The 71485-nt window shown below is 37.0% G+C and overlaps 4 protein-coding genes and 1 pseudogene across 7 annotated transcripts; all 5 read left to right on the forward strand.

Moving 5' to 3' along the window:
• Positions 1 to 2178: 2178 nt before the first annotated feature.
• On the forward strand, positions 2179 to 8461 carry LOC111793958 (chaperone protein dnaJ 15-like). Of its 3 annotated transcripts, XM_023676064.1 has the most exons (13): positions 2179 to 2286; positions 2527 to 2699; positions 3669 to 3792; positions 4044 to 4126; positions 4202 to 4313; positions 4403 to 4507; positions 4654 to 4704; positions 5355 to 5444; positions 5571 to 5679; positions 5767 to 5915; positions 6006 to 6059; positions 7911 to 8168; positions 8301 to 8461. In XM_023676064.1, the coding sequence occupies exons 2-12, from the start codon at positions 2569 to 2571 to the stop codon at positions 8139 to 8141; spliced, it is 1239 nt and encodes a 412-aa protein (XP_023531832.1). In that variant the 5' UTR covers positions 2179 to 2286; positions 2527 to 2568; the 3' UTR covers positions 8142 to 8168; positions 8301 to 8461. The 3 variants fall into 3 exon arrangements, with proteins under 3 accessions (XP_023531832.1, XP_023531817.1, XP_023531825.1); XM_023676049.1 differs by having other exon boundaries at positions 7911 to 8461; XM_023676057.1 differs by having other exon boundaries at positions 2187 to 2286; positions 2487 to 2699; positions 7911 to 8461.
• Positions 8462 to 11426: 2965 nt separating this feature from the next.
• Positions 11427 to 12815, forward strand: LOC111793979 (MAG2-interacting protein 2-like). Its single transcript, XM_023676076.1, has 5 exons — positions 11427 to 11574; positions 11707 to 11755; positions 12116 to 12283; positions 12405 to 12553; positions 12670 to 12815. Exons 1-5 carry the CDS (start codon positions 11491 to 11493, stop codon positions 12724 to 12726), a joined length of 507 nt encoding a protein of 168 aa, XP_023531844.1. The 5' UTR covers positions 11427 to 11490; the 3' UTR covers positions 12727 to 12815.
• Positions 12816 to 12864: 49 nt separating this feature from the next.
• On the forward strand, positions 12865 to 21482 carry LOC111793950 (MAG2-interacting protein 2-like). Its single transcript, XM_023676037.1, is given in 7 exon segments — positions 12865 to 13801; positions 14144 to 15108; positions 15691 to 15776; positions 15898 to 16257; positions 16909 to 18127; positions 18246 to 18511; positions 18599 to 21482. Coding segments are annotated over 7 exon segments (5874 nt in total). The 5' UTR covers positions 12865 to 13427; the 3' UTR covers positions 21203 to 21482.
• On the forward strand, positions 21182 to 50260 carry LOC111793989 (annotated as a pseudogene).
• On the forward strand, positions 38147 to 50256 carry LOC111793933 (MAG2-interacting protein 2-like). Of its 2 annotated transcripts, XM_023676018.1 has the most exons (14): positions 38147 to 38292; positions 38425 to 38473; positions 38833 to 39000; positions 39454 to 39655; positions 39773 to 39990; positions 40688 to 41687; positions 41994 to 42197; positions 42734 to 43497; positions 44041 to 44126; positions 44248 to 44607; positions 45127 to 46345; positions 46448 to 46713; positions 46804 to 49465; positions 49634 to 50256. In XM_023676018.1, exons 1-13 carry the CDS (start codon positions 38209 to 38211, stop codon positions 49402 to 49404), a joined length of 7221 nt encoding a protein of 2406 aa, XP_023531786.1. In that variant the 5' UTR covers positions 38147 to 38208; the 3' UTR covers positions 49405 to 49465; positions 49634 to 50256. The 2 variants fall into 2 exon arrangements, with proteins under 2 accessions (XP_023531786.1, XP_023531794.1); XM_023676026.1 differs by lacking the exon at positions 41994 to 42197 and having other exon boundaries at positions 42530 to 43497.
• Positions 50261 to 71485: the final 21225 nt, after the last annotated feature.

The following is a 71485-nucleotide window of genomic DNA, read 5'->3' on the forward strand; positions in this document are numbered from 1 at the left end:
AGAATTATCGAGTCATGTTATGAGATGTTTATGCAACTGGAATGTTATGTAATATGCCATGTAATGTAAGTCATGTGAGATGTCATGTGATGTAAGAAACGTAAATGCAATGTTAGCACTGCTTATGTAATGCCATGTTAAATATGTTAAGGGACCTCATGCATATATGTATGTCACGTGCATCGGGATTCTTCCCCTTTATGATACAAAAGAATGAAATACGATATTTATGTTCGCCATAATATCATGCGGGCCCTTTTCTGTTCTATGGTGTCCGGCTATGTGTAACACGTTGTGCCCGACCAAGTCAGGCCCAGGGGGTACGTATAAGAGCCCGCCTGGTGGGTTCATGTACACGTACATGGGCCATGTGTGAAGGAGTACCACACATCCAACCCTACCCGGAATAGAAAAGTGCCCAAGGCTATGAAAAGTTTATGAAAAGTTAGGTCCCGCTCATATGTTGCATGTGTTTGCATTCCTAACCCCAACAGCGGGGTGACTTACTGAGTATTTCATAAAATACTCAAGCCACGTGCTACCTACATTTTTCAGGTAAAGGCAAGGCGCCAATGTACGGTTGACGGCGGAGCTGAGGCCACCATGGAAGTTGGAGACGGGATATTTTTAGGAGTTTACTTTTATTAGACTGTTTTAAGTTATAGGATTGAGTATCGTTTTATTTGGATTTATTTTGAATTCAGTATTGAAGGTTTATTTTCGGAGTTCAGGTTTTGTTTTGGATTCATGAATTTTTATGAAAGACTATTTCAAGGTTATTTATGATGAGCTTCCGCCTAATGAGATAATATGCATGGGTGACGTCACTAATTAGGTTAAAGAAAATTAGGGGCGTTACAAAATGTGCCGAAGATCTGGACTCCACCGCCACCCACATCACCATATTTGAAAGTAGTCGGTTGACAGAGACATCAACCAATTAGGTGGGGGAGGATGTCACGGTCATGCTCGTCCAAGGTGTGTTGCCCATGGCCGCATGCCCATGACAAGCCAAACCCTTTATATCTTTCCATGTTCTAGTGTTTGTCTTTTGTATTTCTAGGGAGTATGACGTTTCGGAAAAATCATGTCTAGGCTTGCCAGACATGAAATACCTCAGAATGTACTATAGGGGGATATGACTAGTTGTCAACTTCTTCTTACCCAAAGTTATATACTGTGAGTCGTTGTTGTTACTCTCTTGTTTGCTTATATAACGTCTCTTTCGAAAATCTCTCTTTACCCTCGTTTTCTAAAAACCTTCTCTTAAACTGAGGCCAGAGGCTCGAGCATACGTTGCTTGGCCGTAGGCGATGCAAGAACGAATTAGCTTAGCTCACTTGTCGTTAGAAAGTGAGTGCCGCACAATCGCAAGTCCGCTGCCATCAAGAGTGCGATTGTGACACTAGTCTCGTTTGTCCCATATATGTAAGATGAGATTTAAGAACCTAGACGCCCTAAGAACCTAGACGCCCTAAGAACCTAGTAAACCTCCACAACTTCTAAAAGAAATTAAGAGAACTTACGAGACTACTAGCATCATTAATGGTATCAATTGAAGAGTCAATATTATATGTAGAAGTGGATCGAGGGTCTGTAAACCAGCCTTTAGAAGGGACGAGGGACTACATAAGTAATTTAGCTCATGGTAAGTGCCACTATTGTGTGTGAAAACAATCAAGGGTCCCTTAAACAAGCTCATTGTACTGTAAACCTATCTTGAGAGGGGCGAGGAACCACGAAGATAAACTAAGTAGCTAGTAGGCACTACATTTGTACAACTAAGCAGAAGGGAGGTTCTTTCCTTCCTTTAGATCCTTTCCGAACGGAAGGAATTTCCTCTCAGTTCAGACTTCTCCTTTTTATTTAAATGTTCGATAATGGTTTTGATCGTACTATTCTTTAAATTTTAAACTTTTATTTTTTTACTTTTAAAATGCATAATGTATGCAAATACTTCAATCAAACATACACCTAACAACCTAAAAAGGAGTTAATATAACTAAAATTATTTAAAAATGAATGCGATACTTACCTGCTTACTCTAGCAAATATTAGGAGTGTACGATTTGGTTCGGTTCGGCTCACTTGGCCCGGGTTCAATTCTCAAGAAATGAGGGGTTTTTTTTTCTTGTCGTTTTTTGTATTTTGTTGTCTGAAGGGTAGCGGTAGAACGGACAAAGAAAAATGAAGGAAAAAGAGGGAAACAATTAGGAATACACCATTTGTACAATAATTCCTTGCAAAAATTTCTCCACATTCTCTGCAAATCTTCACAAACCCCAGGTCTCATTTGCTTTTCCATGATTTTGAATCATTTTGTGTATTAACGCCTCTTGTTTGTGGATTGGATCCTGACTGACGGATTATTACTTGCTTCCTTTAATCTTCTGAAAATTGAGCTCAATCCGAAACAGGCTTTGACGTTGATGCATTTTTTTTTAATGGTTTTCACATAATTTGTTCTTCCGCTCTTGAATTTCGAGATTTTCTTCTTGAAATTCGGTAATTTTCCAATTCTCGCAGCGATTTGAGAGGATACAGACCTTTCCCCCGTTCATAGGAGAGATGAAGACGGGTTCGAAGTCGGAAGGACCTTCCGCTTCAGCGCCTCGACGGGACCCCTATGAGGTTTTAAGCGTGTCCAGGGATTCCACTGATCAGGACATCAAGACTGCTTATAGGAAGCTTGCTCTCAAGTAATTCCTCTTGCTCTACACTTCGTATTACTGAAATTTGATCGTCTTTAGTTCATATTTTATCGTAATTCTTGCTCCCTTTCAATAATGAATGGGAAGATGATGTCTGCAAATGCCCAAGTTGAGACGTAAGAAGCTTATTTTAATCTGAGTTGGTCTAATTTTAAAGAACATAATGATTATTATGGTTAATTTGGTCGGACATTTTGTTTGAGAGTAATATCTGAAATATGGATGGAAGATGGAATTTTCTTTTTCTTCATCTTTTCAGTATGTTTGGAACTCGAGAGTGGTGATTGATATTCAGCTCTGTTATAGTTCAGCTAGGCTCTAGGTGCATTAACATTAAATTACGAATTGCTGCAAGTGGTTACAGAATACGATTTCAGCTAGGCTCTTGGTGTATTAATGTGAGATCCCACATCAGTTGGGGAAGAGAACAAAACACTACAGGGTGTGAAAACCTCTCCCTAGTAGATGCATTTTAAAAACCTTGAGGGAAAGCCCGAAAGGGAAAGCCCAAAGAGGATAATATTTGCTAGCGGTGGGCCTGGGCCGTTACAAATGGTATCAGAGCCAGACACCGGGCGATGTGCCAGCGAAGAGGCTAAGCCCCGGAGGGGGGTGGACACGAGGCGGTGTGCTAGCAAGGACGCTGGCCCCGAAGGGAGGGGAGGTGGATCGTGAGATCCCACATCGGTTGGGGAGGAGAACGAAACACCCTTTATAAGGGTATGGAAACCTCTCCCTAGTATATGCATTTTAAAAACCTTGAGGGAAACCCCGAAAGGGAAAGCCCAAAGAGGACAATATCTGCTACCGGTGGGCCTCGGCAGTCAATAAATTGAGTTACACATTTCAATTTCCTCCCTTCCACCTTCAAATTTTTATATAAAAAGAAATAAAATTGTTTTCGTCTTTTGAACCATCTGTCCGCAAAGTGATTCTTACCCCCAAAAAATGTGGCAGATATCATCCAGACAAGAATGGAAGTAACCCTGAAGCTTCAGAACTTTTTAAGGAGGTCGCATATTCTTATAGCATCCTATCTGATCCAGAGAAGAGAAGGCAATATGACAGTGCTGGCTTTGAGGTGCATGTCTCCTTGTCACCATCAACTTGTTATGATGCTTTGTAGTACTTGGTTTATATGGACAATATTTAAAGAGATACTTCATTATTTTCAAATTCAAGATTTATATACTTTTGTAGGCCTTATGTGGCTTACACATATTTCCATCCCATACACAGTATTTTATTTTTCCCAATCAAAGCTTTCTCTGAGATTCAAATTGAGGTCAAGATTGTTAATTCACTCTTCCATTGTGTAACTAATGTGTTCAGGCCCTTGATGCTAGTGGCATGGATATGGAAATAGACTTGTCCAATCTTGGAACTGTCAATACCATGTTTGCAGCTTTGTTCAGGTGCACATTTATTGAGTTATTTACTGGTCTAGTTGTCTAGATTTTTCTTGATCACTTTTATTATTTATTTTTTAGTAAGCTGGGTGTTCCTATTAAGACTACAGTTTCTGCTAATGTTCTTGAAGAAGCTCTGAATGGAACTGTTACAGTCAGGCCTCTTCCTATTGGAACATCAGTTAGTGGCAAGGTGCATCATATATTGCTTACATCAAGATGGTAGAACAGCAGCAACATTTCCAGTTTTTCTGATATCTTGTTATGTTTGTTTTATTGTAGGTGGATAAGCAATGCGCTCACTTTTTTGGTGTGACAATTAACGAAGAGCAAGCTCAGGCAGGAATTGCTATCAGAGTTACTTCAACTTCACAAAGTAAATTCAAGGTGTAGTTTTGCCAGTAACTTTCATCCAAATGGTCTCTTCTGATATGTGCAAATTTTCTTGATTCTTGGTCTTGTTCTCCATGTTCATCCGCTTTGTAAGCCGTTTCATGTTACTGATTTCTGTGCTTATCCTTTTTTTATTCCAGCTGCTCTTTTTTGAACATGATGTCAGTGGCGGTTATAGTTTGGCCATACAGGTATCACCTTTCAAAGTGTATGTGTAAAATTGATTCATAATTTAAATGAGGTTATTATTATGGTTCTTGAGCACCACAGTAGAGTAATGGTGGAAGTTCTTGAGGAATCAAATTGTCCTCGTCACTAAGCAACTTATTTTATTTAAAATTGATTCATAATTTAAATGAGGTTATTTTATGAAGATAGCTAGTGAAATTTAGAAGGAAAGATGAATTGTCTATTCCTAAAGCTATTTAGTTGTTCTTGCCCCAAGTCTTTCATGTCAATTGTCCAATGAGCTTCTGTATGGCTATCTCTAAAGCTGGATGGATGAATTTTTTCTTGTTCAAGAAAAAAAAAAGATGGATATATGTTAAAAAAATTTCTTTTCGATTTTTCCATTGGAGATGTTTGGAAAAATTCCCTCCTTTCAGTTTTCTGAACGTAAAATTATTACGGCAGTCTGACATTTATGATACTTGAGGACATACTTTGAACTGTGTTTTGTAGTAGGTTTACCGTGAGTAGTTCGATGAAAGCTTACTATATCCATAGCCTGTCATGTGGATCCCAACTTGTAAAATAGTTCTTGAGTAGATTAATTTTGGGAATCTATGATTCAACTTCGTGTTGACTTTAGTACTGTGGTTTTTCCATTGCTTTTCCGTAGGAAGATAGTGAGAAGACTGGGAAAGTAACGTCTGCTGGGTTGTACTTTTTGCATTTTCAAGTGTACAGGATGGATTCCACTGTCAATGCGGTACTTCAAGTTCCAATTATGTGTAGTTTACTGTTGTTTCCTATTCTTTTGACCAGAAAGGTCATCACGTCATATTTTTCATTACGATCAGATTTGATGGTTGAATGAATTCGTGTGTTGTTGCAGTTGGCAATGGCTAAGGACCCTGAGGCTGCTTTCTTCAAGAGTTTGGAAGGTCTTCAGCCTTGTGAGGTCTCAGAGCTAAAGGCTGGCACCCATATTTTTGCTGTTTATGGTCTTAACTTAGATTTCTTAATTCATCTTTCAAATTTTGTTCTGTTTCGTGTTAACTGCTTTTTTAATATATTCCGTGTTTATCCAGGAGATAACTTTTTCAAGACTGCTGCATATACTATTGAGGCACTATGTACAAAAGATTATGCAGAGACAACAGAAAAACTGAAAGATATCGAAGCTCAAATTTTGAGAAAGAGAAATGAGCTACGGCAATTCGAGACAGAATACCGGAAGGTGTTGAAATATTCTTTGCCTTCTCTCCCTCTTCTCTCTCTCACACTATTACTTATTTTTTATTAATTGCTTTGGTATGATGTTCCATAGGCATTAGCACGCTTCCAAGAAGTGACAAAAAGATACAATGAGGAAAAACAGTCTGTAAGTTTTCATTGGCCATTCTTGTAATTTAAATCATGTTTTTTCATATTTTGGTTTCTTAATATCTAGGCCAGAGCCAAACAATAATATCATCCCTTGTATGTCCATAGATGTCAACACGTCTGTTGATAGCATGTAAGTGGCAATTTGTTGAAGTCATATCTACATCCCTCAGTGTTCTCACTCTACAAGCATTCTTATAGGATGATGGAAATGCCATATTCTTATTTTTCTTTCCTTTTCATTTAAATTATAAATTTAGATAGCATAATTAGATAATTCCAGAGGAGATCAGTTTTGATTCTTTCATTCTTTGGTATGTTGAATGGCTTGCAACGTTTTCGTTTGGCTTGTAGTCCGTTTTAAAGTTAAGAGGTGATGAAAGAAAGCAGATAACTTTAATAAAAAGATTCAAGGGTAAGTTGATCCCATCGTTGTTATGTTGGAGGCAATGTTTCAATTATTTTCTTTGAATACACAATCCATTTGGGATCTTGAAGAAAATAAAAAAGTTATAAAAGATTGGCAGAAAAGATTGAGAAAAAGGGATTAAGTGAGGATGTTTCTGTTGTCTTCTATCTTGTAAATTTATAAAAGTTTTAATACTTTTGTTACTGTCCAATAATTGTTTGACATATGTTCACTAGTTTCCAACACATTTTCTTTGTAAGAGTTAGACGTATCGTTAACGAGTGTTGGAACTGTAATCAATTTGTTCAACTAATGCTTGTTATGTGTTTTTTATGCTCAACATATGTTTGACACATGACCAATTAAGAGCAGCTATGTTGAAAAGTATCGTCTTACCTTATTAATGAGAACAGCATGTTATGCAAAGTTAGAGCTGTTTTTGCAAACCTTCTACTGAAGCCTAGCTGATGTTTTTTTTGTTACTTCTTTAGGTACATTCTAGGTTTGAATTTTTTTATCATCTCACCTGCTAATGGGATGGATACCTTCTCTTAACACTCAAATCAATTAGGCTTTTATGATTTAGGGTTTTTCTTGCTTTAGTGTTATTGTTATTAAACAATAAAGGGGTGGTCGGGCTTTTTAAGCCGAAAGGTTGCATAGCCTGTTCAAGGAGTGTCTATGGCATGTTGGCCACATGTTTAATTTTGTATGTCGAACACGTGTCCAAATGTATCTTTGTTCGACATAGATATTGTCAAAAACGAAGTGTTTGTGCTTCCTAGCTGCAAACATTAATGTTAGAAAGTTGATGATCAAGTTGAGAAAAATCTTCCCTCCACTTCATATGCAATCCTTTTCTAATTGTCTCGCAACATTTCTGGCTAAGCGAGGCTTATTATGAGATCCCACATCGATTGAAGAGAGGAATGAGTGCCAGCGAGGACGCTGGGCCTTAAAAGGGGTGGTTGGGAGATCCCACATCGGTTGGGGAGGAGAACGAAGCATCCTTTATAAATGTGTGAAAACCTCTCCTAGCAGAAGTGTTTTAAAACGTTGGGGGAAGTCTAGAAAGGAAAGCCCAAAGAAGACAATATCTGTTAACGATGGACTTGGGCCGTTACAACTGAACCATGTTCACTCAGTTGGGTCAATATTTTTGGCTTGTTCTCGAGCTAAGTTACAAGAGGTAGTATTACAAACCCCTGTTCCTTTTTTTTCAGCTGCGAGTAACCTCTATTGAAGTTGGGAATGACAGGAAACGATATTTCCTTATTTTTATTCTACAAGGATTCATCATGTGGCGGAGCGAAGCACACTTATTCTGTTTTGCTTAGTTCATTCATTATAGTTTATTTTATCACTTAACAAAGTTATTTATGTTTACTGTATGGATGTGTTGTTCTTTCTCTCTGTGTTTCTTAAAGTTTTGAAACTCAGGTGGACGAGCTTCTTAAACAACGGGATGGCATACACGCTTCATTCACCATCACAAAAGCACCAAATCCTATCGGAGCGGGTGTTACGAGTAATGGAAGTAGTAGTAAATCTACTGGCGACAGTTCGAAGGTTGAGAATCAAGGAGACGATGGGACCTCAGATGAAAAAGAAAGATCTTTCAAAAAGAGATGGTTCAATATTCCTCGAGGGTCAGACAAAAAGCTGGGTTGATAGAATCGTTGCATTACGTGTGCCAAGGTTTATTTCGTCTTCCCAATGAGCAACAAAAATAAAGTTTCAACCATATTTTGTGTTCTAGAATTCAATGGTCAGATTGGTGCATATCCATGGTTGTAATACATGAGTCTCTGTTTTGGTGTATGCTTTCAGTTGGAGGGGCTCAACAAAATTTGTCATTCTTTGTCCCATCAGAGTTGAGGTAAGCTATCTCTGGTTCTCAAAGACATAGCAAAAGTATATTAAATTGTGTGTAAATAACTCCAATACAATACCTTCATATATTAAATTGGTTTTTGCTGGATACATTTTAATTTTTGCTTCCTCTAGTTCTTGTTATTAGGCCTCTGTCGTTATCTTTTTAATTTTGAAGTCAAAAAAAGAGGGCATTTTTGGTTTTGTTGAATTTGGGCAAAAAAAAAAAAAAAAATGATGTTTATCATAGGTTTGTTGAATGGATTTCGTTGAATGGATTTTTCATAGGTTTACCTAGGACATTGAAAGGATATACAATCGTTGACAAGCTAACTAAGTCGGTGCGTTTGTTATCTAGCAACTTATACTGTGGATATCAACTGGGCATAGTTATACATGAAAGAGATTGATAGACTACATGGAATTTCAATGTTTGTAGTGTCGGATCGAGACCCATGCTTTACGTCAGTATTTTGGTGTGAATTTTAGAAAACACTAAGTGTCACAGTCGTACTTTTTCAACCATAAAACGTGTGATGACACGCTCATGTCCAGTCTTGAGGAAAACTCAAGCCTCATATTCATAACACGCAAAATAAGGATAAAGTACCCAAAATAAGGATAATTTGAAGCTCATCAAGAAGGAATTTCAAGTGCTCAAGAACGAAAAAAAAAAAAATTATCAAAATACCCTTGAACTTCGTTGAAAGTACAGAAATGCCATGGATCATAAAATTAGGTCCGCGATAGTGAGCAGTGATCAGAAAATACTCCGTATTTTCACTTGGAACCGTTGGATGTTCACCAAGTTTTAGTATGTTCTAGAGGAGATACACATCATCACATCTAACGGCTAGAATCAAATTGGAGGTTGGTTGCTCTTTGATCGGAGAGGATATTTCCGACAAAAAATCCAGAGAAACTCAAACTCCAAATTACGACGATTCTGGAGATATCAACATCAGTTTAAGTTCCCTCTATAAAATCTGAAGTTGGGGCTTTCATTTGGAACAATAATCAAGTTAAATTGAGCTCCCAATTGCAAGTCATAGCCTTTGACATTTTGAGTTTCCTAGTCTCGGGTTTCTTTCAAATTTGAGAGAAATTATCCATCATTTCCCTTTAAACTTGTTCCTACATCTTCTAAACAACATTGTCCACAAGATTTATGAATGAATCGAGTGTTGAAAGAGCCTCAAGACTATTCCCCCAATCGTGGCTGCCATTAAAGAAGAAGCTTAAAAGCTTGAAATCCCAATGTGAGGCTACATTCGAATTCGAATTCATCTGCACATCCAAGTTTTGTTTTTGTTTTTGTAGAAGACCACGAAGAGAATTAACTCCAAATTATGGCACACATGAAGCCAAATTATGGCACACATGAAGTCTTGGACGTAGTTTAGAATGTGTCACTTGGAATGTATGAAGCCTTGGATATAGGTTGTCAGATTCATGACTAGTACCCTACTAGGAGAGTGTTTTGGAGAACAAAACAATAACATAATAAGAACATAGAAAGTAACAATAAACGTGACAACAATTCAAAATTAAAACATGGATCAAGATCCAAGTTCTAAAGTCAAAAACCCATAACCATAGTACGAAGGTTCTTTAGATTTTAGACCTTAGAATCCAAGAATCAAGGTCCTGAGTACAGATCATGGTAAGAACTCACAAGTCAAGAACATAATCAAAGGGCCTACATACTTGCAACAAGAACTAGAATAAGATAAGAACGAATGTGGTATACCCTAGCATACCAAGGACACGATTAAGAGACTACAAGTACGCTACTTTCTGAGTCTTTGTACTCACTCCATGTCTTCCATATTTTTCAAGTAAATAAGGAGCTGGTTGAGGTTGAGAGCGGACTCTGGAACATGTGTCATAGATCACTTGTAGTCCTCAACCCTTTTGTTTTTAAATATTTTGTGTTCATTCCTTATTTTGTGTTTTTCTAACTATATGAACATTATTTTGATATAATATAAATATAATGTGTATTATATTTTAAATTCTCTTCGTTTTATTTTGCAAAAAATTTGTTTGTCTTTTAACACATTTGAGTCAAGCTCAAAGTCGATGTTTGAAGCCCGTGCCTTACATGCCCGATTTTGTGGCTTCGTCAGACCTTAAGCAAGATTTGTCTTTGCTCATCGAACAAAACTTGTGTGAAATCCAAGCTTGTTGGGCTACACACGCTGCTTGCACATGCATATTCAGTCATCTACGACACAAATCAACTTTCATCTATATTAGGTCAAGTCATTCAGCTCGACCTTGCCTCTAACTTGGGACCAAGGTTTCTCATAGATGGCGTGATGTATGTAGATTTATGTATCATAGATTATCAACATCATAACATAATTTTGTATCATGTCATAGTCACACTATAGCATAACTTATAAACATGAGATAACACCACATAACATATACATCGTATAACTTAGCATAACATGACATAACATAGTGAAACATAGCATAGCAATCATAATGATGATGCGTGCCCCATGTCTTCTATACATGTCAACGAAATAATGAGATAGAAATAACAATTAAAAAGAAATGCATACGCCCTGATCTAACCTAAGGGCTACACGTGACTTGAGTATTTAATAATAGTTAGTAAGTAGTCCTCCTATTAGAGTTAGAAAATACAATAACATGCAATTATGGTGGGATTTATGTTTTCATAAAAAGATCGTGGCCTTGAACTCTATTCTTCAGTTTGAGTGAAGTTGGATGTGTAGTACTTGTCTACACATGACTCGTTAGGGAGCTCGAATATGTACCCTAGGTTTGGCCACAACTAGCTCATAATCATGTTGCTGTGTCATGGAGGGAAATGAATCCACATAAAAAAGAAATTAAACAAAATAATAAAAGAATAAAATAAAAGAAATAGAGTCCACGGAAAATCGAAACCGCATACGAAACATTATTAGTATCGTCGATTAACCACTCCGACATTTCCATAAACAAACAAGAATTATATTTTAATATATATTTTTTAGTTTTGGGTCAATCCAACCCATATCATTCGGGTTGGGTCATCAGTTCGGGTTTTCGGGGTTCAATGTAAAACCATAATCTGGCCCCCTTTCTCTCCCTCTGGTTCGTAATTTCTGGGAGAAACTCAAGTCTGGCCATGGAGGAGCTCGAGCAGAAAGTACTTTACGAAACTTGTCGCCACGCCTCGAGACCATTCCATCCCAACTATCCTCCTCACCAGGTCCGTACTCAACTCCTTTCTTCTTACTTCTCACTGATTCGAACTATATAACCCCAACTCCGTAGTGTTCAATTTGTTTTTCTCGATTTCCTTGTTGTTGTATTATATGTGGATTTCTCTGTTTGCGTTTAGGCAATCACGGGTTCCAAATGGAGCTTCCTTTCTCTGTTTCGCATTGGAGGTATGTTGCATTTCTGTGCAATTTTCTTTCGGATTCAATTTTCAGACAAGTTTTTCTATCGACAAATTGGCATGTTGCTCAATTGAATTGCCACGCTTGTGTAAATCAATCGTTTTTGGAAGCTTTTTGCTGTTCAATTGTGATGTAATTGGGATCAATTCAAGTTAAGATGTATAAGAAATGTCGAAAGTTATTATTGAAGAATGTGTATCTTGTGAGTGGCTGTGTTCTTAAAATCACTTAGTTGCAAGATAACGATTCTTGATTTGTTCGTGAAGACTGGGTTTCTTGACAATGTTCATTCTTTTGAGATATTCTATGAATTTATTCTTACCTTTCTCCTGATACGTGCAATGGTAGGTAGACTCGGGGATAAATGGATTGGATATAACCAACCGCAGAGAATAGAAAGGTCGGTATCATTATTTATTTCTTCAAGCGGGGAACGTGTTGCAGTGGCTGCTGGAAATCAGATAACGATATTGCGGAAGGAAGATGACTACTTGGACTCATTCGGCATTTTTTTGGGTATTGTTTTTCTTATGAATTTCGATCTTCCCATGCATCAGCCACCAATGTTATCAGACACAGATAGTTGAGTAAGCAGAGAAAAATAAAAATAGTTTATCTTCATCTTCCCATGCATCAGACACCAATGTTGCTTCATTCACTATGGGAGCATGGTCTGAAAGTTGCAATGTTCTTGGAGTCGTTGATGATACCAATACAATATATTTTATCAAATCAAACGGTGAAGAGATATCAATTATCCAATACTATGGGAGCATGATCTTACTTGTAAGCAATTATCCAAGATTGGCTATACATAAGTTCTGGTTTGTGTAGTATTTAGTTGGGATTTCTAGTTTCGTTTTTTGATCAATCGTGTAATCTGTTCAACTTCTATATTTCAGGTGTACCTTCATCATTGTTGCATCGGATGGTTCTATTCGACAAATGGAGATCAGTAAAGAGCCAACTATATCTTTTCCCTCAGCTAACTCGAACAGTGTATTGACCGTAAAGAGCCAATTTCCAAACTCTTTTGCCCATTGTTCTAATCGACTCTTACAAATATTGCTTGAATAATCCATGTGGCTACTTACATGGTTGTAGACTTCCCGAGCCGAGCTTATTTCGGGTCTTCAAAGATATTCTCCAACTTGATTAAGCTTCTTAAAATGTCCTATAGAATGAGTAACAATGGAAATGGGTGAGACATTCTTCCAAATTGGGATAGAATTGGTCAGAAGGAAAAAGGTATCGGTTCGGGTCACGGGCGCACCAAATCGGGTCGGTTTGTGCCCCGCAGGTCGCCTATCTTCTTTAACCTCCTCTTTCCGTTTCTCCCTCTCTCCTCTGCGTTTTCTCTTCCGCTCAGTCCGTCAAGATCCCACAATGTCGACCTAGCCACGCGAAGGTCCGTGAATATGTTAGGGTTTTTGGAAAGAAACAACGGAGAATCTCAACAACCCGAAACTTAACGTCGGAGTTCTCCCTTTCTCGGTGATTCGGGTTCCAACATCGAACTTGCGAGTTTTTTCCGGCGACAAGAAGTTTCGGCCTTCTCTCTCGGGTTTTCTCTTTTTCATCTTCACTCTTACTTAATGATCGTGTCATCTCTCGGTTGGAGTGGAGCTTGCTATCACTCGCACATAGATCTGTTTTGGAAATGTATAATCTCTTCACTAGAAATCAGAAGTATCAAGATGCCTTGGACTTTGCTAATTGTTATGGCTTGGATAAAGATGAAGTTCTGAAGTCACAGTGGCTGCATTCTGATCAAGGAACTAATGATATGAATGCATATCTGTCAAAGATAAAGGATCAGGTTTTCATCCTTTCTGAATGTATTGAAAAAGTTGGACCAACAGAAGATGCTGTAAAGGCAATGCTTGATTATGGGCTGAAACTAACCAACCATTACCAGTTTCTTGAAGTAGAAGATCTTGAAAGCGATGAAATATGGAGTTTCCGCCTGGCTAGACTCCGGTTACTGCAATTTAAGGACAGACTGGAAACATATCTTGGCATGAATATGGGCAGGTATATGCTTTGAGGATACTAATGTTATTCTATATAGACTATTGATAATAAGCCTTATTATTCGTTGCTTTTTATGAGAAAGGGTGTCCCTGACCAATTAATGCATTTGTAGATATAGCATGTCTGTAATAGATTTATGGATATGAAATGTTGTTCCCTATCTCATGCTTCATGGTGATTGTGAGAAAGAATGAACGATTAGTGATTGAACTGGATTGTACCTTTGAACATTATAAGATTTTTTGACTCAGTTCTATTGCGTACCTGTGTTGGGTTCTTCACGAAGCTTCATTGTTTTTGTAACTTATTTTGACTAGCAATTTGACAGCACAACTTCATCAGATTTTCTGTGCAGGAATATAGTAGCTTCCGCATGAAGCCTATCAAGGAAGCTGCTATTAATCTTGCAAAAAATGGAAAAATTGGAGCCTTAAACCTCTTGTTCAAGCGCTACACATATTCCACGAGTCCTTTCTTGTTAGAAGTTTTATCTGCTATTCCTGAAACAGTTCCTGTGCGGACTTATTTGCAGCTTCTCCCTGGAAGGTCTCCTCCTACTAGCATTGCAGTGAGGGAAGAGGACTGGGTTGAATGTCAGAAGATGTTAAACTTTATAATGAAATTACCTGAAAATCATGAGCTTAGTTCACAGATTAGAACTGAACCTATTGTCAAGAAATATTTTGGACTTATCTGGCCTTCAATTAGTGAACTTGCAATGTGGTACATGAAAAGAGCTAGAGACATTGATACTTTGAGTGGACAGCTTGACAACTGTCTCTGCTTGCTTGATTGTGCTAACCGAAAAGGTATTCATGAATTACAAGAATTTTGTGAGGATGTCAGTTACTTGCATCAGCTAATTTATTCTGAAGGAAGCGATGATAATATCTGCATTGATCTTGTTTCTTGGGAACAGTTGTCTTCGTATGAGAAATTTAAGTTGATGCTGAAGGGTATAAATGAGGAAAGTGTAATCAGAAGATTAGTTGACAAAGCAGTTCCATTCATGAGAAAAAGATCAACTGATATGACCTCAGTTCCTAAAAAAGAATCTGACCCTTTGGAAAATCAAGATACGACTGAATCATTTTTAGTTAAATGGATGAAGGAACTAGCTACAGAGAATAAGTTGGAGATATGCCTATTGGTCATTGAAGGATGGTGCAGAGACTTCAAAACTAATGAGTTTTTTAGGAGTGACGTTGAAGCTGTTGACTGTGCGTTACAGTGCATATATTTCTCTACCGTAACTGATAGATGGAGTACCATGGCAGGCATTTTGACAAAGCTACTTCAAATACAAGGTAATTTTAACTTTATTGGTGACGTATTCTTTTCAGTTATGCAAGTTTGAAACTAGTCTCTTTTTTTAACTCTATTCTGATAAGAATTTGTTTTTTTTTATAAAATTTTTAAAGAGGCTGTTTGAGAAAAGTTATCTTAAAACGCTAGATCTCACACAAAGGGGTTAACTAAAAAAGCAACTCAACCAGAGTCAAAAGAAGGTGTGTAATAACAAAAAAATAATGTTAGAGATCACCAATGGTTTTTAGCTATGCAATAAACTTCCCTCTAATCCTTTCCCTTTTCTTTAAATATCCAAAAGTTTCTTTCTATGGCCATACAAATGCTTTGACTATATTCATCCAAAGCATTTTAGCTAGGGGTTCCAATTCCTCAATGGCTGATTCCGAAATGATGCCTTCCTAGCAGTAGTGAGGTCTACTTTCCACAATTGTTATGCTATGTTGATGCTTCTATATTGTAAAGCTATCTTATCTGCACATTAATTCTACATAATTGTTTGCTCTGCCGCCTGCTGTATTTACAGCTCAGTCATTGATAATCTCTTAATTGTAATTGGTTTATGTTAAAAAATACTTCAGACACCAAATCCTCTGATGACCTGAAAAGAAGGCTCAAGCTGGCAGAAGGCCACGTTGAAGCACAAAGGCTTTTGTCCTATTACCAGGTTGGTAGACTTATCATAACCAGTTGAGATTAGTATTATAAAACTGAAACTCTTTACTGTTTGTTTTCTTCCCTCTTAACGTCAAATTCAACAATACCCAATTTGCTTTCTAACGTTCCAGGTGCCGAAGCCAATGCAATTTTTCTTAGAAGGTCAGGATGATGGTAAAGGTGTAAAACAAATTATGCGCCTCATACTCTCAAAGTTTATTCGTCGACAGTCCAGTCGATCGGACAATGATTGGACAAATATGTGGCATGACATGCTGTGTCTGAAGGAGAAGGCATTTCCTTTTTTGGACCTGGAGTATATGCTGGTAGAATTTTGTCGTGGACTGTTAAAAGCTGGGAAATTTTCGCTTGCAAGAAACTACTTGAAGGGTACAAGTTCGGTCTCTTTGTCAGCAGAGAAGGCTGAAAACCTTGTCATTCAAGCTGCTAGAGAGTACTTTTTCTCTGCTTCAAGTCTTAACGGTCCAGAAGTAAGTTTTCATAATTTTAATTAATCAGTTATTACGTATAGCCGAGTTTTTTTAATTGTCTTTTTCAGAACTTCAATTTGTGTCTAATTTTTCTAAATACTTGACATGAGCTCTTACCCCTTGTTTTGTGGATACCTAGATAATTATGTGAATCTTAAACTTAATTGACACTGAACAACAATTATGTCTCATCCTTAAGATGAGTAAATGACATCTTACTCGATGAGTAACTGGAAGCTCAAATATGAACTTAACTACACTATGTTAACACCATAAACATGGTTGAATATAATATTATTTTCATTTATTTATAGTATTTCTCTTGTGAACATTTTAGTATATATGATTTGATCTGGTTGGATGAACTGCAATAGTTATAGCAACCACTCTACTTTAAAGAGAACTGAGTGATTAATGTTAACTAACTGCAATTTCTTTTATCTCGTATCTTATTTTGTGGAGATTGTTTGTATCTCATACTCTTGAAAAAAGTCGAGGATAAGAATGCAATGACCTATACATAACAAACTTTCTGCACTAAATGTAGTTGACTTAAATTCTACCCTAAACTAGGATGTAGTTTGTTGTGGATTCCCCCCTACCAAGTAGTGCATACTAGTTGAATGATAGCCATGGTAAATCTTTTTACAGGTCTGGAAGGCAAAGGAGTGTCTCAACATATTTCCGAGCAGTAGATATGTCGAAGCGGAGGTTGATATTATTGATGCTCTCACAGAATTACTACCAAGCCTTGGAGTGACTCTTCTGCCCGTGCAATTCAGACAAATAAAAGATCCAATGGAAATAATAAAAATGGCAATTTCAAGTCAGACTGGAGCTTATATACATGTTGAAGAACTCATTCAGGTTGGCAAGCTTCTTGGATTGAGCTCTCCAACCGAGATATCAGCAGTTGAAGAAGCTATAGCTAGAGAAGCTGCAGTTGCTGGTGATCTGCAATTGGCATTTGATCTCTGCCTTGGTTTAACAAAGAAAGGGCATGGTTCCGTTTGGGATTTGTGTGCTGCATTAGCAAGGGGTCCTTCCCTTGAGAATATGGATATTAATTCTCGAAAGCACCTACTAGGTTTCTCTTTGAGCCACTGTGATGAGGAATCAATTTCTGAACTCCTCCATGCATGGGAAGAACTTGATATGCAAGGGCAGTGCACAAAATTAATGGTGATGGCTGGCACAGATTGTTCAAACCCTCCAGTACAAAGTACTTTGCTTTCCTCACTTCAAGGAAACAATATTCAAAATATTGGTGAATTCAAAGATTGTTTTGAATTAGTTGGTGGTGTTGGCAGGAACGATCAAGAGTCTTTTCTAGAAAGTACTGTGAATAGGTTACTTCTTGTTGCAAAAGACCTACCTGTTGAAAATAGAACTAAATTGGCTACCTTTCTGAGAGAGAATGGAAAATTTTTGTCATTTGCTTATTTGCAACTTCCTTGGTTGCTTGAACTGAGTAAGAATGCAGAAATTAAGAAACTGGATCCTGGAACAGAATACTCAAGTTTGAAAACGCAAGCTATTGCTACTCTATTGTCATGGCTTGCTAGGAATGGGTTTGTTCCTAAAGACAGCTTGATCACCTCTCTTGCAAAATCAGTTATTGAATCTCCTACCAAGGTGGCAGACTTGACTGGCTGTTTGCTGTTGTTGAATCTGGTGGATGCCTTCAATGGGGTTGAAGTTTTTGAAGAGCAATTACGGACAAGGGAAGACTACCAAGAAGCTAGTAGCATAATGATTGTGGGGATGACATATTGTTCGTTGCACGAGTCTCGAGTTGTGTGCGACGGTCCAACTCAAAGGAGGTAGCTGGTTCTTGAAAAATTTAAAGAAAAGAACACCTTTAGCTCTGGTGATTAGCTTTGCTTTTTATATTACTTTGATGGTTTATTATTATTATTTTTTACAATGCTTCGTTTTGTTACTTTGAAATGTGATGAAAACTTCTTTCATGCTTTTCTTGTTCTCAGATCAAAGTAGAAAAAGTAATGAAGTGGAATCAACATTTTGGCGGGAGTGGAAACTTAAGCTAGAAGAACAGAAACGTATAGCTGATCATTCTAGAACGTTGGAGAATATTATTCCTGATGTTGAAACATCACGTTTTTTATCTGGAGACCGTTATTACATTGAGAGAGTTGTTCTGTCCTTAATTGAATCAGTAAATTTGGAGAAGAAACATATTTTGAAGGATATTCTTAATTTAGCTAATACCTATGGCATGAATCGGACTGAGGCAAGTATGCTAGCTTTCATATCTTTAAGTGCAAGTACAGAAGACAATGGCCTTATCTTAACCATGAAAAATAATTTTTTCCTGCAGGTGCTATTGAAATATCTAAGTTCCATCCTGGTTTCAGAGGCTTGGAACAATGAGGATATTATGGTCGAAATCTCAGAATTCAGAGAGGAGATTATTGGTTGTGCTGCAGAAACCATTGAAACTATTTCCACCGCTGTGTACCCATCTATTAATGGGACTGATAAGTTGCGGCTACACTGTATATATGGGTTGCTCGCTGACTGCTACTTGAAGCTGGAAAAAGGTGGATGGTTACCACAAAAGACACAACACGACGAAGTACATGACTCCAGTTTTGGTTTGGCTCATTTCTACGAAATTGTTGAACAAGAATGCAGACGAGTCGCCGTCATAAAGGATCTCAATTTCAAAAATATTGCTGGATTAAGTAGGCTGAATTTTGAACACTTCAGCCGTGAAATCTACTTGCACATTGAGGATGGTAATATAAAAGCTTTGGCACAAATGGTGGAGACCCTTGTTGGTATATATTCTGATCCAGTGCCGAAAGGTCTCATATGTTCCCAGGACGTTTATAAACACTACATCCTGAAACTATTAACGACTTTGGAAACTAGAATAAGCACTGATTTCAAGAATGGAAGCCCGGAGAACTTTCAGGCTTTTGTTTGGCAACTTGGCCACAGTTATGACTTGAGCTCTACTTATCTTAGATTGTTGTCTCATTCAGATGCTTTGGATGCTATGAAACAGTATTTCACTATAATTTTACCCCTATATAGTAACTACGGAGATATACCTGACAACTCAGCATGGCAGGAGTGCCTTATCATCCTTTTGAATTTTTATATTAGATTGCTGGATGAAATGAGAAAAACTGACACCAGAGGTGAATGTTTGAAGATGAATCCTGAGTGTTTAAAGAATTGTCTAAAGGTTCTTATTAGATTGGTTATAGAGGATAGTGTCTCACCAAGTGAGAGTTGGAACACCATTGTAAGCTATGCGACTTATGGTTTACTAGATGATTCTGCTTTTGAAGCTTTTGTTTTCTGCAGAGCGATGATTGTCTCTCGTTGTGGTTTTGGAGCTGTAGAACAGGTATTTTCTGAGTCGGTGTCACTATATCCCATTGCTTTGAATTCTGGAATTGAGATTGAGATTCAAGATATTTCTCGTCTATACCTGCAAATATTGGAGTCCGTTCTACTTGACCTGGTCAATTACTCACATGAGCACCAGAATCTGCGCCATCTATTATCTTCACTTAGTAGATTGGAAGGTGATCTGGAGAATTTAAGAAGTACCAGAGGTAAAGTTTGGGAAAGAATGGCAGAGTTCTCTGCTAATCTGCAATTACCAAGATCTGTCCGTGTCTATGTATTAGAGCTTATGCAGTATATCACAGGTAGAAATATCAAAGGTTTCTCGTCTGAGATACTGTATAATGTTTTACCTTGGGAAGGTTGGGAACAGTTCCAGTATACAACCAAGAAAAGTGACCTAACAAGTATTCCAACAATATTAGATGATAATAAAGATACTTCTAGCAGGTTTACAAGTACTTTAGTTGCCCTAAAGTCAACTCAAATTGCGGGGACAATCTCACCTTGCTTAGAAGTCACGTCCGATGACCTTTCTTGCATCGAGACTGCAGTTTCTTGCTTTATGGAATTCTGTGCAGTTGCAACTACAAATGTCCATGCAGATAGTTTGCTGGCCATTTTGGCGGAATGGGATGGACTTTTCCTGATTAAGAGAGATGAAGCTGAAGGCTCGGTAGCTGTCAGTGGAGGAAATGATTGGAGTATAGATGGTTGGGATGAAGGGTGGGAAAGCTTTCAGGAAGTGGAACCGACAGAGAGTAGAGGGAGTGAGACTGTCCCGGCTCCTACACCTCACCCTTTACATGTCTGTTGGACTGAAATTTTCAAAAAACTCATTTCACTTTCTCGGTCTAAGGATGTGCTGAGATTGGTTGATGAATCATTGTCAAAATCTTGTGGAATGTTGCTTGATGAAGACGATGCCAAAACCCTGTGCGACATTTTAGACGATAAAGATTGTTTTGTGACTTTGAAGTTGGCGATGTTGTTGCCTTATGAAGCATTAAGATTGCAGAGTCTAAATGCAGTTGAAAGCAAATTGAAACGAGATGGAATCTCAGATGAACAAGGCGGAGACCTTGATTTTTTATTGCTTGTTTTAGCCTCAGGAATTGTGTCAACCATTGTCATCAATGCTTCTTATGATAACACTCTCTCCTATCTCTGTTATTTGGTGGGAAACTTTTTTGGTAGCGACCAATTAACATGCCTCAAACAGAAAGGGAGGAGTGTAAGTACTAATAGTAGGAGAGGGTTGGTTCTTTTTAGGAAGATTACCTTCCCTATCTTCATATCAGAGCTTGTAAAGGCTGATCAGCCTGTTCTTGCTGCCTTCATGGTGACGAAATTTAGGTGCACAAACCCTGCAGTCTGTCTTGTCAACGTGGCAGAGGCTAGTCTTCTCAAATATTTGAAAAGGGAGCTCCACGCTATGCAGAATGATGAATCTGGTGACATGGAGGAATTAGTGCCTGAAGTCTTGAGAAACACTATTTCCAGATTGAGAGAGAAGCTGGGAAGGCTAATAGAATCCGCATTGTTGTTATCTCAAAATTGAGACGATTTCTCTAACAAGTATTTCTTACTAATTAAGCAATACAAATGGGGATTGAAATCAAAGGTTTGTTATAACTTCAATGTCAGTCTGCCATTGAGCTTATTACTTTTTTATTTACGTAAAGAAAGTGAGTTGTATTGTGTATTAGGCATTTGGATTCCAAGTACAGAAAGTAAAAAGGTGATATAGAGGTCATTTTCGGTCCCAAAGTTTTACTTACTCAATATATGCTTTGTAATTATCATTTTTCCAAACAAATGATATTCTAAATGTTCCTCAATCAATGATTTTTTTTTTCAATAGACTTGTTTTTTTTTTCCACATTAGTTTGATAGGATAAGTTTTGTTTCATTTCTTGATTTAATATAATTTTATATTATTTCTTTTGACCTTTTGGAGTGGGAAGGAAAATTATGTTTCACTTAGTATAGTTTCTTTTTATCACTTAACAAAGTTATTTATGTTTACTGGATGGATATGCCGTTCTTTCTCTTTGCATTTCTGAAGGTTTTGAAACTCAGGAATCAGCTTCTCAAACAACGGAATGACATACACTCTTCATTTCACCATCACAAAAGCATAAAATCTTATTGGAGCTGGTGCTACGAGTATGGGAAGTAATAGTAAATCTACTGGCATCAATTTGAATGTTGAGAATGAAGGAGATGATGGGACCTTAGATCTTTCAAAAAGTGATGGTTCAATATTCTCCGAGGGTCAGTCAAAAAGCTCGGTTGGTAGAATCATTGCATTACTTCCGCCAAGGTTTATTTCCTTTTCCCAGTCAGCAACAAAAAGAAAGTTTCAACCATATTTTGTCTTCTAGAATTCAATGGTCAAATTGGTGCATCCATGCTTATAATACTTGAGTCTCTGTTTTGGTGTATGCTTTCAGTTTCAGGGGTTCAACAAAGTTGAGGTAAGCTATTGATTAGGCATTACTATCTCTGCTTCTCAACGGATCATAATGTATGTAAATACTTCAATGAAAATACACCTAACAAACTAAAAAGAATTTAATATGGCTACAACAAACAACCCTAACAAAAGTGACGGTGCCTTTTAACTCTTGCCACAAGAATATTTGTAATCAAGTACAAAACTAAAATTATTTAAAAATGAATGCGATACTTACCTGTTTACTCCGCAAATATTAGGAGTGTTCACGATTTGGTTTGGTTCGGCAATAATTCCTTGCAATTAGAAATACACCATTTCTACAATAATTCCTTGCAAAAATTTCTCCACATTCTCTGCAAATCTTCAGAAACCCCGGGTCTCATTTCGTTTTCCATGATTTTGTATCAACGCCCCTTGTTTGTGGATTAGATCCTAACCAACGGATTATTACTTGCTTCCTTTAATCTTCTGAAAATTGAGCTCAATCCGAAATAGGCTTTGATGTTGATGCATTTTTTTTCTAATGGTTTTCACATAATTTCTTCTTCCTTGAATTTTGAGATTTTCTTCTTGAAATTTGGTAATTTTCCAATTCTTGAAGCGATTTGAAAGGATACTGACTTTTCCCCCATCCAAAGGAGAGATGAACGGGTTCAAAGTCGGAAGGACCTTCCGCTCCAGCGCTTCAACGGGATCACTACGAGGTTTTAAGCGTCTCCAGGGATTCCACTGATCAGGACATCAAGACTGCTTACAGGAAGCTTGCTTTCAAGTAATTCTCTTGCTCTACACTTCGTATCACTGAAATTTGATCTTCTTTAGTTCATATGTTATCGTACCGCTTGCTTCCCTTCAATAATGAATGGGAAGATGCTGTATGCAAATGCCCAAGTTGAGACGTAAGAAGATTATTAATCTGCGTTGGTCTAATTTTAAAGAACATAAAGATTATTATGGTTAATTTGGTCAGACATTTTGTTTGAGGGTAATATCTGAAAGATGGAATTTTCTTTTTCTTCATCTTTTCAGCATGTTTGGAACTCGAGTGGTGATTGATATTCAGCTCTGTTACAGTTCAGCTAGGCTTTAGGTGCATTAACATTAAATTACGAATTGCTGCAAGTGGTTACAGAATAAGATTTCAGCTAGGCTCTTGGTGTATTAAATTAAGTTACGCATTTCAATTTCCTCCCTTCCACTTTCAAATTTTTATATAAAAAAGAAATAAATTTGTTTTCATCTTTTGAACCATCCATCTGCAAAGTGATTCTTACCCCAAAAAATGTGGTAGATATCATCCAGACAAGAATGGAAGTAACACCCTGAAGCTTCAGAGCATTTTAAGGAGGTCGCATATTCTTATAGCATCCTATCTGATCCAGAGAAGAGAAGGCAATATGACAGTGCTGGCTTTGAGGTGCTTGTCTCCTTGTCACCATCAACTTGTTATGATGCGTTGTTATGATATTTAAAGAGATACTTCATTATTTTCAAATTCAAGATTTATATACTTTTGTAGGCCTTATGTGGCTTACACATACTTCCATCCCATACATAGTATTTTATTTTTCCCAATCAAAGCTTTCTCTGAGATTCAAATTGAGGTCACGATTGTTAATTAACTCTTCCATTGTGTAATTAATGTGTTCAGGCCCTTGATGCTAGTGGCATGGATATGGAAATAGATTTGTCCAATCTTGGAACTGTCAATACCATGTTTGCAGCTTTGTTCAGTTGCAAATTTATTGAGTTATTTACTGGTCTAGTCGTCTAGATTTTTCTTGATCACTTTTATTGAGTTATTTATGGCAATAGATTTTGTCCAATCTTGGAACTGTCCATACCATGTTTGCAGCTTTGTTCAGGTGCAAATTTATTGAGTTATTTACTGGTCTAGTCGTCTAGATTTTTCTTGATCACCTTTATTATTTATGTTTTAGTAAGCTGGGTGTTCCTATTAAGACTACAGTTTCTGATAATGTTCTTGAAGAAGCTCTGAATGGAACTGTTACAGTCGGGCCTCTTCCTATTGGAACATCAGTTAGTGGCAAGGTGCATCATATATTGCTTACATCAAGATGGTAGAACAGCAGCAACATTTCCAGGATTTCTGATATCTTGTTATGTTTGTTTTATTATAGGTGGATAAGAAATGCGCTCACTTTTTTGGTGTGACAATTAACGAGGGGCAAGCTCAGGCAGGAATTGCTATAAGGGTTACTTCAACTTCACAAAGTAAATTCAAGGTGTAGTTTTGCCAGTAACTTTCATCCAAATGGTCTCTTCTGATATGTGCAAATTTTCTTGATTCTTGGTCTTGTTCTCCATGTGCATCCGCTTTGTAAGCCGTTTCATATTACTGATTTCTGTGCTTATCCTTTTTTTTATTCCAGCTGCTCTTTTTTGAACATGATGTCAGTGGCGGTTATAGTTTGGCCATATAGGTATCACCTTTCAAAGTGTATATGTAATTTTCTCTATTTGTTAATTGATATAGATGAACTTGTGGGTACATTCCCCTGTTGGATGGCAATGTCATCAACATCTAGTGTAGGTGTTATCATCAAACATTGCAGTTCTAGCATTTTCTTGCATATAACCAATTTATTTGAAGAAGCACTTAAACAAAAACTAGGCTTTCAATAGAATCTTTATGGGGATTGAGAGGCCTTTGGAGAATATGTGGTCCTTTGTTAGGTTGCATGCTTTTCTTTGAGTTAGGTGTAAATCCTATTGGTCTTATCTTGCTTAGTTGAAACCTTTTTTATGTTTTAGTTTGGCCCCCTTTGATTGGGGCTTTATTTTTGTATGCCTCATATTTTCTTTCATTTGTTTTCAAGTAAAAAAAACTAAATCTTACAATTTATATTTTCCAAACTTTGGTTTCCAAATTTGGTCAAATCTGTATGTCATTATTATGGTTCTTGAGCACCACAGTAGAGTAATGGTGGAAGTTCTGGAGGAATCAAATTGTCCTTGTCACAAAGCAACTTATTTTATTTAAAATTGATTCATAATTTAAATGAGGTTATTTTATGAAGATAGGTAGTGAAATTTAGAAGGAAAGATGAATTGTTTATTCCTAAAGCTATTTAGTTGTCCTTGCCCCAAGTCTTTAATGTCAATTGTCCAATGAGCTTCTTTATGGCTATGTCTAAAGCTGGATGGATAACTTTTTTCCTGTTAAAAAAAAAAGCTGTATATATGTTAAAACTTTTTTCTTTATGATTTTTCCATTGGAGATGTTTGGAAAAATTCTCTCCTTTCAGTTTTCTGAACGTAAAATTATTATGGCAGTCTGATATTTATGATACTNTGCATCCGCTTTGTAAGCCGTTTCATATTACTGATTTCTGTGCTTATCCTTTTTTTTATTCCAGCTGCTCTTTTTTGAACATGATGTCAGTGGCGGTTATAGTTTGGCCATATAGGTATCACCTTTCAAAGTGTATATGTAATTTTCTCTATTTGTTAATTGATATAGATGAACTTGTGGGTACATTCCCCTGTTGGATGGCAATGTCATCAACATCTAGTGTAGGTGTTATCATCAAACATTGCAGTTCTAGCATTTTCTTGCATATAACCAATTTATTTGAAGAAGCACTTAAACAAAAACTAGGCTTTCAATAGAATCTTTATGGGGATTGAGAGGCCTTTGGAGAATATGTGGTCCTTTGTTAGGTTGCATGCTTTTCTTTGAGTTAGGTGTAAATCCTATTGGTCTTATCTTGCTTAGTTGAAACCTTTTTTATGTTTTAGTTTGGCCCCCTTTGATTGGGGCTTTATTTTTGTATGCCTCATATTTTCTTTCATTTGTTTTCAAGTAAAAAAAACTAAATCTTACAATTTATATTTTCCAAACTTTGGTTTCCAAATTTGGTCAAATCTGTATGTCATTATTATGGTTCTTGAGCACCACAGTAGAGTAATGGTGGAAGTTCTGGAGGAATCAAATTGTCCTTGTCACAAAGCAACTTATTTTATTTAAAATTGATTCATAATTTAAATGAGGTTATTTTATGAAGATAGGTAGTGAAATTTAGAAGGAAAGATGAATTGTTTATTCCTAAAGCTATTTAGTTGTCCTTGCCCCAAGTCTTTAATGTCAATTGTCCAATGAGCTTCTTTATGGCTATGTCTAAAGCTGGATGGATAACTTTTTTCCTGTTAAAAAAAAAAGCTGTATATATGTTAAAACTTTTTTCTTTATGATTTTTCCATTGGAGATGTTTGGAAAAATTCTCTCCTTTCAGTTTTCTGAACGTAAAATTATTATGGCAGTCTGATATTTATGATACTTAAGGACATACTTTGAACTGTGTTTTATAGTAGGTTTACCGTGAGTAGTTTGATGAAAGCTTACCATATCCATAACCTGTCATGTGGATCCCAACTTGAAAAATAGTTTTGATTAAATTAATGTTTGGAATCTATGATTCAACTTCGTGTTGACGTACTGTGGTTTTTCCATTGCTTTTCCGTAGGAAGATAGTGAGAAGACTGGGAAAGTAACGTCTGCTGGGTTGTACTTTTTGCATTTTCAAGTGTACAGGATGGATTCCACTGTCAATGCGGTACTTCAAGTTCCAATTATGTGTAGTTTACTGTTGTTTCCTATTCTTTTGACCAGAAAGGTCATCACGTCATATTTTTCGTTACGATCAGATTTGATGGTTGAATGAATTCATGTGTTGTTGCAGTTGGCAATGGCTAAGGACCCTGAGGCTGCTTTCTTCAAGAGTTTGGAAGGTCTTCAGCCTTGTGAGGTCTCAGAGCTAAAGGCCGGCACCCATATTTTTGCAGTTTATGGTCTTAACTTATATTTCTTAGTTCATCTTTCAAATTTTGTTCTGTTTGGTGTTAACTGCTTTTTTAACATATTTCGTGTTTATCNATAGGTATCACCTTTCAAAGTGTATATGTAATTTTCTCTATTTGTTAATTGATATAGATGAACTTGTGGGTACATTCCCCTGTTGGATGGCAATGTCATCAACATCTAGTGTAGGTGTTATCATCAAACATTGCAGTTCTAGCATTTTCTTGCATATAACCAATTTATTTGAAGAAGCACTTAAACAAAAACTAGGCTTTCAATAGAATCTTTATGGGGATTGAGAGGCCTTTGGAGAATATGTGGTCCTTTGTTAGGTTGCATGCTTTTCTTTGAGTTAGGTGTAAATCCTATTGGTCTTATCTTGCTTAGTTGAAACCTTTTTTATGTTTTAGTTTGGCCCCCTTTGATTGGGGCTTTATTTTTGTATGCCTCATATTTTCTTTCATTTGTTTTCAAGTAAAAAAAACTAAATCTTACAATTTATATTTTCCAAACTTTGGTTTCCAAATTTGGTCAAATCTGTATGTCATTATTATGGTTCTTGAGCACCACAGTAGAGTAATGGTGGAAGTTCTGGAGGAATCAAATTGTCCTTGTCACAAAGCAACTTATTTTATTTAAAATTGATTCATAATTTAAATGAGGTTATTTTATGAAGATAGGTAGTGAAATTTAGAAGGAAAGATGAATTGTTTATTCCTAAAGCTATTTAGTTGTCCTTGCCCCAAGTCTTTAATGTCAATTGTCCAATGAGCTTCTTTATGGCTATGTCTAAAGCTGGATGGATAACTTTTTTCCTGTTAAAAAAAAAAGCTGTATATATGTTAAAACTTTTTTCTTTATGATTTTTCCATTGGAGATGTTTGGAAAAATTCTCTCCTTTCAGTTTTCTGAACGTAAAATTATTATGGCAGTCTGATATTTATGATACTTAAGGACATACTTTGAACTGTGTTTTATAGTAGGTTTACCGTGAGTAGTTTGATGAAAGCTTACCATATCCATAACCTGTCATGTGGATCCCAACTTGAAAAATAGTTTTGATTAAATTAATGTTTGGAATCTATGATTCAACTTCGTGTTGACGTACTGTGGTTTTTCCATTGCTTTTCCGTAGGAAGATAGTGAGAAGACTGGGAAAGTAACGTCTGCTGGGTTGTACTTTTTGCATTTTCAAGTGTACAGGATGGATTCCACTGTCAATGCGGTACTTCAATTTCCAATTATGTGTAGTTTACTGTTGTTTCCTATTCTTTTGACCAGAAAGGTCATCACGTCATATTTTTCGTTACGATCAGATTTGATGGTTGAATGAATTCATGTGTTGTTGCAGTTGGCAATGGCTAAGGACCCTGAGGCTGCTTTCTTCAAGAGTTTGGAAGGTCTTCAGCCTTGTGAGGTCTCAGAGCTAAAGGCCGGCACCCATATTTTTGCAGTTTATGGTCTTAACTTATATTTCTTAGTTCATCTTTCAAATTTTGTTCTGTTTGGTGTTAACTGCTTTTTTAACATATTTCGTGTTTATCCAGGAGATAACTTTTTCAAGACTGCTGCATATACTATTGAGACACAATGTACAAAAGACTATGCAGAGACAACAGAAAAAACTGAAAGATATCGAAGCTCAAATTTTGAGAAAGAGAAATGAGCTACGGAAATTTGAAACAGAGTACCGGAAGGTGTTGAGATATTCTTTGCGTTCCCTCCCTCTTTTCTCTCTCACTCTACCCCCCACTACCTGTTTTTTTTACTTATTTTTTATTTATTTTTTATTAATTGATTTGGTATGATGTTCCATAGGCATTAGCACGCTTCCAAGAAGTGACAAAAAGATACAATGAGGAAAAACAGTCTGTAAGTTTTCATTGGTCATTCTTCTAATTTAAATCATGTTTTTTCATATTTTGGTTTCTTAATATCTAGGCCAGAGCCAAACAATAATATCATCCCTTGTATGTCCATAGATGTCAACACGTCTGTTGATAACATGTAGTGGCAATTTGTTGAAGTCATATCTACATCCCTCAGTTTTCTCACTGAACAAGCATTCTTATAGGATGATGGAAATGCCATATTCTTATTTTTCTTTCCTTTTCATTTAAATTATAAATTTAGATAGCATAATTAGATAATTCCAGAGGTTGATATTAGGTTATAGACTTTTGGATTGCTTCCATAGGCCGGAGGAGATCAGTTTTGATTCTTTCATTCTTTGGTATGTTGAATAGCTTGCAATGCTTTCGTTTGGCTTGTAGTCCATTTTAAAGTTTATGCCCCTTCTCCTGCTCCTCTCCCTCTCTCAAAATGATGGAAAGGGAAACGGGGAAGAGGGGAAAATGACGTAGGATTTCTGAAATCAAATGAACAACATCCAAATAGGTAGAAATTCAACAGAGATGAAGGGGATGCTGTTACGTGATTGATGGAATCAGTTGGAAATCTTGTTAGGGGGTTCTGGTTCTCTGCCTATTAAATTGGTAGCTGCACCACTGACAGATCTTTTGCTTCTTCTAAGACATGCCACGAGTCTGAAATACTTTATGAGTATAAGAGGTGATGAAAGAAAGCAGATAACTTTATTAAAAAGATTCAAGGGTAAGTTGATCTCATCGTTGTTATGTTGAAGGCATTGTTTCAATTATTTTCTTTGAATACACAATCCATTTTGGATCTTGAAGAAAATAAAAAAGCTATAAAAGATTGGCAGAAAAGATTGAGAAAGAGGGATTAAGTGAGGATGTTTCTGTTGTTTTCTATCCTGTAAATTTATAAAGTTTTAATACTTTTGTTAGTGTCCAATAATTTTTTGACATATGTTCATTAGTGTCCAACAGATTTTCTTTGTAAGAGTTAGACATGTCTTTAACGAGTGTTGGAACTGTAAACAATTTGTTCAACTAATGCTTGGTATGTGTTTTTTATGCTCAACACATGTTTGACACATGTCCCAACAGATTTTCTTTGTAAGAGTTAGACATGTCTTTAACGAGTGTTGGAACTGTAATCAATTTGTTCAACTAATGCTTGGTATGTGTTTTTTATGCTCAACACATGTTTGACACATGTCCAATTAAGTGTTAGAATGTGTGATATGTGTCTCTTTTTCATAGTTGGGATATAAGAGCAGGTATGTTGAAAAGTATCGTCTTACCTTATTAATGAGAACAGCACATTATGCAAAGTTAGAGCTGCTTTTGCAAAACCTCTACTGAATCCTAGCTGATGTTTTTTTGTTACTTTTTTAGATACATTCTTGGTTTGAATTTTTTATCATCTCACCTGCTAATGGGATGGATACCTACTTTTGGGAGGACAATTGTTTAGGGGATAGACCCATATGCTCTACGTTTCCTCATTTATACCATACTTCCATTATGAGAAATGATTTGGTGACAACTGTTCTTTTTAATTCTGGTAGCACATCTTTTCTCTCTCTTGGGTTTGAATGTTATTTGTTCGATAGGGAAATAACGGAGATTTTGACTGTCTTATCCTTGAGTGGGGAGTTTTGTATTTGTCCAGAGAGAAGGGATTTACATCTTTGAGGTCGTAGTCCTTCAAAAGGTTTTTTTTGTGCGGTTCTGTCTATTGGTGTCTGGTGAATCCCTCTCCCTCTAGTGGTACTATCTTACCTTATTGTGGAGTGCAAAAATTCCCAAGGAGGTTGAACTTCTTGTGTGGGCAGGTACTCCATGTAGGAGTTAATACCTTAGATCGGTTTTGAGGAAGCTACCCTGCTGATCGGGCTGTACTGTTGTATCCTCTATAGGAGTGTGGCAGAGGATCTAGATTTGTGGTTTTGCTTGTTTGGTTTGGGGTTTTTTTAGACGTTTGGTTTTCGGTCAGCCCAACCTAGGGGTTGTAGATTTATGATTGAGGAGGTCCTCCTTGATTTTCCCTTCTGGGAGAATGGTGTTTTTTGTGATGATTCACGTATTGTGCAATTTTGTGGGGCCTTTAGAGTTGGATGAACAATAGAATCTTCAGAGATTTTGAGAGGACTTCGATTGATATTTGGTTCTCTTTAGAGTTCCATGTTTCTTTATGTGCTTCAGTGGTTGACTTTTTTTAATTAGCCTGTATTCCTTAGTTTGTTTGAATGGAGCCTCTTTTTATAGTTTTAGCTCGTCATTTTTTTATGCTCCTGTAGTGGCTTTCCCATTAAATATTTTGGTCTTTCTTTTGGTGGGAATCCAGGGAGCATTAACTTCCTGATAGAAAAAAGTATAGATGGTGATCTTGCAATCTTCTAGAGGGGCACACTAATGTTGTCACAGTAGTTTCAGATATCTTTCCCGCCTATTTCTTATTGGTATTCAATGTTTCGTCAAAGATAGCCGCAGACGTTTGCAAATTTTCTATGATTATTTTCAGGAGAGCATCTACCCTTGTTAAATATTGATCTTCTTTGGATTTTGGTGGTCTCATTTTTTTGTGGGATCGCCAAAAGGAACACATACTAAGTAATTTTGATAGAACCAAATGCATTTAAAGGTATAACAGAACTACAAGATATCTAAGTATTCGAGGTACTTGGAACCTCCCTTTCTCGAGCTCTCTCACTCAAGCCCTAGCCAAACTCACTGAATCAATGTTCTCCCCCTCCCTTTCCCGCTTCCCCTATTTATGACCAGGTACTATAACTAACTCTCTAATTGTTACTAGTATTCCCCTATGATATCCTTAATTTCCTTCTAATGGAATCCTATCAGATTGAGGAGATTTCCTATGGAGGAGCAAAATCTGAAGCGTAATTATCACTAATATTCATGGTAAGGATAAGCATGGCTGTCACTCACTGAAAAAGCTTTGCACTAAAAGGAGCAGGAATCCTTGGGGCTTAGAGACATTTTTTACCTGCAAATCTGTTGATGTTGAAGAGTAACGTCTCTCTTCCTTCTTGAAATTTGAGTGGTTATAGAGTACTCCTCTTCTGTAATCTTCCATTGGAATGTGTTTTTTAATTCCAGGGATGCCTTTGTACTTAAATATCAACATTGGTTTCTTACATTAAAAGAAAGGGGAAGGGTAGAAAAGGGACAGTTTCTTCAGTCCATCCATGCTTTGAGGAAAATTCTTTGGGCTTTTAGCACCCTCCAATCAAAATGTCACCTTACCATTCTCCCCTTCACATCTTACCTCTCAACAACCATTTTGTTTTTAACCCTTTTTCTAGGTTTAACAAGAGGAGTTATTCACTTGGCAAAGGACCCTCCACCTCATGGGGAGGTCTCTAAGGTTGATTTCGAGGATTGTGACAAGACTCCTCTTTTTCCTTCATCTATGCTGGCCAAATTTCTTACATTGATAGAAGATTTTGGTCTTGAGTTACATGAATTTCCTCCTTTGGCTCAAGAAGGGAGCCACATTATGGTTTAGCTTTACAAAGTTTTGTCTTGGCTTCTTTGAGATATTTAATTTTTGTTTTGGCTTCTTTGAGATATATGGATTGACTTGCATGAAGAGATTTTTTTATATCTTTGCTAGTGATGGTTCTTCGAAGCTTCTTTCAGTGGGTTCATAATTCTTCCAAAGCTGAATAGTTTTCAAGGTTGCTTTATGATGGGTTAATTTTTTTTTTTTGTTGGTTGGTGGCCGATTCTTGGTTTTTGGAAGATTTGAAATAGCTATTGGTTTAAAATGTTTGGTTGAAGCCTTATTCGTAGTTTAATGGTTCATTTGCAAGCTCTCTAAATCTTTCAGACGAAGTTCTTGGAATAGTTCTTGGTTCTTTAAATGTTTATTTATTTTCATGACTAATCTCTTGTATTTTTATTTTTTTTTTCTTTTTCACTCCCTATGGGAGTTCATATCTCTTGAACATTTGTTCTTCGTTCATTGTATCAATTAGAAGTTGTTTCTTGTTTAAAAAAAAAAAACACAAAAAAAGGGAATAGATCACCCTATTCCTAACTCAACAAGTCCATTTCAACTTTAAACTTTTAACTTCTTCATGTTAAATCTTGAAAGTGGGCAAGTGTTGTAAGTTTCTCCTCATAAAATTGTCCATGAACCAATTGGTAAGTCATACAAATTCAGTTATTGAGGGCTTTCTTTTGTTACTGGAGAAGAATTTATTTCGGTTTTGATTTAGCATCGTTATTCTAGTGAAGAATTTTTCTAAGTCCTCTTATCTATTGTGGACCACTGAACCGAATGGCCTAAAATGCCATATGAGGAGGTAGAAAACAAGAAGGGCACAAGGCTGTGACTTGGTCTGTTGTAAATGTGCTGTCTGGAATCCAGATGGATTTGTCAGGAGTAACTCCTGAAATGGAGATGGAACCCTGATGGATTCATTACGAGTACCTCTTGGAATTTCTTGACTTATATGAGAATGGGATTTTGGAATGTATTTAGGAGATGTTTGTGGGTGAAATTTTTGTTGGAGCAACGTAAAATTTTATGGAAAAGGGGATCGGAATTCTCTTAACACTCGAATCTTTCTTTTTCCGGAGGAAAAGGTATCGCCATGAGCTTGCTATGTATCACATTAGATCTTTTTTATTATTATTATTTTTAAAATTTAACATACTGTTTGGTACTTTGGTTGGTAATCTTTGCCCCTATTTTACATTTTTGTTGCTTGTATCTTTTCTGTCCGTGTTTATCATATAACTGGTTGAATATAGTAGGCAGCCTAGAGCACCAGATAAGGCGTTGTTCAATAAAGCTAATGATTTATTCTCAAAACTTTAGAACTAGATCAAGCCCTTTGAATTAGCTGATCATACAAAAATGATTAGGCAGGTTGGTTAGAATGGGTTACTAGTGGAGAATAATTGCCTAGATAGGTCTATTTGATCTAGATGAATGAAGGATTGTGCAGCTTGGAGGAGTTTCCCTTGGAGCCCAAACTGAAAGAGGGAGTTTGGGCACCATTCCATTTCAATGAAAAAGACAATCATATCATAGATATTTATTTAAGTTTCATTGTATGTGGAAAACCAACTTTGTTGGACTATCGCTCCGTGCTTATTTCACTTTTTGAAGCACTTTTTGATTTAACTGGTGGTGATGCAAGCGTGCAGTGAGCGTTGTAGCTCCCTCGAGCATGCTCTTTGTACAACAAAGCAAAGAGCTAGTAAGGGCCGAAATTGAATATCATATGTAGTGTAGAGTCGGATCTGAGGCTCTTTATTAGGATTGGAACAAGCGAGGAAAGAGTGACCACAAGCTCCTCTTAAGCGCTCGACATGCAGTTAGCTCAAAACAGGTTCAGCATGTGGCCGAGCAAAGCGCACCTATTCTGTTTCACTTAGTTTATTTATTATAGTTTCTTTTTATCACTTAACAAAGTTAGTTATGGATATGAGCTTCTTAAACAACGGGATGGCATATACGCTTCATTCACCATCACAAAAGCACCAAATCCTATCGGAGTTGGTGTTATGAGTAATGGAAGTAGTAGTAAATCTACTGGCGATAGTTCAAAGGTTGAGAATCAAGGAGACGATGGGACCTCAGATGAAAAAGAAAGATCTTTCAAAAAGAGATGGTTCAATATTCCTCGAGGGTCAGACAAAAAGCTCGGTTGATAGAATCGTTGCATTACGTGTGCCAAGGTTTATTTCGTCTAAAGTTTCAACCATATTTTGTGTTCTAGAATTCAATGGTCAGATTGGTGCATCCATGGTTGTAATACATGAGTCTCTATTTTGGTGTATGCTTCCAGTTTGAGGGGCTCAACAAAATTTGTCGTTCTTTCTCCCATCAGAGTTGAGGTAAGCTATCTCTAGTTCTCAAAGACAGCAAAAGTATATTAAATTGTGTGTAAATAACTCCAATACAATACCTTCATATTTTAAATTGGTTTTTGTTGGATACAGTTAAATTGTGTGTAAATAACTCCAATACAATCGTTGACAAGCTAACTAGATCGGTGCACTTCTTACCTAGCAAGGCAACTTATACCGTGGATATCAATTGGACACTCTTATACATGAAAGAGATTGTTAGACTGCATGGAGTTCCAATGTTTGTAGTGTCGGATCGAGATCCATGCTTTATGTCGGCATTTTGGCGTGAACTCTACAAAACACTGAGTGTCACGGTCGTACCTATTCAACTATACAACGTATCGTCTTGACACGCTCATGACCAGTCTTGAGGGAAACTCAAGTTCCATATTCATTTTCACCCCATAATACCCAAAATAAGGATAAAGTAACTTAAATAAGATTAAGCTGCTCAAGTAAGGATCCAAGAAAAGAAATTAAGACGGGACAAGAATCTTTAAGCAAGTCATTTTAATAACTTAACAAATAATTTTAAGGATTTAAGGTCAAAATTAAGGTCTTTTGAAAAGGAATGAGCAAGAAAGAATTTTTCTGAATTTTTAGAAAAAGTTTAAATTTTTAAAAATACAATAATACATTAATAAGAAAATAACAAATTACCAGAATACCTTTAAACTTCGCTCAAAGTACAAAAATGTCATAGTCAAAAAATTAGGTCCGCGGTAGTGAATAGTGATAAGAAAATACTTCGTATCTTCCCTTGCAATTGTTGGGTCTTCACCAAGTTTGAGTATGTTCTAGAGGAGACACACACCATCACATCTACCGGCTAGAATTCAAATTGGAGGTTGCTTGCTCTTTGATAGGAGAGGATATTTCCGACAAAAAATCTAGAAAAAAATCAAACTCCAAATTATGATGATTCTGGAGATATCAGCCGGTTTAAGCTCTCTCTATAAAGTCTGAAGTTGGGATTTTCATTTGGAACAAGAATCAAGTTAAGTTGAGCTCCCAATCGTAAGTCATAACCTTTGACATTTTGAATTTTCTACTCTCGAGTTTCTTCCAAATTCGAGAGAAATTATCCACCATTTCCCTTTAAACTTGTTCCTACACCTTCTAAACAAGATTACCCACAAGATTTATCAAGGAATCGAGTGTTGAAAGAGTCAAGACTATTCCCCCAATCGTGGCCGTCATTAAAGAAGAAGCTTAAAAGCTTGAAATTCCAGTGTGAGGCTCCAGGCAAATTCACTAAGTGAGACCAACCCCATTCAGTTTCTGCACATCCCAGGTTTGTTTTTGTAGAAGATTACGAAGAGAACTAACTCCAAATTATGACACACATGGAGCCTTGGACGTATGTTAGACTGTGTCGCTTGGAATGTATGAGGCCTTGGACAAAAGTTGTTGGGTTCATGATTAGTACCGTATATCTCAAGGAGAGTGTCTTGGAGAACAAAACAAGAACATAATAAAAGCATAGAAAGTAACCAAGAACGAGACAATAATTCAGAACTAGAACATGGATCAAGACCCATGTTCTAAAGACAAGAACCCATAATCAAAGTACTAAGGTCTTTAGATCTCAGAGGACAGATCATGATAAGAACTCATAATTCAAGAACATAACTAAAGGGCATACATAACAAGAACTAGAATAAGATAATAATGAATATGGTACCCTAGCATACCAAGGACACGATTGAGAGCCTACAAGTATGCTACTTGTCAAGTCTTTGTACTCACTCCATGTTTTCCATGTTTTTCAGGTAAATAAGGAGCCGTGGGAGCAGGCTCTAGATCAGGTGCCATAGACAAGTCTCACCCATCATCCTCAACCCTTTTGTTTTTAAATATTTTGTGTCAATTCCTTATTTTATGTTTTTCTACCTATGTATGAACATTATTTTGATATGATATAAATATAATGTGTATTATATTTAAATTATCTTAGTTTTATTTTGCGAAAAATTTGTCCGTCTTTTTACACCTTTGAGTCAAGCTCAAAGTCGAAGTCTGAAGCCCATGCCTTACACGCCCGATTTTATGGCTTCGTCAAACCTTATGCAAGATTTGTCTTTGCTCACCAAACAAAACTTATGCAAGATTTGTCTTTCCTCTACATTAGGCCAAGTCATTCAACTCGACCTTGCCTCTAACTTGGGACCAAGGTTTCTCATAGATGGCGTGGTGTATGTAGATTTGTGCATCATATATTATCAACATCATAACTTATAAACATGAGATAACATAGCTTATAAACATGAGATAACACCACATAACATACACAAGGTATAACTTAGCATAACATGGATGATGATGCGTGCCCCATACTTTTATACATGTCAACGAAATAGTGAAATAGAAATAACAACAATTAAAAAAAATGCATATGCCCTAGTCTAACCTAAGGGCTACAACTTAATGAAAATGTGATTATCGTGACTTTATTTCCCTGACCTGCACAAGGACGTCATCATCCATATATGAGTGTCTTACCTTTATTTGAAAATGAAATAGCACATGAATTGAATATTAAAAAATACTTAGTAAATAGCTCTACTATTGGGGTTAGAAAATACAATCACATGCAATCATGATGGGATCTATGTTTACATAAAAGATCATGACCTTGAACTCTGTTATTCCGTTTGAGTACAGTTGGATGTGTAGTACTTCTCTATACATGGATCCTCTAGGAGATCCATATATATGTTCCCGTGGGTCTGGCCTTCAACTAGCTCATACTCATGTTTCTGAAGCTATTGAAGGAAAGGGGCCCACATAACATCATGATGTACATAGATATCATATTGTACATATCCGTATTAATATAACGAGAAAGTAATAAAATAATATACTAGATACCAAATAAAATAATAAAATAATACAAAAGAAACTAAATAAAAAAAAAAAAAATAATGCATATGAAACTAAATAAAATAATATAATAATAGAAATAAATAAATAAATAAAATAATATAAAAGAAAACAAATAAAATAATATAAAAAGAAATAGTATAAAATATATGGATAATGGTTCGTTAGTTTATTCGTGTTTAAAAAAGTATAGAATATATATACTTAAAAAGTATGAAATATATATTAAGTTTTATCCTTTATAAAATAAAAATGATATAAATTAAATAAAATAATATAAAAAAATTAAACAAAATAATAAAATAATATAACAACTAAATAAAATAATAAAAATAATGTATATGAAATTAAATAAAATAATAAAAATAATGTATATGAAATTAAATAAAATAATATTAGAAGGTATTCGTCAAGATTCGAACCCGCGCACGGCAGCTTTGTATTAACGCCGAATGACCATTCTGGCGTATCCACTAATATATAAATATTCTTATTTACATTTATATATTTCTGTTTTGAGTCAACCCAACCCCTATAATTCGGGTTGGGTCATCAGTTCGGGTTTTCGGGGTTTGGTAAACCCATAATCTGGCCCCTTTCTCTCCCTCTGGTTCGTGATTTCTGTGCGAAACTCAAATCTGGCCATGGAGGAGCTCGAACAGAAAGTACTTTACGAAACTCGTCGCCACGCCTCGAGACCATTTCGTCCCAACTATCCTCCTCACCAGGTCCGTACTTCACTCCTTTCTTCTTACCTCTCACTGATTCGTAGTATATAACCCCAATTCCGTAGTGTTCAATTTGTTTTTCTGGATTTCCTTGTTGTTGTATTATATGTGTATTTCTCTGTTTGCATTTAGGCGATCGCGGGTCCCAAAGGGAGTTTCCCTTCTCTGTTTCGCATTGGAGGTATGCTCCATTTCTGTGCAATTTTCGTTCGGATTCAATTTTCAGACAAATTTTTCTCTCCACAAATTGGCATGTTGCTCAACTGAATTTCCACGCTTGTGTAAATCAATCGTTTTTGAAAGCTTTTACTGTTCAATTGTGATGTAATTGGGATCAATTCAAGTTAAGATGAATACGAAATGTCGAAAGTTATTATCGAAGAATGTGTATCTTGTGAGTGGCTGTGTTATTCAAATCACTTCGTTTCAAGATAACGATCCTTGATTTGTTCGTGAAGACTAAGCTTCTTGACAATGTTCATTCTTTTGAGATATTCTATGAATTTATTCTTACCTTTGTCCTGATACGTGCAATGGCAGGTAGACTCAGGGATAAATGGATTGGATATAACCAACCGCAGAGAATAGAAAGATCGGTATCGTTATTTATTTCTTCAAGCGGGGAACGTGTTGCAGTGGCTACTGGAAATCAGATAACGATATTGCGGAAGGAAGATGACTACTTGGACCCATTTGGCATTTTTTTGGGTATTGTTTTTCTTATGAATTTTTTTTGCAAATCACTTTTTGAAGTATAACTACTTTAGAAGTTGTCAAATTCAATATCGTACAGTCTACTTTGTAAAGGACAGAAAAATCAGTTTTCAATAACTAACCTGGATTACGTTTATTCCTTTTTTTTTTTTATCCTTTCTTTTTCTCATTTTTTTTCATTTTATTTCCATATTTCAATTGAATTTGTAAAATTTGTCCAGAAGTAGTATGTTACTATGCCCTACTTAGTTTATTCCTTATATGAATTAAACCTAATTCCTAATCCAAACCATTCATTAAAGATTTCTTTCCCCAAATTCCTATTGTTTGGTCTTTTCTAGCGTCATGGAATAATTAATTTTATTCATTATATTAAGACAATGTCACAGATAGTTGAGCAAGCAGAGAAAAATAAAAATAGTTTATTTTCATCTTCCCATGCATCAGACACCAATGTTAATTCATTCACTATGGGAGCATGGTCTGAAAGTTGCAATGTTCTTGGAGTCGTTGATGATACCAATACAATATATTTTATCAAATCAAATGGTGAAGAAATATCAAGAGTTACAGGGAGGCAATTAAAGGTTTCTCTGCCTATAATAGGCCTGATTGCGAAGGAGGATTCTGATTCTCGGAGATCTTACTTGTAAGCAATTATCCAAGATTGGCTTTATAGAAGTTCTGGTTTGTGTAGTATTTAGTTGGGATTTCTAGTTTCGTTTTTTTGATCAATCGTGTAATCTGGTCAACTTCTATATTTCAGGTGTACCTTCATCATTGTTGCATCCGATGGTTCTATTCGACAAATGGAGATCAGTAAAGAGCCAACTATATCTTTTCCCGCAGCACACTCGAACAGTGTATTGACCGCAAAGAGCCAATTTCCAAACAGAGTTTTCTGCTTTGATTATTATCCTGATCTTTCTTTGTTCATCATTGTTGGTAGTTTTAGCACCTCTATACCTTCCAGTAGAAACTCTGGTAAGATGTACCACTTTCTTGAATTATTGAAAAGAAAATTTATGCTTGATTTCTAAGCTGCCATCATGGAACTATGAGAAAGAAAATAATATAATTTAAACACTAACTGCAACGTAAAAAAATTTCTATTGAAAGGCAGTCCAGAATTAGTTTTCTTTCATCTTATTTTTTCTATGGTTACTTTTTATACTAATTGTACGTGTTCATATCAGTGTTGTGAACTTAAGCTACCACTTTTGGACCTATAAGTTTGGTTCCCCATAGTCGAAGGTTGTCTGCTTTACATGAGTGTCTGAGACCCTTCTGAGTTCTTTGCCTATACTTCTTATGTGAACTGGTACACTAGTGAAGGGTCTAGTTTTTTTCCATGGAGCCAATATTTGCCAATCGATTTTTTCTGCCAGCCTTCATTCTTTACTTTTTTTCTTTTCTTTTTTACCAAACGTTGTGATAGCTCTAATAAAGCTTCAGTATTTTCTCAGTCAGAGTTTCATCTCTCTCTCTCTTTCTCTTCCCAGATAGTTCTTTTAAGTCCCTTTTCAGGTGCATATAGTGAACGGGAACATTTCCTGACATTCCATGTAATAAATCTTCCTGTTATGAAGTAGAACATTCTATGTGATGTGTGCATCCTATAAATGGTGCATTTAACTATAATCGGACATGTTTATGTAGTTATTTTCAATGTTTTTTCCAGGATCATGTTATCTGTCTCTTTGGCGTAGCGGGATACTTGATTTGGAGCTGTTACATTCAATTCAGTTTGACGGTGTATATACTATACCAAAAGGATATGAAGGTCAAACATCATATTCAAAGCTGCAAGTTTCACCGAAGGCACAATTCGTTGCCACTCTAGATGTGACGGGACAATTGTACATTTTTAATCTACATAGGGAGCCCTTTACCATTTCAAGTTTTTTTCCTCAAGAGAAACATGAATCTCAAGCGACAGATAGGACATTAAATGGAGCAAATAGGATTTTAAGTGACATTTTGGATTTTACATGGTGGTCTGATCACATACTTGCAATTTCCAGGAGAAGTGGACTTGTTGCTATGATTAACATCCTCAGTGGTATAAAAATTCAGGAGGACAGTCCTTTGTATTCTAGGCCTATTATAGAAAGGGTACAGCAGTTAGAAGGCCAAATTTTTCTTTTAGAGTGTTCAGAAAATAAAGGGATGTCAGATCCAGCTAAATATAACGAACGTGGTGACATGTATCACTCGGACCAGAGTATGGAAGAGTCGATTAATAATCTTGACATCTCCCGGTTGGAGTGGAGCTTGCTATCACTCACACGGAGATCTGTTCTGGAAATGTACAATATCTTCATTAGAAATCAGAAGTATCAAGATGCTTTGAACTTTGCTAATTGTTATGGGTTGGATAAAGATGAAATTCTGAAGTCACAGTGGCTGCATTCTGATCAAGGAACTAATGATATGAATACATATCTGTCAAAGATAAAGGATCAGGTTTTCATCCTTTCTGAATGTATTGAAAAAGTTGGACCAACAGAAGATTCTGTAAAGGCAATGCTTGATTTTGGGCTGAAACTAACCAACCATTACCAGTTTCTTGAAGTAGAAGATCTTGAAAGCAATGAAATATGGAGTTTCCGTCTGGCTAGACTCCGGTTACTGCAATTTAAGGACAGACTGGAAACATATCTTGGCATAAATATGGGCAGGTATATGCTTTGAGAAATATTTTAATATTATTCTATATTGACTATTGATAATAAGCCCTATTATTCGTTGTTTTTTATGAGAAAGGGAGTCTCTGACCAATTCAATTGTAGATATAGCATGTCTGTAATAGATTTATGGTTATTGCGAGAAAGAATGAATGATTAGTCATTGAACTGGATTGTACATTTGAACATTATAAGATTTTTTGACTCATTTCTATTGCACACCTGTGTTGGGTTCTTCACGAAGCTTCATTGTTTTTGTAACTTTATTTGACTAGCAATTTGACAACGCAACTTCATCAGGTTTTCTGTGCAGGAATATAGTAGCTTCCGCATGAAGCCTATCAAGGAAGCTGCTATTCATCTTGCAAAAAATGGAAAGATTGGAGCCTTAAACCTCTTGTTCAAGCGCCACACATATTCTATGAGTCCTTTCTTGTTAGAAATTTTATCTGCTATTCCTGAAACAGTTCCTGTGCGGACTTATTTGCAGCTTCTCCCTGGAAGGTCTCCTCCTACNTAAATATGGGCAGGTATATGCTTTGAGAAATATTTTAATATTATTCTATATTGACTATTGATAATAAGCCCTATTATTCGTTGTTTTTTATGAGAAAGGGAGTCTCTGACCAATTCAATTGTAGATATAGCATGTCTGTAATAGATTTATGGTTATTGCGAGAAAGAATGAATGATTAGTCATTGAACTGGATTGTACATTTGAACATTATAAGATTTTTTGACTCATTTCTATTGCACACCTGTGTTGGGTTCTTCACGAAGCTTCATTGTTTTTGTAACTTTATTTGACTAGCAATTTGACAACGCAACTTCATCAGGTTTTCTGTGCAGGAATATAGTAGCTTCCGCATGAAGCCTATCAAGGAAGCTGCTATTCATCTTGCAAAAAATGGAAAGATTGGAGCCTTAAACCTCTTGTTCAAGCGCCACACATATTCTATGAGTCCTTTCTTGTTAGAAATTTTATCTGCTATTCCTGAAACAGTTCCTGTGCGGACTTATTTGCAGCTTCTCCCTGGAAGGTCTCCTCCTACTAGCATTGCAGTGAGGGAAGAGGACTGGGTTGAATGTCAGAAAATGTTAAACTTTATAATGAAATTACCTGAAAATCATGAGCTTAGTTCACAGATTAGAACTGAACCTATTGTCAAGAAATATTTTGGACTTATCTGGCCTTCAATTAGTGAACTTGCAATGTGGTACATGGAAAGAGCTAGAGACATTGATACTTTGAGTGGACAGCTGGAAAACTGTCTCTGCTTGCTTGATTGTGCTAACCAAAAAGGTATTCATGAATTACAAGAATCGTGTGAGGATGTCCGTTACTTGCATCAGCTAATTTATTCTGAAGGAAGCCATGATAATATCTGCGTTGATCTTGTTTCTTGGGAGCAGTTGTCTTCATATGATAAATTTAAATTGATGCTAAAGGGTATAAATGAGGAAAGTGTAATCAGAAGGTTAGTTGAAAAAGCAGTTCCATTCATGAGAAAAAGAACCGCTGATATGACCTCAGTTCCTAAAGAAGAAGAATCTGACCTTTTGGAAAACCAAGATATGAATGAATCATTTTTAGTTAAATGGATGAAGGAAATAGCTTCGGAAAATAAGTTGGAGATATGCCTATTGGTCATTGAAGAAGGGTGCAGAGACTTCAAAACTAATGAGTTTTTTAGGAGTGACGTCGAAGCTGTTGACTGTGCGTTACAGTGCATATATTTATCTACTCTAACTGATAGATGGAGTACCATGGCAGACATTTTGTCAAAACTACCTCAAATACAAGGTAATTTAACTTTATTGGTGTCGTAATCTTTTTCAGTTATGCAAGTTTTAAACTAATACTTTTTTCCCTCTTTTTTTTCCCACTGGTTTGAGAAAAGTTATCTTATAACTCTAGATCCCACCCAAAGGGGTTAAGAAAAAAAAGCAACTCAACCAGAGTTACAGTGGGCGTGTAATAACAAAAAATAATGTTAAAGATCACGAATGGTTTTCAGCTATGTAACAAACTTCCCTATGATCCTTTCCCTTCGCTTTAAATATCCAATAGTTTCTTTCTATGGCCATTCGAATGCTTTGACTATATTCATCCAAAGCATTTTAGCTGGGTTCCAATTCCTCAATTGCTGATTCCGAAATGATGCCCCTAGTAGTAGTGAGGTCTACTTTCCACAATTGTTTCGCAACGTTGATGCTTCTATATTGTAAAGCTATCTTATCTGCACATTAATGCTACATAATTGTTTGCTCTGCCGCCTGCTGTATTTACAGCTCAGTCATTGATAATCTCTAAATCGCAATTGGTTTATGTTCAAAATCACTTCAGACACTAAATCCTCTGATGACCTGAAAAGAAGGCTCAAGCTGGCAGAAGGCCACGTTGAAGCACAAAGGCTTTTGTCCTATTACCAGGTTGGTAGACTTATCATAACCAGTTGAGATTAGTATTATAAAACTGAAACTCTTTACTGTTTGTTTTCTTCCCTCTTTACGTCAAATTCAACAATACCCAATTTGCTTTCTAACGTTCCAGGTGCCGAAGCCAATGCAATTTTTCTTAGAAGGTCAGGATGATGGTAAAGGTGTAAAACAAATTATGCGCCTCATACTCTCAAAGTTTATTCGTCGACAGTCCAGTCGATCGGACAATGATTGGACAAATATGTGGCATGACATGCTGTGTCTGAAGGAGAAGGCATTTCCTTTTTTGGACCTGGAGTATATGCTGGTAGAATTTTGTCGTGGACTGTTAAAAGCTGGGAAATTTTCGCTTGCAAGAAACTACTTGAAGGGTACAAGTTCGGTCTCTTTGTCAGCAGAGAAGGCTGAAAACCTTGTCATTCAAGCTGCTAGAGAGTACTTTTTCTCTGCTTCAAGTCTTAACGGTCCAGAAGTAAGTTTTCATAATTTTAATTAATCAGTTATTACCTGAACAACAATTATATCTCATCCTTAAGATGAGTAAATGACATCTTACTCGATGGGTAACTGGAAGCCCAAATGTGAACTTAACTACACTGTGTTAACACCGTAAGCATGGTTGAATTTGATATTATTTCCAATTATTTATAGTATTTCTCTTGTGAACATTTTAGTATGTATTATTTGATCTGGTTGGATGGACTTCAATAGTTATAGCAGCCACTATACTTTTAAGAGAACTTGAGTAATTAATCTTAACTCACTGCATGTCTTTTTATCTCGTATCTTATTTTGGGGAGATTGTTTGTATCTCGTACTCTTGAAAAAGGTCAAGGATAAGAATGCAATAACCTATACATAACAAAACTTAGTGCCCTAAATGTAGTAGACTTAAATTCTACCCTAAACTAGGATGTAGTTTGTTGTGGATTCCCCCCCTACCAATTAGTGCATACTAGTTTAATGATAGCCATGGTAAATCTTTTTACAGGTCTGGAAGGCAAAGGAGTGTCTCAACATATTTCCAAGCAGTAGATATGTCAAAGCGGAGGTTGATATTATTGATGCTCTCACAGAATTACTACCAAGCCTTGGAGTGACTCTTCTGCCCGTGCAATTCAGACAAATAAAAGATCCAATGGAGATAATAAAAATGGCAATTTCAAGTCAGCCTGGAGCTTATATACATGTTGAAGAACTCATTCAGGTTGGCAAGCTTCTTGGATTGAGCTCTCCAACCGAGATATCAGCAGTTGAAGAAGCTATAGCTAGAGAAGCTGCAGTTGCTGGTGATCTGCAATTGGCATTTGATCTCTGCCTTGGTTTAACAAAGAAAGGGCATGGTTCCGTTTGGGATTTGTGTGCTGCAATAGCAAGGGGTCCTTCCCTTGAGAATATGGATATTAATTCTCGAAAGCACCTACTAGGTTTCTCTTTGAGCCACTGCGATGAGGAATCAATTTCTGAACTCCTCCATGCATGGAAAGAACTTGATATGCAAGGGCAGTGCGCAAAATTAATGGTGATGGCTGGCACAGATTGTTCAAACCCTCCAGTACAAAGTTCTTTGCTTTCCTCATTTCAAGGAAACAATATTCAAAATATTGGTGAATTCAAAGATTGTTTTGAATTAGTTGATGGTGTTGGTCGGAACGATCAAGAGTCTTTTCTAGAAAGTACTGTGAATAGGTTACTTCTTGTTGCAAAAGACCTACCTGTTGAAAATAGGACTAAATTGGCTACCTTTCTGAGAGAGAATGGAAAAATTTTGTCATTTGCTTATTTGCAACTCCCTTGGTTGCTTGAACTGAGTAAGAATGCAGAAATTAAGAAACTGGATCCTGGAACAGAATACTCAAGTTTGAAAACGCAAGCTATTGCTACTCTATTGTCATGGCTTGCTAGGAATGGGTTTGTTCCTAAAGACAGCTTGATCACCTCTCTTGCAAAATCAGTTATTGAATCTCCTACCAAGGTGGCAGACTTGACTGGCTGTTTGCTGTTGTTGAATCTGGTGGATGCCTTCAATGGGGTTGAAGTTTTTGAAGAGCAATTACGGACAAGGGAAGACTACCAAGAAGCTAGTAGCATTATGACTGTGGGAATGACATATTGTTTGTTGCATGACTCTCGAGTTGCATGCGATGGTCCAACCCAAAGGAGGCAGCTGGTTCTTGAAAAATTTAAAGAAAAGAACACTTTTAGCTCTGGTTATTAGCTTTGCTCTTTATATTATTTTGATGTTTTATTATTATTCTTATTTACAATGCTTCCTGTGTTGAAAACTTCTTTCATGTTTTTCTTGTTCTCAGATCAAAGTAGAAAAAGTAATGAGGTGGAATCAACATTTTGGCGGGAGTGGAAACTGAAGCTAGAAGAACAGAAACGTATAGCTGATCATTCTAGAGCGTTGGAGAATATTATTCCTGGTGTTGAAACATCACGTTTTTTATCTGGAGACCGTTATTACATTGAGAGCGTTGTTCTGTCCTTAATTGAATCAGTAAATTTGGAGAAGAAACATATTTTGAAGGATATTCTTAATTTAGCTAATACCTATGGCATGAATCGCACTGAGGTATTCAGGTTTGCTAGCTTTGATATCTTTAAGTGCAAGTACAGAAGACATTGGCCTTATTTTAACCATGAAAAATAATTTTTCCTGCAGGTGCTACTGAAATATCTAAGTTCTATCCTGGTTTCAGAGGCTTGGAACAATGAGGATATTATGGTCGAAATCTCAGAATTCAGAGAGGAGATTATTGGTTGTGCTGCAGAAACCATTGAAACTATTTCCACGGTTGTGTACCCATCTATTAATGGGACTAATAAGTTGCGGCTACACTGTATATATGGGTTGCTCGCTGACTGCTACTTGAAGCTGGAAAAAGGTGGATGGTTACCACGAAAGGCACAACATGACGAAGTACATGCCTCCAGCTTGGGTTTGGCTCATTTCTACAAAATTGTTGAACAAGAATGCAGGCGTGTAGCCATCATAAAGGATCTCAATTTCAAAAATATTGCTGGATTAAGTGGGCTGAACTTCGAACACTTCAGCCGTGAAATCTACTTGCACATTGACGATGGTAATATAGAAGCTTTGGCACAAATGGTGGAGACCCTTGCTGGTATCTATTCTGATCCAGTGCCGGAAGGTCTCATATGTTCCCAGGACATTTATAAACACTACATCCTGAAACTGTTAACGACTTTGGAAACTAGAATAAGCATTGACTTCAAGAACGGAAGCCCGGAGAATTTTCAGGCTTTTATTAGTCAACTTGGCCACATTTATGACTTGAGCTCTACTTATCTTAGATTGTTGTCTCATTCAGATGCTTTGGATGCTATGAAACAGTATTTCACTATACTTTTACCCCTATATAGTAACTATGGAGATATACCTGACAACTCGGCATGGCAGGAGTGCCTTATCATCCTTTTGAATTTTTATATTAGATTGCTGGATGAAATGAGAAAAACTGACACCAGAGGTGAATGTTTGAAGTTGAATCCTGAATGTTTAAAGAATTGTCTAAAGGTTCTTATTAGATTGGTTACAGAGGATAGTGTCTCACCAAGTGAGAGTTGGAACACCATTGTAAGCTATGCGACTTATGGTTTACTAGATGATTCTGCTTTTGGAGCTTTTGCTTTCTGCAGAGCAATGATTTTCTCTCGTTGTGGTTTTGGAGCAGTAGAACAGGTATTTTCTGAGTCGGTGTCACTATATCCCACTGCATTGAATTCTGGAACTGAGATTGGGATCCAGGATATATACCTGCAAATATTGGAGCCTGTTCTACTTGACTTGGTCAATTACTCCCATGAGCACCAGAATCTGCACCATCTATTATCTTCACTTAGTAGATTGGAAGGTGATCTGGAGAATTTAAGAAGTACCAGAGGTAAAGTTTGGGAAAGAATGGCTGAGTTCTCTGATAATCTGCAATTACCAAGTTCTGTCCGTGTGTATGTATTAGAGCTTATGCAGTATATCACAGGTAGAAATATCAAAGGTTTCTCGTCTGAGTTGCAGTATAATGTTTTACCTTGGGAGGGTTGGGAACAATTCCAGTATACAACCAAGGAAAGTGACCTAACAAGTATTGCAACAACATCAGACGATAATAAAGATACTTCTAGCAGGTTTACAAGTACTTTAGTTGCCCTAAAGTCAACTCAGCTTGCAGCGACAATCTCACCTAGCTTAGAAGTCACGTCTGATGACCTTTCGAGCATTGAGACTACAGTTTCTTGCTTCATGGAATTGTGTGCAGTTGCAACTACAGATGTCCATGCAGATACTTTGCTGGCCATTTTGGTAGAATGGGAAGGACTTTTCCTGATTGAGAGAGATGAAGCTGAAGCCCCCCCGGTAGCAGTCAGTGGAGGAAATGACTGGAGTGTTGATGGTTGGGATGAAGGGTGGGAAAGCTTTCAGGAAGTGGAACCGGCAGAGAGTAAAGGGAGTGAGACTGTCCCGGCTCCTACACCTCACCCTCTACATGTCTGTTGGACTGAAATTTTCAAAAAACTCATTTCACTTTCTCGGTCTAAGGATGTGCTGAGATTGGTTGATGAATCATTGTCAAAATCTTGTGGAATGTTGCTTGATGAAGACGATGCCAAAACCCTGTGCGACATTTTGAACGATAAAGATTGTTTTGTGACTTTGAAGTTGGCGATGTTGTTGCCTTATGAAGCATTAAGATTGCGGAGTCTGAATGCAGTTGAAAGCAAATTGAAAGGAGATGGAATCTCAGATGAACTAAGCGGAGACCTTGATCTTTTATTGCTTGTATTAGCCTCAGGAATTGTATCAACCATTGTCATCAATGCTTCTTATGATAACACTTTCTCCTATCTCTGTTATCTGGTGGGAAACTTTTCTGGTAGCGACCAATTACCATGCCTCAAACAGAAAGGGAGGAGTGTAAGTACTAACAATAGGAGAGAGTTGGTTCTTTTTAGGAAGATTACCTTCCCTATCTTTATATCAGAGCTTGTAAAGGCTGATCAGCCTGTTCTTGCTGCATTCATGGTGACGAAATTTATGTGCACAAACCCTGCAGTCTGTCTTGTCAACATGGCAGAGGCTAGTCTTCTTACATATTTGAATAGGGAGCTCCACGCAGTGCAGAATGATGAATCTGGTGATATGGAGGAATTAGTGCCTGAAGTCTTGAGAAACACTGCTTCCAGCTTGAAAGAGAAGCGTGGAAGGCTAATAGAATCCGCATTGCTGTTGTTATCTCAAAAGTGAGACGATTTCTTTAACAAGAATTCCTTACGAAAAGCGATGCAAATGGGGATTGAAACCAAAGGTTTGTTATAACTTCACTGTCAGTCTGCCATTAAGCTTGTTACATTTTTATTTACGTAAACAAAGTGAGTTGTATTGTGTATTAGGCATTTGGATTCCAAGTACACAAAGTTATTTATGTTTATTATATGGATATGCTCTCTGTATTTCTGAAAGTTTTGAAACTCAGGTGGACGAGCTTCTTAAACAACGGTGTGGCATGCACGCTTCATTCACCATCACAAAAGCACCAAATCCTATCGGAGCTGGTGTTACGAGTAATAGAAGTAGTAGTAAATCTACTGGCGACAATTCGAAGGTTGAGAATCAAGGAGACGATGGGACCTCAGATGAAAAAGAAAGATCTTTCAAAAAGAGATGGTTCAATATTTCTCGAGGTTCAGACAAAAAGCTCGGTTGATAGAATCGTTGCATTACTTCCGCCAAAGTTTATTTCGTCTTCCCAATCAGAAACAAAAATAAAGTTTCAACCATATTTTGTGTTCTAGAATGCAATGGTCAAATTGGTTCATATCCATGCTTGTAATACATGAGTCTCAGTTTTGGTGTATGCTTTTCAGTTTGAGGGGCTCAACAAAATTTGTCATTCTTTGTCCCATCAGAGTTGAGGTAAGCTATTGATTAGGCGTTACTTACTATCTCTGAGAACGGTAAGCTATTGATTAGGCGTTACTTACTATCTCTGGTTCTCAAAGACATAGCAAAAGCATATTAAATTGTGTGTAAATAACTCCAGTACCACCTTCATATACTAAATTGCTACGTGTTGGATACATTTTAGCTTTTGCTTCCTCAAGTTCTTGTTATTAGGGCCTCTGTAGTTACCTTTTATGAAAGTTAGATGTATGGTTGGAAAGTATTTTTCAGTCTCAGTAGACCATATGGGACATATTATGGCAGTGGGGGTAAACTAATTTTACTAGACTCACAACGTGCGTCAAACATATCAAGCATCACTCAACAAAATATGTATATACCGCACATATCATCAAGCATCATAATCCACACATCATCATAACTCATACAATTATTTAGCTTATCCTATAGTAAGACCACTTACTGAGTATTCTTTGCCTATCCTATAGTAAGACCACACCACTTACTGAGTGAATACTCAGGCCGTGTGCCACATCAGGTAAAGGCAAGACGCATATTTAAATTTCTAGTCTTAAGTTAGAATAGTTTGGTTTGCATTTCATTGTTTTAAATTATTTTGTATTTGTTTTTGTTTTCTCTAAATTTCAGTATTTCATATTTAAATACGTAAGACCATGGCTGTGTTTTCCAGAGAAGAAGTTGTTTTAAACGTTTTTTTTGAAAGTTTACGTTATCAACTATGTTCATGTAAGAGTTATATTTCCGCATTATAGATGAGCATGAGATGTTAGTAGCGACTCTGAGTATGTGGAAATTTAGGGTCGTTACAGGAAAGTGCAATGAATGTATTAGGTGTAAAAACAGCTTGCATGAGCAACAATTTTCCAAGTCTATATTGGGGTTGGCAATTTCTGTAAATTATAAGGTTTGAAATTGCATTCAAAAACATATGTTTGAACTTTTATTACAATTTTTCTTTCTCAGACCGTTTTAGCTTGCATTTCACTAAGTAGACTCGAGATCAATGATTCTAAACAAAGTAGTATCTTCATTCTTCGTACTTTTAAACGTAGTATCTTCATTCCTTCGTACTTTTAAACAAAGTAGTATCTTCATTCTTCGACCTCCAAATCTTTTAATGGATTTCAACTCTCTTATTTATGATCAAATAAGATAATTTCAATAGTTTATATTTTTTTAAAAGACATTCTCAATCATCACCTTTACAATAATGTGGAATAATTAATTCCTTGGATCTTCATCATCACCCACCTCCGGAATAATAAAAACACAATAATATTGCTTCAACAAAGTTTAAGGTAAGATGATTAGCTGACACAAATTATTATAAAAACTTTGCATTCCAAACCAGAACTTGGCCTTAGGTTACCCAAGTTATTAAAAAAAACAAAACACATCTTATTATATCAGAAAGAGACCGACTTCAAAGAACAACCATTAAAATAATGCCATTTTTATCTTACTTTTATCGAAATACGTTGTCCTTTCTTATGTTTGAACATGCCTTCTTAAGGTTTTGATGGATATGGTCCAATGTATCTGTCTATTTGACATGTTCTGTCCCACAAATTCCTCCCAAATTTAAGGCTATTCTTTAATCATCCAAATGGATCTTGTTTATTTTTAATGTATTACTACAATATTTGGGTATAATTTAAAATCACATCCCTAGTTTGTTTTTAGTTTTATATTTGCAAATCATACCATTTTTGTTAGTAAATTTTAACGAAATTTAGCTGGTGCTTAAGTTTAACGGAAAGTCAATGAATGATATGAATATATACACATAAATTACAAATTATAGCATTGTTTTAACGGTAACATCCCAAACCCACCGCTAGTAGATATTGTTCTCTTTGAGTTTTCTCTTTCGGACTTTCTCTCAAAGTTTTTAAAACGCGTCAAGTAGACGGAGGTCTCCACTATTTGGGGCCTAGCATCCTTCCTAGCACTCGTTCTTCTCTCCAATCGATGTGGTATCTTCCTATTAGACACGTTTTAAAAACGTTGTGGGAATACCTAAAGAGAACTACATCTGCTAGCATGGATTTAAGCTGTTACAAATGGTATCAGAGCCACATTGGAAGCATTTTTTATAAGCATGTGGAAACCTCTCCCTACCAGACACGTTTTAAAAATCTTAAGGGAAAATCCGAAAGTGAAAGCACAAAGAGGACAATATGTATTAGCAGTGGGCTTAGACTATTACATTAACCATATTCAAAATAGACAAACCTCAACCGTGTTATTTTTCCAAACAAATGCAGTTAGAGCGCGACATCTTTCTAACTTTAGGTAAGTTGTGCGTAGGGTTAATTTTTACCAACTGAGTTGTTTCAATGAACCAATATTTTTTTCGCATCTTTTAACCCAATTTTTATCCTCATAAATATGTCTCGAAATATTATCATATCATCGTATCTATTCACTAAATTGAAAATGGAATCAATATTAGGTATAGCCTAAAAGAAAAAAGTTGATAAATATTAGACAACAAAAAGGAGTAGACAACAATTAGAATATATGACATGTGTTGCGTTAGAATAGCAAGAATTGAATAGAAATAAAGTAAAATGTAGAAACAATAAACAATTGGTAGTCCCCCACATGGAACATAGAAATGGATAGTTAGTAAAAAGGAGAGGAGATTGGATAATGGTATGGAATCCCATGTTGGGACACACAGGTTGTCTGTCGCAAACACACACTACTTTACTTCACGTGTGGTTCCTAAGGTTATGTTCTTTTTGTGTCCAAATCACAACCTTAATCAATCTCTAACTCTCTCTCTCTTTCATTCACACTCATCAATTTTGATGAAAATATTCAAATAGCAAAGAGAGAGGTAAACCATACTAGAACGATTACTAAGTGAGAAAATATTTAAACCGTTCTATATTTTTAAGAGAAGTTTCGAAAGAATGAGTAAGAAAAAAGAGTATGAGATTTGAACTTAATAAAAGATGTTGAGAATAGGGTTTTGATTACGACTTTTTAATTGAAAATATCGTCCTAAGCAATTACAATAAAAGAAGCCAATTGAAATGAACGATAATGCACTTTAAAAAAATACAACTCATCGTTCACATATTGAACTAAGGTTTTTTTTTCTCTCTATTTTCTTTCCAACATAATTCTTAAACTTTATAAAGGGTTGTTTGTCGTCTACTACACAATCATATATAGACACATTTTTAAACTTTGTCGTCTAATCATAATTTTTTTTTTCAAATTAGAACGCTTAAAAGAAGACCTATGTGACATTTTACCTAACTTAATGTAGCTCGAATGGACTCCATTTAAACAACCTAAATCCACACGTAAAACTATTTTCAATCTCATTTACCCAATTTAAATTTTCAAAATGGAAAGAATAAATACTTTACCAAATCTTTTCTTTAGAAAAATTTCTTAATTCTTGAATAAGTTATTTGAATTTGTTTGTTAATATATTTTGTGTTTACTAAAGCCAACGTCAGATTAGTTCAGGTGCAACGATCCTAGATTTCTGCTAACCTAAAATCGTTACCACCATCATAATATATTCTCTTATGCAAAATTAATGGTTTAAAAACATATTTGCTAAACATTATTATGGACTTACATGTTTTCAAGGAAAGATAAAGTGATGCAAACGAAATATTAAATAAAACAAAGTAAATATTGAAAATAAATATGACCTATACTAATCTATAGTCTAATAATTTAAATACCACTGTCTTATGCATGTGCCATGGGTTTTACTTGTGATGTCATCATCGGCCGTATAGGGGTGCCTTGCTTTTACCTGACAAAGAAGTAGCACATGACTTTAGTATTTTAAGAAATACTCCGTAAGTGACCCCACTATTGGAGTAAGGGAATGCAAACACATGCAACTTCTGATTAGGGACCTATCGTTAAAACCATCATAGAGGTGAGCCAGTCCGGACAAAAATTGAATGTGTAGTACTTCCCTACACATGATCCACATGTACGAGCGTGAGTCCCCAGGTCGTTTGCACCCCCTTGGACCCATCATAGTCAGGCTAGTTGTCCGTAGCCGGACGTTCGGAGGTCAGGAAACCCTCGAATATCATGCAATGCATCATCATCATCATCATCATAGTGTACGTGTCCATACTCATCATCATAAATGAAAAGGTAACCCGATGTATATGATCACTCAATATATGAGGTCCCTATGGTTTTCATCTCAAATTATTTTATGACACAACCCTACATATTATTTACATATTACTCTAGATAATATGCCTGCATTGACTTTCATACATTTATCATCATTAATATCATTTAGGGTTGTCTTAGAAAACTCTTCGTCATAATGCACCATGGCATTTAGTACATGTGCATCATCTTAATATGGAATATCATCATATTAAGTCATCTCATCATCATGCATCTTACATCATCATGTCATCATATCATTATATTAGTGTGGAAATTTATAATCTGAGCCGAATAAGCCTTTTTTGGCAAAGGAGCCATTCTGAGCTGAGCCACTAGAGTCAAAGGAGTCAGTGTCTGCAGGCAGTAACACGAGTCGTTGGAGGGTAGCTGATGCATGCGCGGGTTGCATTTCGAGTTAGAGCACAGACTTCGGGTCAATTTTTTTTACAAGCGCGTGGTCACGACGTTGGGTCGTGTGAATGTGGGTCGTGTACGTTGTCGGGTCATGGGTTGTACTACTATTGGGTCGAGTGGGCTACTAGGCTGCTGCAGCGGGTTTCGATTTGTGTCTGCTAGACCAAACTGATGATTAGGTTGCAAATGGGTTTTCGAATCTGAATCCGAATCCGACCCAAAATACTGTCTTCTTCGAAACGACCCGATTGCATTTATCTCTCTTCCCAAGTGTTCTGACGGTCGTTTTACTTTTATATACCTGCGAAAACGTGATTTTCCGCGTTACAACTTTTCTTAAATCCATCCTTGCCTGTGACATTTTTAGATGGTAAAACAACCTCAATATACAATCTACTTACCACTGGAATGTCGAGAATTGTTTGATATCCTTTCTATGGCCTGAATAGGTTCACTATTGGTTGTAAGAAAAACGAATCGAGGTCTGCCGATGTTAGATAAAAGCTTGCAGCTACACCCCTTGAACCAATGGAGTTCGCAACACCATGTACTTCGGATTCGTCACTAGATACCGATCACGATGATGGTCTGGTGGCCAGGTACCAAAGGATGGAAGGCCTACTGGGAGGAGGTGAACCACCTAGACTAGCGGCGCGCGAGCTCGAAGAAGAGGAGGTGGCCGAACTGCATGCCATTAGCGCGGATGAACCAAACACCTTCACCGAAGCAGAAAGAAACCCATGCTGGTTGAAGGCAATGCAGGAACAAGACGTGGAGTCTGGAGGACATGTCGCTGGGACACCGAGCCATAGGGCTCAAATGGGTCTTCAAACTGAAGCGTAATGAGGAGGGAGAAGTTATGAAACACAAGGCCCGTCTAGTGGCGAAGGGCTACGTCCAGAAGCAAGGAGTGGACTTTGAAGAGGTATTCGCACCGGTGGCAAGGTTGTAATCTGTTCGCCTATTGTTGACAATCGCGGCACATCATTTCTGGGAGGTCCACCACATGGACGTGAAGTCCGCTTTCTTCAACGGATGTTGTTTTTGACTGAGCAAATCGGAGAAAATTGTTGACGAGGAAAAAAGCCGAAGGAAAATCTTTGAAGAAGAAAATAACGAAAAAAACAAAAGAGAGAGACAGTATGCGCTGAAGACCCGAAATCTGTTTGTCATTCAATTGACATATTTAAATAACAATATATCCAAAGAATAGAAAAAAAAATGAGAACTCATTAAAGCCCTCCCACTCCTCCACGTGGCTATTCCACTCACTTGGCTTATATAAGAATTAGAGATCACTTTAACAAAAAAAAAAAAATAGAAATGATTTTAACTAAACAATAGAGATTTATCTAACAATCTCCTCCTAAAGCCCTATGGTATATCTACCTTATTGTTTGAACTCCGATTTTGAGCCTTATGGCTCGGTGTCCCGACGGCATGTCCTCCAGACTCCACGTCTTGTTCGGCCACCTCTTCTTCAAGCTCGCACGTCTTTAGTCCAGGTGGTTCACCTCCTCCTAGTAGGTCTTCCATCCTCCGTTACCTGGCCACCAGACCATCATCGTGATCGGCATCTAGTGTTGAATCCATAGTACGTGGTGTTGTGAACAACACTGGTTTATGGGGTGCAGCAGGAGTTGTGGTTGGGATTGGCGTAGTCGTGCCCGGTGTAGTTGCTGGCGACAGTGACGATTCCTGATGTTGTGCTCCTCCTTCTCCTGGCTCGGTGACGAGATACTCCATCGTGAATTGATTTAGGTTTTGGTCCGCCTCGATCACGTCATTCCACTGCCAGAAGGTGCTCTCGTCAAAGATGACGTTTCGCGACATGTGAGCTCACCCCTCCACAGGATCATAAAGCCTGTACGCCTTGCTCCCGAGTTCGTAGCCGATGAAGACGACCTTCAACCCCCTGGGATCAAGCTTGGCGAGGTGGGGACACACGTCCTTCATGTATGTATGCGACGCAGCCGAACACTCGGAGATGATGTATTGCTGGCTTCTTGTTGTACCAGGCCTCGTGTGGCATCTTCCCGTCGAGGCTTCGCGTCGACGACCGATTGAGAAGGTAGACGGCTGTCATTACCGCCTCTCCCCAGAACCTCTCAGGCATCCTGGCCGTCATCAGCAATGACCTTGCTGTCTCAACGATGGTTTGATTTCAGCGTTCCACCACCCTGTTCTGCTGGGGGGAGTAGGGCGCCGTTAGTTGCCACTGTATGCCAAGCTCGTCACAGTACTTGCTGAAGCTCGCCGAGGTGAATTCTCTGCCTCGGTCCATGCACAGCATTTGCATCTTCTTCTCGCATTAAGCCTCCGCTCGTGCCTGAATGCGCTTAATCGCCTCTATCGTCTCACTTTTTGCTTGCAGCAGGATCAGCCACATGAAGCAGCTTTTGTCATTGACTAGCAGGAGAAAGAGGGTCTTACCGCCTAGGGTCGCTGGCTTGATAGGCCCGCAGATATCGCCATGCACGAGCTCTAACGGCTCACCGACGCAGTAGGATGCCTGAGATGCAAAGGGAGTGCACCTCTGCTTGCCGATGAGATATCCCGTCGCACAGTCTGTTCACGCCTTTGATTGCCAGAAAGCTGTGCACCATCTCCTCCTTGTGTAGTTTTTGTAAAGCAGGAAAGCTTAGGTGCCCGTATCTTGCGTGTCACCTACAAGCTACTTCTTCGATCCTAGCCGAGAGGCTGACCGGTTGCTCTATCTCCAACTCCAGAATGTAAAGGCAGTTTGTCGTGCACCGAACTTGCGTGAGCAGCCATCGTCGATCATCGCGGATCTTGAGTAGCCTGCGCTTGATGGAAATGTGTCAGCTGACCTCATCGAGTTGACCCAAGCTCATAAGGTTAGCTTTGAGCCTCGGGATGAAGTAGACGTTAGTCAGCTTTCGGTGCTCGCCAACCTTGTCGGCGAACAGGATGGTGCCGCGCCCTTCAATCTCGACGACGGAGCCGTTGCCGAACTTAACTATCTCACAAATTCTCGAGACAAGCTCGGAGAATGCAGACCTGGCCTGGTCATATGGTTTGTTGTCCCTGTGTTGAGTACCCATCGTCGGTGCTTTTGCTGCTCACCTCTTTCACCGATTTGAGCGAACACTCGCTCCTCCTTCAGCTGAATTGGCTCCCCAGCCGGTGCCATGTGGTCTTCCTTGGGATCTATCGACCCCTCACCGACAATCCTCACCAGAGCAGTTACGTCGTCGGTTACTTTCGTGGATTTGGAATTGGGGACGTCGGATAAGACCGGTGCGCTTACCATGAAAAGAGTCGGCTCATCCTCCTTGGATTGGGCCACATGGACTTTTTCCTTGTTCTTGAGCTTGCTCCAGCAATTCTTGCTCAGGTGGCCTTTTTTCCCGCAGCTCAAGCACTGGATCGGTCTGCCATTAGTCGACTCCTTCTTTTGATCACCTTCTTTCTCGCGCGTGCGCCCGCGAGATTTCCATGGTTTCTTACCACCTTTGCCACTGGAGGACCCATTTCTCTCACGGAGCTCTAGGCATACAAGTCATTCCTCCTCATTGAGGAGAAGACGACCCTGATTGTCGACAGGTGAAGCGATATTCTTCTTCCTCTATTCAATATTGCGCAATCTTCCGTTCACCTCTTCCACCGTTAGGTCGTTCATGTCAAGTAATATCTCGATCAAAATTGCGACTTGCTCGTTGTGATCTGGGGCGACATGCATCATCTTCTTCACGATTTCTGTCTCGTTGATGTTCCCACCAAGAGTTGTGATTCTGTTGGCGAGTCCCGTGATCCACATAGAAAAGTCATCAACGAATTTACCGTCCTTAAAGCGGATCTTCGAGAGCTCCTTTCGCAGCTGCTAGATGTTAGATTCCTGCACTCGCTGCACACCAACCCGATGAGATTTGATACCATCCCAAGCTGATTACACGGTGCGCTTGGTGGAGAGAGGCGCTAACATCTCTAGAGGCACAGACCGCAATATGGCAGTGAACGCCAATTGTGTTGGGTTTTATGTCCTAAAACTTATAGTTTGTAAACAATGATTTTTTCATTCGATGACCTAGGTAACTCGATCTTAATCTCGCTAAGTATGAACTTCTGTTTATTCCGAATTATCCTTAGATTTGCATGGGTGAGAGTGACCCGAGTTCGCCGACTCAATAAGCCTCCCATTTCAGGGGTAAGACTGGGTGAATAGTTGGGGAGATAGGGTGTAAGATGGAATTCACTCCTACCCCCTTTTAGGGATAATAGTGAAGTTGTTCCCTTAAGTACTGACTCTAGGTCTTGAACAAGGGGCCCCACCCTCTCATTGGCCTGAGAGGGATTCGGTTTGGTAGTTGGACCACAAACTAATTGTTCATTAGAGGATTAGTGGAACTTAAGAAACAAGAAGTTGTCGGCTTTTTGGCCCTTAATCTCAAATTAATTAATTTTAATTAATTAATTAATTGATGTTTTGATGATAACAAACCTACCTTCAATTATTAATCATTCTCAGTATTTTGTCCATAGTGTAAGGTTGGGAATAACGATTTCAACGTCTTTTTTAGTTCACTCAAATTAAAGATAAAACGAAGAAGTTTAAGTCAAAACAAGATACCCGACGTGATGATGTGGCGGCAAAATTGACATCATGGACCAATCAAATTCAAAATAAAATACCTGACGTGATGATGTGGTGAAAAAATTGACATCATGGACCAGCTGCAAAATTGACATTAGAGACCAATCGAAATATGACATTTATAAATTTGGTAAGGTAACAAATGGTCGAGTTTTCAATTACATTTATAAAAAGATTTCCATTACTTTTAAATTAAAAGAGGAGTATTTGAATTATAAAATCATTTCAATTACATTTATAAAAGTTTTCGGTTACTTTAAAATGAAAAAATTATAATGATTTCATTTACATTTATGAAAACTAGTCGTTACTTTTAAATAAAAAAAAATTATAATGATTTTATTTACATTTATTAAAACTAGTCGTTACTTTTAAATGGAAAGAAATTATAATGATTTCATTTACATTTATAAAAACTATCATTTACATTTATAAAAACTAGTTTTGAGAAAGAAAATTGTTTGAATTACAAAATCATTTGAATTACATTTATAATGATTTCAATTAGATTTATAAATGAAACATGTGGTCTATAATTTTTTACGATAAATTTAAAAGTAAATCAATATTATTTTTCGTGGTCCACGTTTCGATTCACGTTTTAGTAATCCGTATCAATTACTATTTTTACAATTTGATCGCTATTTAAACTCATTACTTCTTCGTATTTTTAAGAACATAACACACAGAACATTTCACAATACACAAGTTTCATAGTTTCCTCAATCTAATTTTTTTTTTTTAAATCCTCCATTGTTGCTCTCTCCAAAGCTTCCAATTCTATTTCTTTTTTATCTTATTCTTGAGAGAGATGTATTGTATTGTGAGAAAATTGTACATCTATTACTTCAGAGAGTTGTGGTGTGTTTCTATAAGATTTCAGACAATTGTACCGGTTTGATCCTGAGTCGTGGAAAGGATTGAGTTTGCTCTTGAACTCGTAAAAAGAGTGGTGTACCTGTTTGATCCTGAGCCGTGGAAAGAATTGAGTTTGCTCTTGCACTCGTAAAAGAAGCGGTGTAGCGGTTAGANTTACTGTTAGACTGATTTGTTCACTCGATGACCTAGGTAACTCAACCTTAATCCTGAGCTAACTATGAACTCTTGTTTATTCAGAATTATCCTTAGATTTGCATGGGTGAGGTGGCCCGAGTTCACCAACTCAATAAGCCTCACATTTCAAGGGTAAGACTAGTTGGGGACATAGGGTGCAAGATAGAATTCACTCCTACCCGCTTTTAGGGATAGTAGAGAGGTTGTTCCCTTAAGTATTGACTCCAGGTCTTGAACAAGGGGCTCCACCCTCTCATTGGCCCGAAGAGGGATTCGGTTTGGTGGTTGGAGCNACATTGTTGAAACCCTATTCACCCCCCTCTAGGGTTGTCATATTGATCCAACAAAAGTAACTTTAGANGATTCGGTTTGGTGGTTGGAGCACAAACAAATTGTTCATTAGAGGATCAGTGGGACTTAAGGAACAAGAAGTAACTTTAGGGGTAAAAACGGTAAATTGACCCAGCTTTGATTATGAACAACTTGTGAAGGATCGACTTACTAATCATGGTTATATGAAATGGACAAAAATATATCTATAGTGAGGGGAGTGCAACTACTAGGCTATAGTGGAGTGTCCTAGTAGTTAACGAATGTTGGTTAACAAGGTTAATGAGTTTAGCCGGTTAATCTCGAATCGTTGGAGCCCATGATTTGTAGGTCCATTATGTCCCCCTGCTAGCTCATATCGGACTAAACCTTAGAACAGTTTGACGAGTGAGTTCGAAGTGTTCAAATTCAAATTAGGGAATATACGCTAAATATATACGATATATTTAACCGCATTTTGTTTTAATTATGAATTTGTGAATTTGAGATATTTAAATAAGATTTAAATATTTTAATTATGAATAGTGATTATGATATGTGCCGGAATTGATTGGAATTGGCATTTGATTTAATGTTAAATATTAATTAAATTTTTTAATTAATCATTTAATATTATTTTTATTTGAAATTAATTATTTAAATTAATTGTTGAATTAAAATAAAGAAAGTCAAAATGTTGACTTCACTTAATGTCCATGTCCATGTGTTGAGTTAGTGGAATATTTATATGGTTTAACCAAACTTGCATGTTTGCCGAATAAACCCCACAAATTTGAGTGGAATTTTGAGTGTCAAAATTTGGTAATCTCAAATTTGCATGACCATGCAAATATGACTCTATAGACAGAGTGATCAAGGTACATGGAAATTCTTCTTGAAAAAAGCTCGAGAAAGTCCCTCACAATAATTGTTTAATTAATCCTTTAATATTATTTTAATTTGAAATAATTGTTGAATTAAAATAGAAAGTCAAAACGTTGACTCCACCTAAGGGAAAAATCCATGTTTGAGTTAGTGGAATATTGCGTGTCAATATATGGTTTAACAAACTTGCATGTTTGCAAATAATTCCACAAATTTGAGTGAAATTTTGAGTGTCAAAATTTGGTTTAACCAAACTTGCATGTTTGCCAAATAAACCCCTCAAATTTGAGTGGAATTTTGAGTGTCAAAATTTGGTTAATTCAAACTTATGCTTGCCACATAATCCCACAAATTTTAGTGGAATTTTGAGTGTCAAAATTTGATAATCTCACATTTGCATGAACATGCAAATATCACTCTATAAATAGAGTGATCAAGGTACATGGAAACTTTTCTGGAAAATCTTTGAGAAATTCTCTCAAAACTCTCTCTTTACATATACTAAATTCCTTTCAAATTTAGTCACTCACGGGATTTGACAATCCCATTCTAAGGCCGGAGAATAGTAGGGAAGACACTAGTGGTGGTTCGAAACCGGTTCGTGAGGAAAAAGGAATTTAAACTACAAAAGGTTAGTATTCAAACTCATTGAGTTTTATTGCTTTTGAACATGCTAGCTAATTTATTATAATTGATGTACTTAGAGTGCCTAAGATCCAAATTGCTTCCGCATGCGTTATATTAACACCATTAAACCGATCCTCCAGGTACTCGATCGTTTCTCCTTCCTCCGGCTCTACGACGTGCCAAAACCCTAACGCTTGTAGGTTGACATGCATCAACAAGGTCCACTCATTGTAGTTGGACGTCGTCAGCATCGAGTACTGCATAAAGGCGGTCGTCTTCCTGTTCACTCGCTCGACGACAACTCGACGTCTGTCTTCGCGGCGCTGGCCTCTTTGTGTCGGTGATGGAGACTTGTGTGTTGTTAGGTCGATGTTCTAACTAATTGAACCTATCAACTTGACTTTTGATAAAGTCGGCTCCTCTGCAATGATATACCACATGTGGATTAAACTAGGCTCTAATACCACTTGTTGTTTTTGACTGAGCAAATCGGAGGAAATCGTTGACGAGGAAAAAAGCCAAAGGAAAATCTTTGAAGAAGAAAATAACGAAAAAATAAAAGGGAGAGATAGTATGCGCTGAAGACCGGATATCTGTTTGTCATTCAATTGACATATTTAAATAACAATATATCCTTAAAAATAGAAAAAAAAAATGGCAACTAAATTAAAGCCCTCCCAGTGGACGTGACTATTCCACTCACTTAATTTGTGTGGCTTTAACTAAGAAATAGGGACCACTTTAACAAAAAAAAAAAAAAAAAAAAAAAAAAAAAAAAAAAAAAAAAAAAAAAAANTACTTTAATTAAACAATAGAGATTTATCCAACGGAGAGCTGAAGGAGATCGTCTATGTTCGTCAACCACCGGGCTTCCTGGACAATGACAACCTTGACAAGGTACTGCACCTGCACGAGGCACTCTATGGGCTTTAACAAGCACCACGAGCCTGAAACACGAAGCTCGACAGTACCTTGCTGTCGCTGAAGTTCAAGCGTTCTGCCTCTGAGCATGGCATGTACACGCACGGCCACGGCGACCAGCAACTGATCGTGGGAGTGTACGTCGACGACCTCATAATCACTGCAGGCGACATAAAAGTCCTTGGAAGATTCAAAAGGGAGATGTCAAAGAACTTCAAGATGAGCGATCTCGACGTGCTCAGCTACTACCTCGACATCGAAGTGCAATAAAGTACTGCTGGCATCACCATCTGTCAAGGTGCGTACACAAAGAAGCTGTTGGACACAGCTGGGCTAGCAGACAGTACCCCTACAAGGACGTCAATGGAGGCCCGACTCCAGTTGAGGAAGGTCGGCACTACTACGGCAGTCGACTCCACCAATTACCGCAACATTGTTGGGAGCCTTCGCTATCTAGTAAACACACGCCCTGACCTTGCTTATTCCGTTGGATACGTGAGTAGGTTTATGGAAGCACCTAGGGAGAAACATCTAGTGACTGTCAAGCGCATCCTGCACTATGTAGCCAGAACTAGAGGCTGGAGTGTGAGATACTGCGCCGGGAGAGGAAAGGAGAAGCTTGAGCTAGTCGGCTACAGTGATGATTGTAAGAGCACCAACGAGATGATTTACTTTCTCTCAGACGGCGCGATCTGCTGGCAATCAATTAAGCAAAAGGTAGTTGCTTTATCTTTTTGCGAAGCAGCGTGCATTGCCGCTTCGACGACAACAACACAGGGGGTCTGGCTTACGCAACTGATGGAAGAACTCATCGGAAAAGAAGGTGATCCACCAATGCTTTACGTGGACAACAAAGCTACGATCTCTCTGGTAAAAAATCTAGTTTTACACGATCGAAGCAAGCACATAGAGATCAGGTTCCATTACATTCAGGAGTATGCAGATCGGGGGCTCATCCAGATTGATTTCATTCAAACAGAGGAACAGCTTGGAGACATCTTCACCAAATCTCTGGCGCGGGTAAAATTTGAGGAACTACGTTCAAAGATCGGAGTTCAAATAATAAGGTAGATATACCATAGGTTTTAGGAGGAGATTGTTAGATAAAAGCCTGCGGTTTCTTTACTTAGCTTTTACACGTTTTTACTTATTTGGTTGAATATTTTCTTTTTACCATTTGACATACACCTTGAATGGATTAGCATCTTTTTAGCTGGCCATTTGGGTCATGTTTACAGGGGAGTGACACAGATTTAATGGGCCACTTTGAGTCATTTTTATGTTAGAATAGTCATTTAAATAGGTGAATCTAACGATAAACAAATCACAGCTTTTTTTAGCAAAGTCAAATCCCAAGGTTTCGCTCTCTCTCTTTTATTTTCTTACACTTTCTGTTTTCATTTTCTTCCAACGACTGTTTTTATTCCGTCGACGATTTCCTCTCGATTGTCAAAAGTCAATAGCCGATGTCGCATCTAAGGAACCAAACCATTCATCTTCTCCTTACTTCTCTCTCTATATCTCACTCTCTGTCTTTGCAGGTGAAGGCTAAAGGATAGTTGCTACACGAGATTTCTTATAGGAGAGTCGTGGGTGGTTGGCGGGAAATTCTTGGACTGCCCCTCTCCAGAAATCGCCAGATTTTCAACAAGATGAATCGTTCTACAATTTTTTTTTTCTGAATCGTTACATGCGGCATACTAACATCAACATTAGGAGTCTGATTTCTTAATTTTATTTCACTTGAAAACAAACTTATAAAGTGGAATGTACATTTCAATTGCTTTTCACCTAATGCAAAATTTGTTTTGGAGAGATATTTTTTTAGGAAGAACTAAATGTGATTGTTGATTAGAGAAGTGTGATGTTGAGATATTTGTATCATATCATGTGAAGATGGTCTATTAAAGTCTTTGGGTTGGATGTTACGTGGGTCAATTAATGTGGGTTTGCTCAAGTGTTCCCCACTTCATTACCAAACAAAACAACTTTTTACTCTCTTAATTTGCTTTCACATAATTCTATCTTTCCTTAACCCAACTCTCTTCCTCTCTTTTTTTCATGCCAAAATTTGTTAGAATTGCAATTAGAGAAAAGAACTAGTGCGTGCAAGGACATTGAGTCTCAAATGGGTGAGAGAGAGAATTGATTGGTAGAGGATTTGACACGGGAACGAAATATTTTTTATAAAGGTGAAGAAACATATCTTAACATAGGTGTTTTAAAAATTTTGAGGAAAAACTCAAAATAAAAAACTCAAAAAGATAATATATAAGAGGGATGGGCTTGTACCATTGGAGAGAAAGAGAGAGAAAGGGATAGAGGTCACCTGGGTTGAAGCAAAACCCATTAATAATAGTCATAAAGTAGGTATCTTCCAGAGGGTTAATTGATTGACACCCACATTGTTTGGGAGATTGCTTGAAAATGGTTTTTAATATGGACATAATCTCTAAAAGTGGATTTGGACTTGAAAACAAAGTCATGTAGGGAGGGTTTTTATCCTTTTTTTTTTCTTTCTTTTAAAGATACTTCCAAAAGCAATGTTTTGCAAAAAAGAAAAGGAAAAAAGATAATTAATGGGGTTTTCTTACATGATTCAATCATTTCCTAAATTTTGTTGAATTGAAACAAAAGGTTTTTGGTTCCATTGGCCATGGTTTGTTTCATTGATAAGAACAACTTGGTGGGCCATTATTGTGATACCTGCAAATCTTAGATATCATAATTTCTACATCACTCAATCAACTAACCCAAAGCTTTCATTATAATTTTAAATCTTTTCCTTTTATCTTTCACAAATTTGTGGGATTCTTAAATAACTAAAGGTTTAAGATCTTAAAGAGATTGCAGTGAATTACTTTTTCATCCTATACAGAAGGTTGGGTAAAACAAATCATATCTTTTAGGGGTTTCGGAATCGACTATCGAGTTATTGCCTTTAAGATGGTATGTGATTAAAAGTAATATTCATTTAAGTATTTTTTAAAAAAAGATCGGTTTAGTTCTCTAGATTTAAATTTTATATCTAATTGGCCTCTATAATGAAATTAGTTTATAATTAGTCTACTCAGTCAAAATTTTGTTTGGTTGAAAGTTGATATCAAATCTAACCAAGCTTTACGCAAAGTAATTGAATCGGACTTTAATTTTGTTAGTAGAAAAGAGAGCCGACAATCCATATATATTTAATGAAGAAGATAAGAAAAGTAGACATAGGTGGACAATGTTCCCACCACCTAAGCTAATAAAAATCTCCAAATAAAAGGATAAAAACAAGATATGTGGAGCAAAACCCTAAATATTTAATAGCTTCTTTCCATTGTCCACCCACTCCCCAAACAACCCAAGTCAAGTCTTAGATACTAATTAACGCACTTCCCAATATCTTTCTCCCCAACAGTCAGAGATTCTCAAGTCACTTCTCAATAATATCTCTCTCACTTTTAATGCCTTTCTTTTTCACTCTCAAGCTTTGGGCTCCCATAAACCCATTTCAAAATTTAGGGTTTTGTTATTTTCCCCTTTAGTATGTGTAAGAGTACGACTGTATATGAACAACCAAAATCATTGGATCCACAAAACAAAGCATAAAGGGAGGTTAGGTGGGTAGGCAAGGTAGGAAGGGGAAGTAGTAGAAAACACATACATACTTATGGGTTCTTTGGGGAGGGTGACTTTTAAAGTAGTTGTTTTTGTTTGTTGTCTACATTGAAAAGAACTTGGTTATATATGGTGAAATTTAGCTTAAAATTGTATAAGTGATATTCAATAACCTATGAGAGCGGAAGGATTTGAATCTTTGACTTCTTGATTGGCAAGTAGATCCTCAAGTTCGAGACCGAACCTTGTAGGCTTAGGACTCACTCGCTCAGACCTAGACTCACACAACCTATAGCTGCTTTCGACCTAGAAGCACATAGACACCAGACATACACCTTCTTATAGTCCAACTCAGTCCAACCTTATGCAGCCTAACCAAAATCCAACGTGTAACAATCATTTTGTATGTCATATGCATTAGGATACTTCTTTGTTATGATTAGTACAAATCTGTACAATAAAATATTATGTATACCATGATATTATCCACGCTTCTTTCCTTCTAAGACTTTTCTGGGAAAGTGAGTGTACGCTAGTCGAAGGCTAGGTCTAGGGAGTACATATACGATCCCGCCTAGGGGCCAATGTGCGCGTGTGTGAGCTGTGTGTAGTAAAGTACTATACATCCAATTCAATACAAACTAGAAAATAGCAACCAAGGCTACGATGTTTTATGAAAGGATAGGTCTCATCATGGTTGCATGTGACTATATTTCTTGACCCTAATAGTAGGGTTACTTATTGAGTATCTTTAAATACTACAGCCACATGCTACTTCTTTTTTCAGGTAAAGGTAGGGCACCCCTGTACGGATGATGGTGTGTTGTGAAGGTCATGGAAGTGAAGTTGGGACATTTGCATACATGTTTAGTATAGTAGCCCTTAGGTTAGATCTGTTAAAGATCACGTGTTTGTTTAGATTGTTGTCAGTTAGTATCTGATTAAATCTCTTTATAGTTATGAGTGGATTTAGTTTTGATTTGATATAGTTTTGATTTGTTTACTAGTTTGTTAGCAGATTTTCGACAGATTTTTAGGTAGATTTTTCAATATCTTTTTATATTCTGTGTATATATAGAGTCTTTTTACTCTTCATAATACTATCTTCTTATCAACCATTCAATTACTCATTCTATCACTAACAAATTGGTATAAGAGCAATCTTCTTAAGGGATCTGTGAGATCAAATGGAAGGAGAATCAAGTTTTTCAGCTCTTGCACCACCAGTCTTCGATGGAGACAATTATCAAATGTGGATAGTTCGTATGGAGACTTATCTGGAGACTTTGGATCTTTTGGAAGCAATAGAAGAGGATTACGAGGTCTCTCCCCTTCCAGCAAATCCTACTATAGCACAAATCAAAGTACATAAGGAAAAAAAAAACAAGAAAATCAAAGGCAAAAGTTTGCCTATTTGCAGCTGTATCTCAGATGATCTTCATGCGAATAATATCCCTCAAAACAGCAAAGGAAATCTGGGATTACCTCAAGGCTAAATACGAAGAAGATGAGAGGATTTGTGGAATGAAAGTCCTGAATTTGATTAGGGATTTTGAGTTGCAGAAGATGAAGGAGTCTGAGTCGGTGAAAGAGTACTCTGACAGACTTCTCAGCATTGCTAACAAGGTGAGATTGCTTGGTTCTGTGTTAAATGATTCCAAGATCATTGAAAAAGTTATTGGTCACTATTCCAAAGAAGTTTGAAGTCACCATTACTACTCTGTAGAACACCAAATACCTGCCAAAGATTTCTCTTACAGAGCTCTTGAATGCTTTACAAGCATAAGAGCAAAGGAGGTCTATGAGGCAAGAATGGGTGATTGAAGGTGCCTTACCTGTTAAGCATCAAGACAACCGCAGGTATAAAAACAAGAAAAATTTCAAAAATCAATCTATGAATGGAGATTCATCTGCCAATTATCAGAAGACAAAAGAAGGAGGTTCCAAAAAATCCTATCCACCTTGCCGCCATTGTGAGAAGAAAGGTCATCCACCATACAAGTATTGGAGAAGACCTAACGCCAAATGCTCCAAATGCAATCAACTTGGATATGAAGCAATGATCTGCAAAGTCAAAGGTTAGGTGAAAGAAGTAGATGCACAGGTAACTGATCAAGAAAAAGAAGATCAATTGTTTGTGGTCACTTGTTTCTCAGGCAAAGAATCAAGCGAGAGCTGGTTGATTGACAGTGGGTGCAAAAACCATATGACATATGACAAGGAGTTCTTTGAGGAATTAAGAGACATTAAAGTCAAGAGAGTGAGGATTGGCAATGCTGAACACTTGAAAGTTGGGAAAAGGCATAGTAGCTATAACAAGCTATGAAGGTACAAAATTTATTCAACATGTTTTATTTGTACCCAAAATTGATCAAAATCATCTTAAGTGTTGGTCAGTTACTTGATAAAGGCTATAAAGCGTTGTTTAAGAATAAGTAGTGCTTGATCAGAGATGCTAGTGGCAAAGACTTGTTCAATGTCAAAACGAAAGGAAAAAGCTTTGCTCTAAATCCGATGGAGAAAGAGCAGATGGCCTTTATATCCAGAGCTAGTGCCACTGAGATTTGACACAAAAGACTTGGGCACTTTCATCATCCAGGTTTGCTTTAGATGCAGTCAAAGAAGCTGGTAGAACAACTCGCTGACATTGATGATGACATGCCTCTTTGCCGTGCTTGTAACTTTAGGAAGCAACATAGGCAACCCTTTCTTAAACAGGCATGGAGAGCCTCGAAAAAGTTGTAGCTTGTTCATACTGATCTTTGTGGAACTCAGCGAACACCATCATTAAATGGTAATCTTTATTGCATTATTTTTATTGATGATCTAACAAGAATGTGTTGGATCTTACTGAAGCAAAAGTCAAAAGTTGCGGGTTTATTTTGGAAATTCAAAGCCAAAGTTGAGAATGAAAGTGCATGCTTGATTCAGACTATAAGTTCATATAATGGCAAGGAGTACACTTCAGAAACTTTTAACAGGTTTTGTGAAAAGGCTGGAATTGAACATCAATTGACATCACCATACACTCCTCAACAGAATGACTTTAGTGAAAGGAGGAATAGATTCATAATGGAGATGACGAGATGCATGCTTCATGAGAAGGATCTTCCAAAACGTTTTTGGGGAAAAACAACAAACATTGTTGTGTGCTTGCAAAATCGAATTTCAACAAAAGCTGTGAAGGACCTTACACCATTTGAAGTTTGGTATGATTATAAACCTTCTTTAAAGTTCCTTAGCGTATTTGGGTGTCTTTGCTTCACTTACATTCTACGGGTCAAGCGTGATAAGCTTGACAAAAAGGCAGAAGCTGGCATTTTTGTTAAGTATAACATTATATCAAAAGCTTACAAAGTTTTTCAACCACACACTAGTCGTGTTATTGTGAGCCGAGATGTTCATTTTACTAGAAATGAGCAATGAAATTAGGAAGAACTGATGAAGATGAATCAGATTTCTAATGCACTGAACAATTTAATCTTTGGTAGCATGTTAGAAAAGTCTGAAGATGAATGACAAGAAGAGTTTGAAGATGAACGACAAGAAAAGTCTGAAGATGAACGACAAGATGCTTTGATTGATGATGCACTTGTCAAAGGAGGAACTTTTGGTGATTGAGAAAAACAAAACACCTCTAAACAGAAAGATAATTGGAGTAAGATCGGTGTTCAGAAAAAAGCTTGGAGTTCACAGCATCTAAACAAGGAGGAGTGTTAAAGATCACGTATTTGTTTAAATTGGTGTCAGTTAGTATCTAATTAAATCTACCTGTAGTTTTGATTTGATTTAGTTTTAATTTGTTTACTGGTTTGTTACCAGATTTTGGGCAGATTTTTAGATAGATTTTTCAATATCTTTTTATTTTAGGTAGATTCTTGCTCTTAGTAATATTATCTTCTTATCAACCATTCAATTACTCATTCTTTCGCTAACAATATTAGTGCGTTGCATTATTCTATTTAAATTCATTTTATCTATTTTTTTCTCTATGGTGGTGACGAAGATATTGTTTTAAATTAATTTACTATGACTATTAAGTCCATGGAACTATGGATGACATGTCTAATATGAAGTCATTGTGTAGTGGTCCTATTTTTTAAGTAAAATAAAGTCGCCCCTATGTGCGAAAATTCCTTTAAAATAGTTTACTAAAATGTTTACATGGACTAAAACGTTCATAAAATTCATTTAAACCAACAATGATGTTATCAAATTGTCAAAACGAAATAACTCGAATTTCAAAGTAATGAAAATGCCTTGATCTAGCCTAAGAGCTCAACGTTAAATGTAAATGTGACTATCCTAACTCCTTTCCATGGCCTTCAAAAAGATGATGTCATTACCTTCACTTGAAAAAGAAGTAGCACGTGGCTAGAAAATTTAAAAAAATACTCAGTAAATAGCCACAGTGTTGGGGTCCAGTAATGCATTCACATACAATTATAGTTGGACCTATCCTTCCATAAAAACATTATTATCTTGAACTTTACTTTCTAGTTTGAGTAGAATTGGACGTGTAGTACTTATCTACATATGACCCACACACATGTGCACATGGACGCACCAGGTGGGGTCGTACACATACCACATGAATTTGACTTTGGTCTTGCGCATACTCACGCTATTCGAGTCACTGAGGCAAATGAGCTCACATAATATCATGACGTGCAAAACATCATAATGTACGCGCTTCCATACTAATTATAAGGGAGACATATCCTGATGCACGTGATATACAAAATGCATGATATCCCATATTTCAAATCATGACATATACTTATGGTGCATATATACGTTCTTTTT

Source organism: Cucurbita pepo, chromosome LG01, assembly GCF_002806865.2.
Source record: "Cucurbita pepo subsp. pepo cultivar mu-cu-16 chromosome LG01, ASM280686v2, whole genome shotgun sequence".
NCBI lineage: Eukaryota > Viridiplantae > Streptophyta > Magnoliopsida > Cucurbitales > Cucurbitaceae > Cucurbita > Cucurbita pepo.

What these genes read in the sequence shown, in the direction of transcription:
- LOC111793933 (XM_023676018.1), top strand. Translation starts at nt 38,209, where the DNA reads ATGGAGGAGCTCGAACAGAAAGTACTTTACGAAACTCGTCGCCACGCC. An exon ending in CCCATTTGGCATTTTTTTGG is followed by an intron (nt 39,001 to 39,453) that starts GTATTGTTTTTC and finishes CCCATGCATCAG; the next exon opens with ACACCAATGTTAATTCATTC. An exon ending in AAAGAACACTTTTAGCTCTG is followed by an intron (nt 46,346 to 46,447) that starts GTTATTAGCTTT and finishes TCTTGTTCTCAG; the next exon opens with ATCAAAGTAGAAAAAGTAAT.
- LOC111793979 (XM_023676076.1), top strand. Translation starts at nt 11,491, where the DNA reads ATGGAGGAGCTCGAGCAGAAAGTACTTTACGAAACTTGTCGCCACGCC. An exon ending in TTCTCTGTTTCGCATTGGAG is followed by an intron (nt 11,756 to 12,115) that starts GTATGTTGCATT and finishes GTGCAATGGTAG; the next exon opens with GTAGACTCGGGGATAAATGG. An exon ending in ATGGGAGCATGATCTTACTT is followed by an intron (nt 12,554 to 12,669) that starts GTAAGCAATTAT and finishes TCTATATTTCAG; the next exon opens with GTGTACCTTCATCATTGTTG.
- LOC111793958 (XM_023676049.1), top strand. Translation starts at nt 2,569, where the DNA reads ATGAAGACGGGTTCGAAGTCGGAAGGACCTTCCGCTTCAGCGCCTCGA. An exon ending in ATGACAGTGCTGGCTTTGAG is followed by an intron (nt 3,793 to 4,043) that starts GTGCATGTCTCC and finishes TAATGTGTTCAG; the next exon opens with GCCCTTGATGCTAGTGGCAT. An exon ending in CCATATTTTTGCTGTTTATG is followed by an intron (nt 5,680 to 5,766) that starts GTCTTAACTTAG and finishes GTGTTTATCCAG; the next exon opens with GAGATAACTTTTTCAAGACT.